Here is a 72089-nt window from a genome sequence, read left to right as displayed (position 1 = left end):
TTCTGTGCATCCTCATAAACATTTGGTATTGTCACTATTTGTAGTTCTTAAGAGTGTGTAGTGATATCTCATCATGGTTTTAATATACATGTCCTTAATGGCAAGTGATACTGAACAAATTTTTATGTGCTTATTTGTCATCTGAATATCATTCCTGGTGAAATATACCCTCTTCTATTCATGTCTTTCACCCATTTTCTAGTTGGATTGTTTTCTTACTGTTGAGTATTGCATATTCTTTATATATGCTAAATACTAGTCCTTTGTCAGATATGAAGTTTGCAAATATTTTCTCCCTGTTTGTAGCTTGTCTTGTCATTCTTTTAATAGGGTGTTTCTCAAAGCAAAATTTTTACTTTTGACAAAATCCAATTTACCAATTTTCTTTTTAAGAACTGTTGAATCACAGACCTGTATCTCTGAAACAAATAATACATTATATGTTTAAAAAAAAAGAAGAAGAAGAAGATAGCAGGAAAGGAAAAATGAAGGGGGGGGAATCGGAGGGGGAGACGAACCATGAGAGACTATGGACTCTGAGAAACAAACCGAGGGTTTTAGAGGGGAGGGGGGTGGGGGGATGGGTTAGCCTGGTGATGGGTATTAAAGAGGGCATGTACTGAATGGAGCACTGGGTGTTATACACAAACAATGAATCATGGAACACTACATCAAAAACTAATGATGTAATGTATGGTGATTAACATAACATAATAAAATAAAGAAAAATTAAAAAAAAAAAAGAATGGTGATTTTTAGTGTCATGTCTAAAAAACTCTTCACCAAGCCCTAGGTCCCAAAGATTTTTTTCCTATATCATTTTATAAAAGCTTTAGAGTTTTATATTTTACATTTAAATCTATGATCCATTTTGACCTTGATTATTTTTTTAAACTTTTTACTATGCATGAACTTTGAACATACAGATGAACAGAAATATAAACTCTCCAAACCCCTCATATAGAGTTAACATCATGTTATAAAAAGGAAGGCAGAGCAATAGGGCAATTGTCTAAATTGAAAGGTACTTAAAAGACCGAACAGTCAAATGCAATGAATGGAAACTGATTAGATCATAGTTTGAATAGAACAACCATGAAATACATTTTGAGATAATTAGGGAAAGTTGAATATGAACTAGGATGGTATTAGATAATATTGATAAAATTACAGTAAGTTGTATTGGGTGTAATAATAATCTTGTCATTAAACAAGAAAATGTTCTTACCTTTTAGAAATACATACTAAGGTATTTAGTGGTAAACTATCATGATGTCTGATATTTCTTTTTTAAATCTCAGCAAAAAAATCATGAAGTAAATATGACAAAATGTTACCAGTTGTTCATTGGTTCCCTAAAGGGAATGGAACAGCTGTTCTAACATCTCAGTCTTTGAAGTGTGGGACAAAGGGACAGTAACCAGGTAAATTATGAAGCAGAACTTGGGACAGACTTGACTGAGAAAGAGAACATGGACATAAGAGTGAAAATTCAACTAACTTAATTCAATCTAATGGATATTTACTAAGCAATTGAGTGTTTGTTTTCTACAAAGAACTGTTCAGCATTTTGGAGGTTTTGAAGGTTGATAACACAGTCCCTCCTATCCAGGAAACAAAGGGATGTCTTGAAAAAGTTACAAAGTGTGATAGGAAGGATGAGTAAAGGTCTTCCAGGTAGGGGAAGTGGAGAAGTCAGGGAGTGAAGACATCCAGACAAAGACATCACCTTAAGTAAATGCATTCATGGGGCGCCTGAGTGGCTCAGTCTGTTGTGCATCTGACTCTTGGTTTTGGCTTGGGTCATGATCTCATGGGTCATGATCTCAGGGTCATGACATTGAGCCCTGCATCGGGCTCCACACTCAGCGGGCAGTCTGCTTGAGAGTCTATCCCTTACTCTCTCTAAAAATAAATAAATAAATCTTTTAAAAAGATTTGCATTCATTTATTCATTCACTGAATTCTTGTTAAGCACTGTGGATGCAAGATAAATAAATCAGGCAAAATCGATACGATTACTAAGATACTGAATGATATCTAACCCAGGGAAGACTTTTCTTCTATCTTAAGTCAGGTTAGTCTTTATTCTTAGAATGACCTATGTATCCATTTCCTAAGGCTGCTCTTACAAGGTAGCAAAAGCTGAGCCCCTTAGAACAACAGAAATGTTACTCTCTCTCAGTCCTGGAAGCTAGAAGTCTGAAATCAAGTTGACGGCAGGACCATGCTCTCTCTAATGGCAGGGGGAAGAATGCTTCTTGCCTTTCTCATGGTTGCTGGCACTTCTTAGTGTTCTTTGGTTTGTAGACTGCAATCTCTGCCTTTGTCGTCACGTGGAAATCTTTGCCCTGTGTCCCTCTTCTCTTCTTATAAGGCCACCAGTTCTACTGAGCCAAGCCCTGAGTCTACTTCAGAATGACGTCATCTTAATTTCATCACATCTACAATGGTCCTATTTCCAAATAAGGTCATATTCTGGAGTACTGACATTAAGACTTCACTGTATCTTTTTGGGGGAACACAATTCAACCCATAAGAAAACTGATTCTAAAAATCAATTACTTCTATAAAATGTGTGCCTTGGGTTTAGCTAACTTAGAAATATGACAGCTTTGCCTCAGGAACAATTTTCTTTTTCTTTTTTTTTTTAAGATTTTATTTATTTATTTGAGAGAGAGAGCATAAGTTGGGGGTGGGTCAGAGGGAGAGGGAGAAGCGGGGTCCTTGCTGAGCAGGGAGCTGGACGAGGGGCTCGATCCCAGGATCCCGGGATCATGACCTGAGCCCAAGGCAGATGCTTATCCGACTGAGCCACCCAACACCCCGAGAAACGATATTCTCAACCTACGTTGAACTATGCAGTCTCTGAGATAAGATTGATAGTATTTAGTCCCTAGCATTCTGTGATCAGTGTGTTCTTGTCTTAATTCACATTATTTAAACATGAAAACATTTTTAGGGTGTTAATGATGAACCCATCTTATATTGCACAAACATAAGTTGAAGCATTAAAGAGCAATCTTTTAGAATTTCATTTAACAACAGATTTGTACATCTGTTTAGCACGAAGTTATCACCACACATAGGTTTCTTGGCAACTGAACTATTTTTGCTTGCAGAGAACTAAAGAGGAGCTGAAGGGTATTTAAAAGAACAGATTCCCAACTGTTGGGAATTATGAGTCTGTGTCCTTGTTTAATATCTTCCCGGACAGCTGCCTCCTGCTAATGGCTCTGGAGCCCTGCTTTCCACTGACCAGACACTTACTGAGTGGTCTGTGGCAGGGCTGGTGGAAGCCATCAGGCAGCGCAGGCTTCGTATCGACAAGATGCTCAATCAGCATTTGTCACATGAGAGAACGCTGTGAAGAGTCAGTGATGATGCTGACCTTGGGGATGCTGTAAGGTTTATTTCAATTATTCTCTACCTACAGTGACTGATGAGCACTGCAGCAGCATGGCACCGTGGTCCTGGGTGAAACCGTGGCTCAGAGCTTGTGGTTGTGGTTGTGGTGGCGGTTGTGCTATCTCAGCAGGTTTCTTAACCTCTTTCATGCCCTAATGTCTTAATCAGGTAAATTGTAAAATAAGGTCCGCCCAACAAATTTGTGGTGGCAATCACCTAGGTCAGGGCCTGAAGGATCAGTCAGATTTGGGGAAGGAGGGCAGAGAAATTCTTGCTTTGACTCTTTTCCTTTTTTTCATCTTTCCCGCCCTTTTGCAGTAACCCAGGGACAGTGGAGCCCTTTTGGGGGAGCGGGGGGATTTTATTTTAAGACGGTAGGGCTTTATTTCTAAAGAGGTGGGAGCTTCATTCCCTTTCCACCAGTTCCAGGGGATGAGAAACTCCACTGTCCTGGATTCCTGTCCTCAAGAAGGTGACACGTGGTTGAGAAGGATGGATGTACATTTTCTCGAACTTCACAATTGTTAGCGTCATCACATTCCCATAACTGTCACGCTGCCATCACCATTATCAATGGTCATTAGCATTTATGAAGTGTTTACTATGGTCCAGGCACTGCGCTACAACCGTTTATACAGAGCTCATTTAGGACCACCAGAACCCTTTGAATTAGATGCTGTTCCTTTCCATCAAAGTTGGAGAAGCAATGCAGCGTAGTAAGTAGGCACTGTGTCACTGGGGCTAAACTTGCTACGTTTAAATCCCTGTCCACTGTGTGCAAGCCTGCCACCCAGGGTGCTATATTTAATCACTCAGTGCCCTGTTATTCTCAATAAACCAGGGGTGACAATGATGATAAGCGTACCTGCGTTGTAGGAATATTATGAAGATTACATGAGTTGGAAGCATATCATGCTTTGAACATATTTCATAGAGTAAGAACTCAGCCAATGCTTGCTATTCTCATCTCTCTATTTTAGATGGAGAAACAGACTGGGGATTTAACCGACGAGACGAAGCTGATGCCATTTTTAAGTAGTGGCGCGGAAATCTGACCAGAGGCAATGTGATTCTGCAGCTCGTATTCAAAACCTCGACACTCCGCATCTAAATTAAATTTAATCACTAAAGCTGTCCACCACCAGAGAGCGGGCACAGTGCCATCCAAACCTAAGTGCTGGGGACTGGCACAGCTGATCAAGGCTCACACCACATTCCCACAGGCTGGATGGAGTAAAAGTGAAATACGACTTTGTTTGGAGATTCCCATGACACCCCCCAAACAGGATGGAGACGCACTGATTTAAAACCCTTCAACTCCTGGAGATTGAATTGCAGGAAAGGTCAGGAGCAGGGATATGGGAAGCTCTCATTTGCCTTTTGAAGGCTGAACTCGGCTGGAGTTTTAAGAGGCACACAGAAATTCCCCTTTCCTTCCCTTCCCTCTTGGGTTCAGTAGACGAAGCCTGAGGACAGCCTGTTCTGAGGGTAGATTGAGAGCAGAGGTTGGACACCCAGGGTGGCTTAAGTTACTACACTGAATGTGGAACCCAGTCTCTCTGTCAGAGCCAGTGCTTGGGCTGCCCTGCCCTGTAATTATCGGGGCTGTTGAAATCCACAGATTTGTCAGGCAAAGATACGCATAATCCCACCCTAGGTACTCACCTTCCAGTTCTTTCTCAGATGCATTTAGCAACAGCTGTGACTGAGGTCTGACACTGAAGTCTGATAATACATAAAAGCACTGACTCCATATCTTATAAGAACAAACACACACTCTTTTCCTCTTTGCTATTTTTTTTATTATATGCATAGGCTTGAGCCAAACTTTTCTGGACTTGGAGAATGTTTTTTGTTTTGCCTTTTTTTTTTTTCTTCTCAAATCTGGCACCCCAAGTACTGCATGACAGAGTTGATTCAGAACCAGTCTCGAAGGCTTCTACTTGGGGGGCCCAACCAGGCCTAAATGAAAACCATCATCACCAACCCTAGGGAAGCCTAAAGTTTGAGCACAGCTTTGTCATGGGGGCTGCTTGCCAGGGTCCTTCCTCTTTGTTACAGGGAGCTCAGGGTACTTCTGTGTTCCAGAATGCCATGTTCTCTGTTAAACTTCCAAAAAGCTGTAATAATGGCATATGGAACCTTTATTTATTTATTTATTTATTTATTTATTTATTTATTTTTAATTTGGGCTTTTTTTTTTTTCTTTCCAAAAATAAAGACAGAAGGTTAGGCATCTTTAAGAAACTTCCTTTGTCTAAGCAGTGAGCTCTGAACAAATGAAACCCCTGTCCGCAGAAGGTAAGTTAGAGAGCGTTAGTCCCTCCCGCAGACCAGATCTCCATCTCTCTCACGACTTCCTTTCCCCAGCTCATAGACCAGGCCATTTGGCTTTTTATTCCGAGAACTGGCTTAGTGTTAATGGTTGTCTACTGCTTCTGGAGGTCTGACCCCTGACATACAGCTCATCTTCATGATGTATAAATCATGACTTAGGCCCACAGAACAGCCAGGCACACATTGACTTCAAGAATCTCATGTATAAAAAAAGGATTTTATAGGTTACCTCATTCATTCATTTGGCCTTTTGTTCCCCGTTCTCCATATAACTGATAAAAACCTATAATTACAAAATATGCTTTGCCAGTCCCTTTTCTCTTCTGAGCTTCAGCTTTTCTCTCTGATGAAGATGGACCCGATTATGTCCGATGTTTCTTTTGACCTGAAATTATGTTTCTGATTGATATTTCAGTATCTCCCTTTTACAAAGGATCTTCCTTAACCTCATAGAGGAAGTATTATAAATACAGAAACATAACAGGCAAGGTCAAGCTCTTACAATTCCTGATTCCCCAACTAATGATAATAGTAATAAGTCAATTTCACAGGGCTTTTTAAAATTTAAAATATCTAAAATTGAGTCTAAAATCATGAAACCCCGTTCATTAATACTGGTATTAATCAAGCAATCTGTGGCTCTAAGACCAAAGATTTCTGCCTTTCTCTTCCCCTCCTTTGAGTTCCTGATTTTCCATCACCATCTTCACAATAACCCTATGAAGGAGTTCCATAGATGTCTGGTGTTTGGGGATTCCTGGGTTTTTTTGGTAAGAGGATTTCTGCTACCTTTTGGAGAATGACCTCCTCTCTACTGTGTACAGAATTGATGGCAATGACTAATGAAGAGCTCTGCCCAATCTTAGCTGAAGAGTAATCATGGGACCTATCACAATGGACCTGTGGACCAATCAGAATCTCCCTTGTGAGAATTTAAACAAAGACAGGAACTGGGCTGAAGCTCACTCCTTGTGGGAAGTGGGCATGGGAAAGAGTAGGAATCAGGATGAGAATTCTCCTTTACTTATCTAGAACTACTATGTCTCTACCGTGTTCTTTGCCTGGCTCTCTGGTCTTTCCTCATTAGAAACTCCAGTACATTCCTTCTCTGCTCTGATTAGCCACTCGTGTTCCATTGCATTCAAGAAAAAGATTATTTAAAAATGAGAACACGTAGCCTCATTGAGTCTATGTAACCTAACCCAGGGTCACCCATCTTATGAATGGCAGAGTAGGATTCTAGTTCACACCTTTAACCCAAACCTGTGCTTTTAACCACTCCAATCTTAGATTCTTTAGATTCTTTTAGATTCTCTAAGCTGCATATTGTTAGATAAACAGATATCATTGTTTTTTGGGTAATCAGAATAACATAAATGGACTCCATTATTTAACACCCTGCAAAAATTGTGTTTATTGAGATATGATTTAATGTAACGCTATTAGAATTTATAGAAAAAGAAACAATTGTAAGGAGGTTATGAGAAATTGGAGAGAACATCAAACTTGAAGGAGGCAAGTCTGTTTTGAATTAATTCTGCCTCATCATAGACTTTAAAAAAGTTTTTTATACTGCCAAGTCCCAATTTCTTCATCTATACAATGGGGTTATTATGGAAGATGAATAAGTTGAACAGCAAATGTCACTATTCTGAGGAATATCTCGGGTTAATGCCACTTAGCTTGATTTCTATTAAGTTCACAAATTTGGCCACATAGTGAACAAATTCATTTTAAATGAGATGTTTTTTGCTTCTGAGGTCTTGAAGTTGGCACTCACTCCCTGAACCCTGTTTCATGACATCTTCCTCACTAAAAAAAGGGGGGGTATTAATATTTAATTTATAGGCTCGTTTAGTGTTAATGAAATCATGTATTCAAAACTGCTTGTCATTTGGCAAGCACTCAACCAAAATTTACTTGTCATTGACTTAAGCGTTCTGTATTTTTTGCTAAACTAAGATACATAACTTTTATTCACTCAATTGATCAATTATTTCTCACTTGATCAGCAAATGCAAAGTCCTCCGTAGATAAGCATTTCATGTTGGTAAGATATGTTTGCAAAGATGAGTAAGACATAGCCCTCCTCCTTGTGCATATCACAGCCTGTTAGAAGAAGAGAGAAACTTTTAAATTGTTAAATACAGTATATTAAGGGTATTATTACTGGAAAATACAAGTGCCATTTAGAAATAAAAGATGGAGTCACTGGGGCGCCTGGGTGGCTCAGTCATTGGGCATCTGCCTTCGGCTTGGTCATGGTCTCGGGGTCCTGGGATCAAGCCCCACATTGGGCTCCCTGCTCGGTGGCGAGTCTGCTTCTCCCTCTCCCTCTGCCTCTGTGATCTCTCTCAATAAATAAAATCTTTAAAAATAAATACATACATACATAAACAAATAAATAAATAAATAAAAGATGGAGTTACTGACTTGTTTAGTGACTATCCAAAAGCTCCACAGAGTAGGTTGTTACTTCACGTGGGCCTTACAGGATGGTGTGACAGGTTGAGCAAACTAATCAGGACTGGTGAACTAGTCATGAATAGGAATCAGTTTAATTAAAATGATTATCTACTATTTTTACTCCAAATCTAAGCCTTCATCCACTATACCATTCACACCTGTCAAGTTAGTTTAAACAGGGGGGAAAAATGATGTTACCAGTGGGTTTAGAATAAAAAACAAAACAAAACAAAACAACCGGTCCATATGTTCTCATTCATGATGGTAGAAAGAGAATGAGGTTATAGCTGGGGCCCATATCCGTCTGACTCCAGAAGTTCAGCTGGACTAGATCAACTCTGAAGAAATATTTCAGTGTTTATATACAGATTCTCACCCAGTTATATTTCTTTAGACTGCCTGTTATCTGGTCTATGAAGGAAATGACTCAGGCATAGAAAGGAAAGACAGATAATACCTATGGCATCACTGGATTCGTCCCTTGCCAGATAGTATCATTCCAATGGAGATGCTTTCTTAACTGGACCTTGTCCAGCCTGGGCTTTTGTCCATGCAGTGAGATATCAGCTCTACATGCCCAGAAGTAATGTTCTGAACAGTTTGGAAAGTGGCCATCTAATGGGGGTCACAGCAACGTAAGCAGCCTCAGTCGAGGTCCCAGAAGGTCAATGGAAGCTTTCAGCCCTCTTTATACTCTCTAATCTCTAGCTGTTTCTTCTGCCAGAAATGTACTTGTGGAAAACTATTACTGGTTCCAAATTGCCATCCAGTGCCTAGGTTCTTGGCAATGCTGGGTGGGACTTTTCCTGGGTGGAGCTGAAAATTAGGCAAGTGATAGCTGTGGTCATCAATGCACACAGAATTTGTGTATTTCCCTTTTTAAAATTATCTTCTCCAGATACCCAGACACAAAAAAAATGTTGCCAGCTATCAAAGACAGTAAAAAAATGTAAAACCCTGGTTTGTGTGCTTAATACACACTCAAGCAATATTGATTAAAACATGGATAAAAACAATTTTGGATCCACAGTCTATATACAATCAAGTCACCCAGTTTTAAGTATTTCCTTGGGTCTCACTTGAGTAAGTTCTTGATTTGTGGAAATGAATAACAGAGAAGAGGAAAATCCCTTTTTAAAATTTGATTTTGGGAGGCAGGTACAAGATTTACAGAAGTTGAGCCTTTAGCACCATTATTTTAGACCTGTGTGCATTCAAATAATATTCACTGGGCACTTTCAATCTATCAAGCATAGTTCTAGGCTCCGAAATCTAGACTATCCCCCTGCTCTAGGGGTTTTATTGGTACTCTAGGTGCCGAGAGAGACAACAATCAAGTAAACAAATAAATATTTTCATTTCCATTAATGATAAATGTGTTGAGAAAAATCACAGGATACTGTGTTGGAAAGTGACTGGGAATGGGGATGTCATTTTAGTGAGCATGGTCAGATAAGGCCTCTCTGAGGAGGTGACCTACATGGCAAATAAATAGCAACAGGTAGTGATCCTGAAGTGGAAACAAGCTTGCCTTGGCTGAGGAGCAGAAAGAGTGCAAGTGTGTAGTGTAATAAGGAAGAAAGATAGGAGTTCCATGAAGGTCATGGAAACAAAGGCAAATATGGAGAACCTTGTGGAGCATGGTAGCCCAAGAGAAGAAGACACTTGAAGGCTTCTAAGCAGACGAACGACATGATCTCACACCGACTGTTCCATGGAAAAATAAAGAGGAGCAAGAGTGGATGGAGCAATGTGGCTGGGGTGGTAACAATAAGGATGAAAAAAAGTGTCCATTAGGACTCAGGGCCCCAGTCTGACTTCTGCATGGAACCAATATGAACGTCTCCTAATGCTCAGAACTCATAACAGGAATTCAAATCTGAAGAATTTTTCTGAATTTCCGGTGGCCTTTCCCTTCTATTATTTTTATTGAGCCCGACAGCAGTCCTATGAGGTTTGTAGCAGAGGAGTTCTTAGACTTTGACAAATGAAGAAATTGGGGTTTTCACTAAGAGTCAACCAAAACACGGGAGGGCCAGGACCCAAATCCATCGGATGTCAATGCCATGCTCCTCCTACTGGTCCCCCTACCATGTTTTAGGCATTACAGAATATTTACTTTGTCAGACACAAAATTGTATTGAGTTAAGTGCTCTTCTCGAAGTCAGAACATACTAGGCAATTATAACAGTTTACCTGCTTTGTGTCTAAAGGAAAAGAAGTCCCCTTATTCCTGGAAAAAAAAAAAATCTTCAGTCTGGATAGAAGCCACCAAATGGGTGATTTAAAATGCATTTTTGAAGTGCACTGAAGGACACAACCAGTGGAATTGGCACCTTTTGCAAGATTGAAATCATGGCAGGTCTAGAAACTGCTGCCCCGTTCCATTTCACTGGTATCCAAAAAAATTTAACTCTTATACTCTCACAGGTAGAATGAACTGTGTCCTGACCACATATGGAGGTCTTGCTGTGATGGTCTTATACTTCAAGTTACGGTCTAAAAACACACTAGCTGTGAAAGCAACATGAATGTGTTTTAAGCTGTTAAGTTCCCATGCCTGGAGAAGCTAATGTCCACTCATCATGTGATAGTCCCCACAATACATTATGAACCTGGAAAAAAAGTTAAGATAAAATGCATTTCTGAGAAGTAAAATTCCTCCGTATTTGAGTTAAATGTCCCAGCCTTTGGTCCAGTGGTTTGCTATGGAAAGAAATTTTAAGAAGGAAGGAACAAATGAAAAAAAAAAAAAAAAAGAAGAAGAAGAAGAAGAAGAAGAAGAAAGGAACACAAATGAAGTTAGTTGCTTAGGAAGGAGGGGAAAAGAAAAGAAAATTTTATTAAATTTCTGTTATGTGGCAAATATCTTTCCTAGGGACGGTTCATAGGCTGTCTTGATTGCACAGTAACTTTGAAATGTATCATCTCCATTATTATTCAGATGAGGAAAATATGGCTCAAAGAAGTGGGGTAATTTTCTCCAGTTTAAGTCAATCTGCAGCCAAAGCCCAGATATAAAATAAGTGAGACATCCAAACTTGTTCTGGCCTTGTGCACTTCCAAAGTGGGTAGTATGGCAACGATTTGTTTGAGGGCAAGAACTTTAGAAGATCTATTTTTGATAGGTTAAGATATTTCTTCATGGTACTGAAAATTTCAGGTATTGTTGTAGACAGCACAGGGTGGCTTTTTATTTAAAGTCTAAATGTCAAAGACCCATAAACCTGAAAAGCTTATAATTTACGACTCTCTTTGAGGGGAATGGATTGAAGCATAGCCTCAATCTGTCAGATTTAAGAGGAGAGTAGCTGCCCAGAAACTGCTAATTTGAGGTTTTCTGCATTATAAAGCAGGCCAAAACATCTGGATAGAAGAGACCCAGATGCTAGCCTCAGGGTTTGTAGCCAGCTGTGCAATCTTGAGCTCGGTGCTAAAATCAACTGGATTGCAGTTGATTCCTTTGGGATAAGGAGCCTTCACTCTCCCTCTCTTTCTTTAGGTCCTGACTCAATTTCAACAAAGATTTGAGGCAGCTGAGTTGGACTCAATGAACTTCAAAGTTCCTTTGTACAGGGATGGTACTGATAGCTTCATTTAACAGCCCTTCAACTTTGATCCCAGAGATCCTTTTTCCAACATTTTTATTTCCTTAAGACTTTCGTCAATGTTCTTTGTGTTTTACTGGAAGAGACACATCACGTGTTGTCTTAAAAAGTGGGATGTGTCCTGCCTCCGTTCTTTCTGAGGGAATGTGTACAATCCTCTCCTGACCTGGTTAAAAAAATGATTGTATTTGATTTTTCAACTCGACAACCCAACTCAATCCAAGATAAAAGGCAACCTTCCCTTAAACTGAACTTCCCATAAACTGAAGTTTATGAAGCCATTGTGCTTCTTCTCAGTCAGTGCCCTATACGACGCCAAGTTGTTTCAAACATTAGTCTCACCTACTCTGCAAACATTTCCCTGACATATCAGAATTGAACTCCTGGTTGCCCTGAATAGCAGAGCTAAAACAAGTCACCCGGGTTTGCTGAAGCCAGAGTGGGGAGAGCTTTCTGACAGCAAATGGGCAAACTGAACCCCTGGAGAGGAGCCGGTCTCTTGGCTCAAAGACTGAGTCAAATGAACCTGAAGACTCCTCCCCTTTAGTCCTGTGGTCTCCGCACCTGGAGCTGATTACTCAAGAAATAAGGAGCTTAAGCGTTGCATGTTTTTTCTAGATTTAAGTGAAAACAAATCCAACTTGTGGTGTCAGGAATTATATACTAGTGTTACCTAAACTATATTCTGCAAGATAACAATGTTAGTCCAGATGTGACCTAACATCCCTGTGGAACAGACACCCTAGTCATCTAAGTGTGGAAATTTCTGCATGTGATGGCCCTTCCTTGCAGATTCATAAAACATCATCAGCATGTTGAGGTTTCTGAGAATTTCTGCCTGAAAGAAAGCTGACTAAAGTAAAGGGCAAAGTGTGTGCAAGAGGGAGCAAAGCAATCTATTTTAGTAGGACCGCCAAAAAATAGTAAGATTAAGGCCTTCAAGAGAGGGTAGAAACAGAAAATTATTAGCCTTGAAGGCACTTATAGAGATTTAATGCTTTTATCTTGTTGACAATGAGATGAAATTAAACCTTTGTATTCAGAGTTAGGTCTTAGAAGGAGAATTGTGACAGAAATGTAGAGAATCCATTGGATGGAACAGAAATGAGGAAAAGGGGTAAGTTAGGAGGTGTCTTTAACAGTTCAAGTAAGAGATACAGAATGTCTTAACTAGGGTAAGAGAGGAATTTGAGTGACACAGCAAGCAGGGAATCAAACAGTTGTGACCAGCTGGTTGCAAGGCATATAAAAGAAGCTAAAGATGGTGTTTGGGTAACTGGAGGGAGATCTGGAGGGAATGGGATGAAAGTAGTCAAGTGCCTGGAAGAACAATACCAGTTTATTATAAGCACACTTGAACCAAATCATACTTGTTTATGTGGGACACTCAAATCCAAACCTCCATCATGTAGTTTGGTTCGTGATATTGCTAGCACCCCATTCAAAATTATCTGCACATCCTGTGCCCTATCAAACTGAAACATCTCATTCTAGTATTTCTCCCAGTTGGATTATGGTATTCTGTGATCTACCTTCAAGTGTACTTTCTTTTTTTTAAGATTTTATTTTTAAGCAATCACTATACCCAATGTAGGGCTTGAACTTACAAGCCCAAGATCAAGAGTCACATGCTCTACCAACTGAGCCAGCCAGGCGCCCCTCAAAGATACTTTCTATAGCTTAGTCTGCCCTCTTGGTTAAATACAGCCCCCACCTTAATTAAACTTGTTAATTCTGTGGAAAGGAACATATACCAAAATCACACCTTTATTACTTTACCCATATTTTTTTCATCTGGAAAGTCTTGAGTCCCCACAAATCTGCACCTCCTTAAAGAATCACCTCAATGCCACACTATCTTGAAACCTATCTTAACAGAGCTAATCGTCCACTTCATTCCTTCTTTTTATATCCCCATGCCATTCTTCACACCTTTATTATTCCATTTTGCACCAAATGTTTGTGTAATTATCATATCGCTCTTACTCAATTATAAGCTCTTTGAGTCTGCCTTTTGATTTCTTGCTCATGACAGGTGTTCAGTAAACTTCGTTAAAACCGGGTGTCTGTCAACATCCATATTTGAATAGCTCAAAAAGAAAATGCAAATATTTGAGTGGACAGTTATCACAGAGACGATACTTCGTCTGAGGAAAACAGAAGATACTAGATGAGAGCAATGCTTCTCAGATTCAATGTAAGGAAGTCCTCTGGGGATCTTATTAAACAGGTTCTGGGGGCCAGCCTGAGATTTTGATTCAGCGGGTCTGGAGCAGGGCCATGCATTTGCATTTCTAACAAATGGCCAGCTCATGCTGGCACTGTTGGACCATGGATGGCACAGACTATTTACCTGTTTAAAGGGTAAGTCTGACATCAGAATGCCTGCCCCTAAGTTCCACCATCACAATTTACCAGCTTTATGATCTCAAGGTACCAACTCTCTTTAAGCCTCTGATTCCTCACCCGTAAAATAGCAATAATAGTGGAACCCCTTCTTCGGACTGATAGGAGAAATAAAATAGCCAGTCTATACGGTGTGCTCCTGGCAGTCCCTGACACCTGGTATGTGCTCAAAAATTAGGTGTTGGGTTAAGTGTTTAATGGTACAAATGAGTCAGTAGATTCCTAAAGAGCAAGGGCCATTAAACCATGGCCTGCAGGCCAAACCTGGCTCATTGCCTGTTTGAGTAATGCTGATAAACTAGGAATGGTTTTAAGATATTGAAATGATTAAAAAAATATGAAATGATTTCATAATGCATGAAAATTACAAATTCAAATTTCGATGTCCGTAAAGGGTTATCGGATCATGGGCACACACGTTCGTTGGTGTAATGCCTGTGGATGCTTTTGTGCTGTAAGAGCAGAGTGAGTAGTCCCAGGACTGACCACGTGGCCAGGAAAGCCTACAGCATACACTCACTGGCCCTTTACATGAAGTTGACCAACCTTTTAAATAGCATCAAGTGACTTTATCAGTCAATTATTGGGATTAGAACCATCACTAGAGTGGCAATAATGTTCAGTGGCTACTGTTTATATATATATATATAATTTAACTGTACCAAAGTAAAGAGTGATTCTTAGGATAATAAAAAGAAAATCGGGAAATAAGATGAATTTGAGGGATGAGTGGCAAATTGGATTACCATCAAAGCTCCTGAAAACAGGAAATGCTATTAGATGCCCCAACCCACTTTTTAAAAAAAAGCAATATTTATTGTCCTTTTTCTGATTATAAAAACAATACAGGATCATGGTATTTGGAAAATACAAAAATGTATACAGCATAGAAATCGGTGATATTCCCAGTAGTAGAGATAACCACATTTAAACATTTGTATTTTTTACAAAATTGGGAGGTTACTGTACAAAATGGTTATATATTCTTAATGTAACATTTGTCCAATTTCACATATCTTCTGAGAATATTTTAATGGGTAATAATGTTCCATTGTTTGGGAATGCCATAATTCATTTAATTATTGCTCTCTATTGGATTTGAAGTTACTTTAAGACGTTGCTATTATTTGTAAATATTATAATTAATTAAACAAACTTGCTTATGACTTTTCTGGAAATGTTTATTCCCTACTATGATGAATTACCAGAATAAAACAATTTGTCTAAATTTGGGCTGCTTCCAAGGGAAGTAGAAGGTAAGGTTAAAGACAAGCGTTATATTAATTGGGTCTCTCTCTCTCTCTCTCTCTCTCCTGTTTTCCAGATTTCCAAACCACACCAATCTGGGGGATTTCTGCTTCATGATTAGTAACATTAAGTGACTTCTATTATCTTTGACCAAGCATGTTTGTTTGTTTTCCGCATACCCCATTCTTAAATCTATTCCACTATAATCAGAAAAACAAAGTTTTTGTTTTGTTTGAAATGCCCCCTTCCCTTAGAAAAAAAGGCAATACTCTTATCAAAAATATTTTATTTACAAAAAAATCAATTATACTATACATCCTATACTGGAAATACATTGAATAATTGCTAAAATAAATACAGGCAATTAATTCAATCTTTTAAAAGAATGAGAGAATTTGACATTTGAAAGTTATCAAAGCTTAACTTAGAACATAAATAGTTAAAAAGGCAAACTCAAGTTTTAGTTTCATTTATTGGCATGCTGTGCTCTGTTTCCCGCAAACTCTCCCAACTGTGAGTCTGAGTTGCAGAATGGTGTGTACCTTTTTGTACTCCGAAGGTAGAATGTGCAGCTTTTTCTTAGGCAGGATAGATGGAACATGGGCGTCTGCATGGCGAGGAAGCAGAATGGTAGAAGCACATGGCTGAACACTTCTCCACATTCATACTCCACTTCATCACAACATGCTTTATGCAACGACTCATGTGTTTGATTGTTTTTAACACAAGTCTACACAGCACCAGCTACAAGGCAAGATGGGTCATGTCAAAAGTCAAACTGGATAACTGAGGCCCTCTGAGTAGTGAAATTAGCCGGGTTAAGGGTACCTGGTTCATCAATTTTTCTCATGTGCCAATTCTTGATACACTTATTAAACCTTGGTATTATTCTGACTACGTAAACATATTTATGTAGGCCAATAACAGGACAGATGGAGTGATTATCTGTATGAATCCAGAAAAAATATCCTCCCTGGGAAGTAGAAGACAAGCTCGAATGTGCCAGTTTTGTATCTATAGGCTTTTACACTTATTCAATTGTATCCAACTCACCCGTGTAAGCCTCCTAATAACATGGAAAGTGAACTGGCAAGCTGAAAAAAAAGACAGGTCAGTTATGTTCAATGTCAACAGGATCTGGTGAATTCAGGCCACAGAACAAAACGATGAACTGCATTGTATTTGTCCAAATAACACAGATGATTTTTTCTCCACTTTCCATTTTACTCAGCGTGAGAAAACACTGCCAGAATCTCCACATTTGCCCAGTGTTTTCTTTCAAGGACTAGCACTCCCCCACCCCCCCCCTTTTTTTTTAATCTTGTGGAAAATTGCACTTTTCTACCCCTTTGGCCTTGATTTCCAATGACTTCTTTTTTGTGTGTGTGTGCACATAAGTATGTATTTCTACTCCCAAAGTGTGACAGGTATATTGGCCTTTTCTAAAAGAAATGAAAAAATAAAAAGTTAAAATATTGAAAGTTTAAATACTTTTCACAGAAATAAACTATTCCATGTTAAAAGGTAGAGAGAGAGAGAAACATTTTATTCCTTCTATCATGAACAACATCAGTCAACCAAGCTTCACATTTTGGGTAGATTTTTTTTTTTTAAGTATGAATTTTTTCAGAACCTATTTTAATAATAATAAAAAAGAACAGGTGTATTTTGGCAGAGAAGTAAAATATAGAATATGCAAAATTTGTTTTAAAAATTGGCATACAAAATTTTAAAACACAGTACAATTATATAAAAATACAGCACAGCCAACGGCCTTTGAAATTTCCTTTGGCATTTCATTTGGTAGAGTTAAACAGAAAATCCTTTCTAAAAAAAAAAAAACAACATTAGCTATCAACACAGTCCATAAGTTAGGTTGAATACGTTGAAAGAACTTTTCCTTGAGTTTCCAAAATCCTTTTCTTCCATGATAACCCACATAAAGCATGGCTAGTGAGGTATATAGGGCAAACACTGTTAGGCAGATGTACATTAAGGAAAAAGTGCATAAACAGAATGCTTCCCATTTTCATAGAAATAACAGGTTAAATCTGAGTTTCTTCTCATTGATGTCTTGTTTTACTTTGGCAGAATCAAAATAAACCCATAGAAACGTCTTTGTTCAAGTCCCAGCAGCAGTGATAGGTCTCCTTTGGTGGCATTATGGGATGCCACAAGACTACAGTCCCGAGAGGAACTAAGGTTTTGTGTGTGTCTGCGTGTGTGACTGCAAACGTCAAACAACGTGAGATCATACATCGAGCACCATGTCATACTGTTGTCCCTTCTTCCTCCTGCCACATTTATTGATGAGAACCACATACAGCGTCAAAAGCATGACCCAATAGAATGCGTAGAGCAACGTTCCAACAATGAGAACTGTCTGCTTGGACTCCGAGAATGGCTTTTTAGATTCCTTATAAATGGTGAAAATCACACCCCCCAGGAGGATTGTAAACCAAACCGATACTGGAATGAGTCCTATGAAATTGACCACAATGGTCTTCCTTCCAGACGTGCCCCACCCAGCTTTGTTTATCGTTGCGATTGCAAACATCTTGGCGGGAAGTAAACTTGACATGTATAACACTGAGTAGAGGGACATGAAGACCATGACGATGTTTCCTCTAAGGCAGCTGGCAAAGGACGATTTTATGAGACCTACTAACTGGACAGTTAACAAGAAGAGGAGGATATTCCAGATTTTACCCCGGTAGAAGAGCTGGATTACCGTGGCAATGAGAAAGAAAGGGAAGAATCCAGTGATAACGGCCTCGTAGGTCATCCACAAGTGATGTTTATGAAACCACATCGCATTATACAGCCACTCTCGGAAGTATGACTTGCTCCAACGGGTCTGCTGGTTTAACCATCTGAGATACTCTATCGGTGTCTCCGTAAGGCACTTGGATCGAGCTGTGTATTTTGTTGCATAGCCCAGACTCAGCACTCGGTTCGTTAGATGCCGGTCATCACCAAAACTACATTGGCTGCCCATAAATTCCTGATTGTACCAGTCTTCCACAAACTCATGCAGCAAGGAGTTTCTGTACATCCCCAGAGGTCCACTAATGCACTGGACACACCCAAAGTAAGACTGGCAGGCCCTTTCTATGTTAAACGCCATCCAGTATCTCACACTGCTGAGGAAGGAGATCCAGGAATCGTACTTGTTCAAAATCTGCAAGAAGGGAAAAAAAAAAAACAAAACGAATAAATAAAACATAAGCCCCAGCTAAAATACCAACAAAATCTGCGCCATCGTGAGGTTACTACCTAGAGTGAGGTTTGTTGTTTGATACTCCTGTGTTAGTGTCCTTCTTCTTTTTGACACGGTTATATTTTATTTTCTCTGATTCTGTGTTACTAGATTAATCTGATAAATTGTGGGCCTGCCTTGGAACTCCTTGAGGAGCAACAGTTTTTCTACTTCATGGCTCTGTCCTCTTTCTTGTCCAGGGCTTTTTTTTTTTGTTCTCCTTGTTGTTATGCTATAATATTGAACGTGTTTTTAGGCTCCAGTTCGCAGATCCTGAATCCTCCCACTCTTTCCTCCCATCTAAAATGTGAAGGTTTTTAAGCCCTATCCTCCCCTGTTCTGGCTAATTTCCAACTCATTCAATTCCATTAATTTTCTTTCTCCTTCTTTCCCTCTTTTATGCAATGCCAGTGATTAAATTGTTTGTTCTGGCCTCTTCCCAAAACTTAAGTCCTGAAAAATAATGCTCTATGTAAAGGCTACTGAAAGTTATCAGCTTTTTCTTGGCAATATTTCTAAATTCTTTCCTCCATCTCAATTTTGCATGGTTCTCATCTGGATTTTGCATGCTTCCTCTTTTATCACCAGGCTGTTTGTCTATTCCAGGCATTGTCTTTGCCTTCACTATCACCATGCATGTATAAAATGGGTTATACGGCAACACAGTACCTAATTTTTAAAGTCAAGTTTCCATGGGCTTCTCACCTTTTGCTAAAATTTGATCACGTGTTTGCAAAGCACTCATTTTAATCTTCACATATTTTCACATATTCACATATATATTCATTTCCCATCCCACAGATTCCAAGTTGCCTTTATTAATATTTACTTCATTAACTGTTTCTTCATTTAGAGCAAATAATGGGAAATAAGTAATTATTGGTGGGAAATAGATCATAATCAGAAAACCCACTTATTAATTAATTGTTCCTCTGCCTTTCTTACCAGTATAAATTTGAGTTCCTATTTCTCTTTTCTTCCTTTGTATTCCAATTTGGATTTTTAGTCAACCATGTATTAATCAGCTTTTAAATACAAAGGTATAAATATAGAATCCATCCCCAGCCGTTCTTCCATTTTTTTACCTTTGCAACTAAATGAACTCCAACATCAGATTTTACCAGAACATCAAGTTCAAGAAGATATGGTAGAAATCATTACACATTTAAATTAATTATATATAACTTATCAGGCCCAACAGACAAGGGTTACATCACAGGGTTAAGCAAAAAAATCCTGTGTTGTTTTTTTTTTTCAATGTAGGAAAGAAAAGAGGCAATAAAGTGGGTCCAAGGCACATACTAACGTGTCTCTAGCACCAAAGGAACATCTGGCAGAGTTTGGTGTGTAGTGAACATATGTTCAATGAATCAACGAGTAAAAGTATAACTAAAGGTGACTCGTGCGGAAAGTGAAGCCCATATGCACCTGGACGTCTCCCCCGACACCTCCGACCATAGGGTCTTCTTCTAAAACTTTCACCATCTCCACAGATGAGGCAGGGTCAAGCATGGTGTCTGAATCACAGACCTGCAAAGCAGAAAGTAGAAATGAGTTAAAGAAAAGGAAGAAGTAGGAGTGTGGTCCCTACCGTCAAAATTGGGCATACATATCATGCCGTCAGCTTTATTGGCACCGGGCCTCAGTAAGCAAGTACTTCAGGGGTGACCGTTTGTTACGTCATGACCAATGCAAAGAGCAAGCTCACAATTGAAGTAAACGGCACAGCTGGATAGAACAGCCCAAGTGCTAGGTAGGTCTTGCAAGCTAACCAGCTTGTCCTGGTTTACCAGGGATGTTCCTCATCTTGGCAATGGGAAGTCTTATGCCCCAGGTAACACCCCAGTTTTCCAGGACTTAGTAAACATCTTAGGTTGGTCATCACAGAGGACTCTTTTTATTGTTGTTGCTGTTGCCTTAAATAAGTCCTTTAGGCAACTTATCCTTCAGGTCTGAATGGTGGTCAGAAAATCCTATGAGAGTCTTGAAAGGGAGGCATGTTTAACAATAATTTCCCTCCCCTATTTTAATATGGTGACTAAAAGACAGGAAAGCAATTCTCCTACGTCTGGTTATATACTTTTGAAGCAAGATGTCCATATGAGCTGAGCTTAGCTGCTGATAGACCATTAGGAAGGGAACCAGCATAATATGCAGACCACCTTCTTATTCTAAAGCATTAAGTATTCATCTAGCCCTTTGTACATAAAAACAAATGTAAATTATCATAAGCCATTCTAGAAAAGCTAATAGTTGTTCTTTTTTTTTTTTTAAAGATTTTATTTATTTATTTGAGAGAGAGAATGAGAGAGCGAGAGAGAGCACATGAGAGGGGGGAGGGTCAGAGGGAGAAGCAGACTCCCTGCTGAGCAGGGAGCCCGATGCGGGACTCGATCCGGAGACTCCAGGATCATGACCTGAGCCGAAGGCAGTCGCTTAACCAACTGAGCCACCCAGGCGCCCAAGCTAATAGTTGTTCTTAAAAACAGTCTTTATATGGGTCTAAAAAAGCAATTCTGAAACAAAACCAAACTACAATTTCAAGAAAATTATTGGGATGAGTCTATACTAGTGAACCTCTGACAGACAGTTCTGTTGGAGGCCCAAGGGGGCAGGGTTATAAATACTTTTCTTTCCAGCCTGATTTCTAAGCCAGTTGGAAAATGAAACAAAAGAATAAGGGAGATGACTAACCAAAATAGCGCCTGTATAATCCTAAAGCTAATACAGAGAACAGAGTTTATACCTGTGGAATAGCAAGCTTCATAATCATGTTTTCCAGTATTAGACAGACCTATCAAGTCCAAATAGCATCTAAGTGGGTCAGCCTTCTCCTGCAGATAAAGGGCATTCCCTTCTAAAAGCATGGAAGATGCCAGCTTCTTGGTGGAAGCCCACTCCCAGAAGAAAGGGGGAAGGAGGAGCCTGCTCTCTCTTCTCCTATACTCACCAGTCAGATTAAATCACTTCTCTTAGGGAGGGAAGGAGTGAGGCAGCTGAGAAAGGCTACTACCCCCAGGTGAGTTATACCTGTGGACAGAGCTACTTCAACATGATCAAAGAAAATCACAAGTAGGAAAAGTGCTCCCACTTCTCTATCCCTGATTAATACCAGTAAGACACAGTATTCTTTTCTGGGGACTGCAGCAAAGCCTAGTAGATAAAAATTGATCAGAGTTGACCTGTAATGAACCAGTTTCACATCCCCATCCAAACAGTAATTAACATAATTAATAGAGACTGGAGAGTTATCAGCAATTCCCATTATTTTGCCATCAACACTGACTACCCTGGATGGATTTAATCAAGATTTAGCCTATTTATTTATATAAAAAGTAATTATTTTTACAGTTCTCCTTACTAGTTCATTAAAATAGTAGGGATTTGATATACCAGTTTTGAATGGAAAAAAAAAAAAAAACAAGAAGCATAAACTGAGTTGAAGGGGACTCTCTCTCTCTCTCTCTCTCTCTCTCTCGCTCTCTCTCTCTATATATAGCATGAGTCCCTCACATAAATAACTAAGGAATTCCAACATTTTAAAAAATGTGTCTGTCGGGGCGCCTGGGTGGCTCAGTCGTTAAGCGTCTGCCTTCGGCTCAGGTCATGATCCCGGGGTCCTAGGATCGAGCCCCGCATCGGGCTCCCTGCTTGGCGGGAAGCCTGCTTCTCCCTCTCCCACTCCCCCTGCTTGTGTTCTCTCTCTGGCTGTCTCTCTCTCTGTCAAATAAATAAAATCTTAAAAAAAAAAAAAAAAGTGTCTGTCTCCGTTTTACTAATAGCTATATTTTCTGAAAAAAAAAATTAATATATATTAATGAATAATGTTGGTGAAAATAGCAATTTAAATGCATTATTGAAACTTGTAAATTAAGAAGTATATAGGGTATTCAGTTATAACCTCTCTGGATTTAACTAATCATATAATTTTAGAGTTAACATCTGAATTTTTTATTTTATTTTACTGACTTAAAAGTGTTCCTTTGCTAAACAAAAACCGTTTATTTTGTTTAGTTTCATTTTTTACCATTCTATTTTGGTCCGGCACGATCTCACTTATTTAGGCAACAGGGAGGCATTAGTTTTTCGCTGTAGAAAACAGGATTTTCCTAACACTTGGGTTTGTACGCAAACCTCAGAAGCCTAAACAAATTTCTCCAAAAGTGACGTTTTGCTTCTCCTGTGCCTTGCCTATCCCTGGTTTGTATATGGATGGCTGCAAGCTTGTCCAGCCCGTCATGAGGGTAGGAGGGTGAAGGCAAGAGCTCAACCCACCTTTAGAATCCAGTACCCTGAGTTTATGGCCACACCCACCTCTATTGACTCAGGCTGGGAAAGGTAAAACCGGAAAGCTAAAATAAGACTAAAAACAACAGGAAGGGGGCAATCTAGAATTAATGTTCAAGTAACTCCGCCTTGTGAGCACAGGCAAGCCAAGGGAACTGCCCCTTTGAAATGACTAAGGGAGAACCAAACGTCTGAGGCTCTGAATATTTAAATTGGTCCTGTCCCTCCCAGTTTCCAACAGCAAAGCACCAGCAGTTCTCTGAGAGAGACTGTTCTCATGGTGGGCTGAACTGTGTCGGAAGGGAAAGCTCCCGGAAGTCTCCTGGGCAGGGATTTGCTATAGCAGGATGAAAGAGCTTTTAAGAAGTTCAATTTCTGTGACTGGCTTCAAACTTGGAACGATACAGAGAAGACTAACATGGCCCCTGAGTACGGGTGACATGCAAAGCTGTGAAGCATTCCATATTTTTTTTAAAAAAGAAGAAACAGAGAAATAAGTTCAAAATCTGGATTTCTGGATGCTATTTGGTGACAGAATGCCAGCTAGAAAGCTATCATCTGAGACAGTCAGCATGTATGTTCATGGACCTACTAGTATGTATTTATTACTATCTAAAGAGTGACTTTAGCCCCTCTGAAAACCAGTATAGTGGGAACAGGATTTCTAGTCATCTCCCCACCAATTAATAACAAGGATGTAATTTCATAAATGTTGGCCATTTAGCTCTAGGCTAGAAACTGTGAGGGACATACACCAGTTGACATAGAGCTTGACCTCACCTGGGGACAAACTACAGGCCGTGATTTACACACAGGAAAACAATTAGAGAACAAATCAAAACGTCTCTCTGTCCACACTGAATGTCTCCCTGTAATTTGTTTAAACCACATGATCACTAGTCATTAAGATTTCTCACTAGGAGATATGGAAATGAAGCAAAATCATCGAGTTGTCACTAAAATGAGTAGAAAATGTCAAGACGAAAAGGCACTTTGGGGAGGAACCAGCCACCTCAGTCTTAACCACAGAATCATCAGCTGACGTGCCTCAGACCACTGCTCCTCCTTCTTCCTCCTGCCCTATTGCAGCAGGGAGATAACAGCCTCTCTTTCCTCCCTATCTAAAACAGGGGGTCACAAACTAAGGTCTTCAGGCCAAGTCCAGCCTGCCCCCTGTTTTGATACGGTCCGTGGCCTAAAAATGGTTTCTACCTTTTAAAATAATTGAAAATTTTCAAAAAAATACTATTTTGTGGCCCAGGGAAATTACATGAAATTCAAATTTCAGTATCCATAAGTACAGTTGTATTGGAACTCAAGCATACTCATTCATTGTCATATCATCTATGACAGCTTTCACACTAAAACAGCAAAGTTGAATAGTTGTAATAGAGACCATATGGCCTGCAAACCCTAATAGTTACTATCAGGCCTTTTACAAGCAAAGTTTGCCAACCCTGGGACTAAAATAATTGGTTGCAGGGGGAAGGTTCTCTTTCATAAAATTAAAAAACAAAAAACAAACAAACAAAAAAACCCTGAGATTAAATATGTTCTAAACCCAATTTTAATTCTAGTGGATTTTTTTTTTTAAACATTGCCTCCATCTTTATGTGGTATAAGGAACAGTAATGGCATAAAAGTTATAAAACATTAGGTAAAGTAGATTTTTTTCTTTGGCCAAGACTCGCCTATTATAAGGACAAATGCCTTCGGAATTAAGAAGTCTTGAGGCCTGTATCTCACTATTTCTGAGAACTTTAACAAGCCATTTGCCATCTGAGTGGTACTGGAGTGAAACAGTACATATCAAAGTCCCTTGTAAATTGAAAAGGACCACAGAGAAGTACACCACTAGTATAAGGTAATAATCTTTACATTTTTGTACCCACTAAGTAAACCCATAACCTAAGGGATCATGACAATCCTTACCACAAATGTATGGCTCAGCAGAGACTCTCTAAAATGACCATCGGAATTGATTACTTATCGAGGATCTCTTATCACAATGAACAAATTAAAATGTGTCTGCAACTGTCTGTAATTCAGTTACAAACTATTAGTTTATAGTCTATTACATACGTTACTAGACTTTAAGTTCATTCCAACTTATCTCACTGATCTACCTCACTATAATTTAAACAAAACTCTCCTTTAGAAATATTGTTACCTATTCTGCCAAATGCTGTTCAAATTCTAAGACCCAAGACTAAAATAAAATCTTGAGTCTCTGTGTTTCACCTTTTTTAATGTTTCACTTTTTTTTAACGTGTTTCCTTTCAGACTGCCTGGTGGATCTCCCCACTGCCCCCCCCCTTCCAGCCCCATACCACTTCAAAGGGCATTGAGAGCCACACAGATTAAGAGAAAATCTTAATTACTCTGGCTGCCTTCAATGAGTTAACAGGTTGAAAATAAATCAGGACCCCTTCTGTTGCTACTGCCTTTATCCTTTGCCTACTTGCAAGGCTTGACCCTTCATCTCAACCTTGACCCAGTGAAACTTTTTTTCTGTAGTGTGTGGAATTTACTCTTGGTCATGACCCCGCTACCAGCCTTCCTGAACAGCTTTACCACGAAGTAAATGGAGTTTCCTTCACCCTTCCTTTCCCTGAGGACATTTCTCTAGTGAAAAGGGATAGGCCAGAACAACAACAAAAAAATCACAAATAGCTATTTACTAGCAAACACAAGATGGTGCCAGTCTCCTGAACCCTTAACAGTAGAATACCAGAGGAAACACACCACTGTGGAAGAGAAAGCACTATGCCAATATCAGGATGAAACAGATCTGCCTTAATCCACCATTCACCAAGTTTACATAAACTTGGACTAGATTCTTGACCTTGGTGCCCTTACCTCACCTTCCTAAGCCTCCACTGCTCAGATGAAAAATATGGACAATCATATCCACCTAAAGTTTGTTGTGTTGGTAAATTAATTCGATAACACATGTAAAGCACTTAATAATGGCTAGCTCATAGTAAATGCTCAATAAAAAGAAGGCATAAAGTGATCAACCTAAACCAGAAGTGATAAACCAAAAACAGAGCTCTGCCCCAACTGAGGACACTAATCCAATGAGAAGGGGTCCTTCTTATTCTCACTGTAAATAAGTGAAGGCACACGGGGAGAGCAGGAAACCGATGCCTACTCCGATACCCAATAAGCTCAAGTTAGGCAAACTGAATTCTGGGCAGGCAATGTAAAAATCCTTAGATTGGGTTGTTTACTAGAGAAAAGAAATTAAAGAAAAAAAAATAGAGAGTAGTTTGCAGCTGCTTAGTATTCACGTACAGCCTTGAATGTACCCTTGGGGTGTAATGTGTTAAAGTTCATCCTCGAGCAAAGGGTAGACCCTGGACCCATTAAGACTTATAAAAGTATTGCATCTTGACTTCATACCTCATTGACATTGAACCTGCTGAACGTGATACTATTTAAAATTGGTTTTGTTAAGTACCTAAATGTATAGGACAGAATTTTATTTTTTAAATCTAGACTTGAGAACTCAATTATCTGCTGAAAAAGGGTACATAATTTGGATGGGACCATAGACATGCAGGAGATGGGGGAAACTAAAAATTTAGAATGGAAAATAACCTTCACAAAAATAGACTATTGCACACAATTTAAAATTTCTCCAATATAACCAACAAGGTCACTCAAAAGTTCATGGTATATGGTAATTAACTTTATTATAACAAACTTGTAGGACTTTATCAATATCGCATGGTACTTTCGATTTTTAAAAATCTTGATTTTCTATTTATTTGGATTCTGGATAAATGGAATTTACAAGTAAGCCTACAGCTAAATTTACCAGCCTCAGATTAAAGTGGCAAATACAAAATCATAAAATATAAGAACTTTAGAGCTAAAAAGTCACTTTGAAATTAATTAGTAAAACCATTCCAGAAAAAAAATATCCTCAAAGAAAGAAAAAGATAATCTTTCGTGAGAGGGAGGCAGGATGAGGAAGACCACCTTTTCTTACACCAATTGAGTTTATGGCAAGGGATCTCAAATCTAGCCAATGAACATCTAAGACAATCATAGACATCTAAGCAATTTGGCCCTTCTCTGTTGACTTTTTAAAAAAAGAATTAGGAAGAAATATGCCTGCCTTGGTAGAATGAATTATCCAAATTGTCGTAAAATAATTAACTGACTTTCATCAACCTAGAATCTCTTCAAACCTGAAGGTTAAAAAAGGAGTCATTTGGTCATTCTCTTTTCTTTTTAGGAAGGCTTACACATGAGTGAAAGTCACAGAAGGTGCAAAACAAAGGTGACAAGCCAGCTGGGAACGTGGGAAACCAAATGTTGTCACCTCTAAGGCTTAAGCCATGAAACACCCTTATTCCAAATGGTTGGAATTCTCATTCTAAAGAAGGGAGTCAGGAAATCCCATTATGGTGGCACTTAACTTAGGGCTTACATTCAAGAATCCAAATTTGGGGCAAAGGGCAGATTAAAGATGAAAGTGAGGGGAGCCTGGCTGGCTCAGTCGGTAGTCTGTGAATCTTGATCTCAGGGTTGCGAGTTCGAGCCCCATGTTGGGTGTAGAGGTTACTCAAAAATAAAATCTTAAAAAGATAGAATAAAATAAAAATGAAAAGATAAAAATGAAAGTGAAAACATGATAATAACTGCTAAGTGAAAAGCAGATTCTGATACCCTCCCCCCCTTTTTTTTGCTTTGTTTTTTTATTATACTCCTGCAAAGCCTAGGTGTATTGCTAGAAAGAAATTAAAATGTCAGAGAAATTAAAACTGTACCGGAAAAAACTTAAAAAAAAACAAAACCAATCGTACTGAGTTAGAGTTCTGAGCTGGGAATGATCTCGAAGATCATCTGTTCTACCATAGCAAGAAAACAACAGAGTTAAGTCTAGAATTCAGATTTCCCCATTCCTATTTCAATGAACTCTAATCTTACTTACCCTCTAGTATGAATGATACAAGAAGACATAAAGCATTCTCAACATCGGCCCTTGGAATATTTCAATTGCTTAGGCTTCCCATAGAAAACAGGAACCAAGCAAATTTGACATACAGTTGATTCTCACGATTCATGACAGTTACGTTCCACAAAGTTTCCATGAACACTGACTTAGAGAACAGCAAAACAATTGCTTCTAGCACAAATATGGGGCTGGGTTCCTCTGAGACTCTGGTCACAAATTTTTGTCTACTGATCAATACCGAACCCTGTTTTACTTGCGTTCCTGTTTAAATACATCTTATTATATGAAATTGAGTCATTAACACAGCTGATCCAAGCCCCCCAACAAATCTATTTTCTTCATAAGGCAGTCACAGCCTTGTGCTCAGGAACACTAGCCCAGTACTACACTTGGGCGGGGGTGCATTTTAAACAGCAACATCACCCACAGAAAGCACAACAATGTGAAAAACATGATACAAAGTAGATTATGAAGTTACTTGTTTATGCTGTGCTGTACCATGTACAGGACAGTTTATAGCAGTCTTCTTTGACCTCAGTTGGGAACACGCACATCAGGTGACTCAAATTTTATGCTGTTCTGCACGTCTGCAAATGATCACAAAAGCACTGCAAGTACTGATTTGGGGGTTACAAATACATTTTACTGAGTGGGGTAATTTACAAATACAGACTCCATGAATAATGAAGGTCAACTCTACAATTAATAATAATTTAGTCTTACTTTTCTCCTGCTAAAGGAAACATGGATACCTAGGATACTGTCAGAGTAAATTAATCATAAAATTGTCTCCTATAATCTTCCCTGGTAGAACATGTTTATGCTTCTTATGTATTTTCTTCCTGGACAATCCCTAATACCACACATCAGGGGATAATGATAGTTACCTTGGTCACATGGTTATCAGTGGCCATTTAGGTTGTATTATCCAGGTTCAGTAATGGGACATAAGAATAAAGAAATCATGTAATCTAGGTATCAAAGTACACCTAAAAAGTCTTCTGACATTGTGAAGAAGTAACAAACAAATGAAAAAAAGTAAATACAATGTAATCTGAAAACTATTTTCAAAATAAGGGAAAATTAGAAAGGCATATGCTGTCAAGTATCAAATTTGAGAATCTGTGCATCATGTATGTGCTGTGGAGGATTTTAATTTTGCTCATTGTGCTTTTCCGTATTTTTAAACACACCACCATGTGTTACTATAGTAAATAAAAAAGCTAATAGAAGTACTATTTTGCAAAAGTAAGAAAGGTTTTGCCCTACCTTACTTAAACCATACGAGACAGATCAGAATCTGTCTCTTTTTGAGAAAAAAAAAGTTCTCTCCAGAAAACACTTTGATTCAAAATTCAGAAAATCTTCCCCATTCTCTTTATTTCTCATTTCCTTCTTTACTCACTTCATTACTTATGTTTTCCTGTATTCTTTATCTCCGAAAGCAGCCACTAACATCCTGGGTGAATTTGCTACCACGCTGGCTTTCTCCTAGACTAAAGCTTCTCTCCGTATTCTAGGTCAGTGTTAGGTATCTGATTGGCTTTAGGTCGAGAAGACTAAACAGGAGAGCTGAGAGAGGTGGAGGGACAGGTAGTAGGGCCTTGCTCTGGCAGAGACCAGAGGGAGCCGCACCAGAGAGCCCAGGTGACCCAGAGAGCCCAGGCATGTATGCAGAAAGGTTAACCTTGAGATAGGAAGTGAAGCTGGGTACCTTTGCGACTGTAAAAAAGGAAGAGAAAAGAAGACCTTGATAGCATTCAGAAGCAATACGTTTGATTTTCTCTTGTAGGAGGCAGGGCCATGTGTTAGTTAGGGAGGAAGGAGTTTGGGTAGGCGCTGGGAGAATGGTGAAGGCATGAAATAATTGGTCATGAGAAGCAACAGGCAGGACATCTACTCAAGATCAAGTGGGAAGAGAGCTAACCAGTGTCCAAGACCCAACTGCAACTGGAGGAGACCAATCGTCTTGGCCGTGTCCACACAGCTAAGCAGTGTCTTCAGCCAGGTTAGCAAGCATGTGAGCAGATGGTCCTGTGTCTGCCCCAGCCCTACTTTCTCTTGTGTATGAGCACCTACACTTGACTTCCTTCTTTCTGTGGCTAACCTGCTCTCCACATTCAGTCACTTGTAATGCTGAACCCCCTCTCCTTTGTCTTTCTGTGGCTTCTGCTTTGCAATGCTCGGACCCTGGGTCACTCAGAATGGATGGTGAGAATGTACTGGTTTGAACTTTATGACATTTCCATTTTTATAGGCAACACATGGTTAAATATTGGGGGATGTGATGAGGGATGGCAGCATGGAATCACCTGGTTTCAGAATGCCAAAAGGTTTTCCACATTTGTGTGAGTGGGCTGAGAGTTCCAGCAGGATTCAGGGCCCAGGGAAAGCTGCTGCTTGGGTCAGTCTCTCTGAGAGCCTGATTAGGGCTCTAGCAAGGAGCCTACTCTAACATTTCATAGTTTGTGTTATTTTGTCCTGGTCAGGCACAATGTCAAGTTGTCAAGGATACAAACAAAATTCAAAACAAGAATGATGGGAGAAGGGGATTTGGAACAGGCTTAAAAAAAAGAAGAAGAAAAGAAAAAAGAAACCCTCACAATGACATCTTGATTAGAAATAGCAAACATAGCAATAGTTTCAACTAGAATTAAAGGCAAAATATCAAAACATGCTTCCTCATTTTAGGCTCAGAGCTTCATTCTTCAAACCCTCTGTAAGTTCCCCAGCCATCCCATCACTTCCTTTGAAAGGATCATTATAGGGGCCCCTGGGTGGCTCAGTCTGTTAAGCATCTGCCTTTGGATCAGGTCATGATCCCAGAGTCCTGGGATCGAGCCCCACATCAGGCTTTCTGCTCAGTGGGGAGTCTGCTTCTCCCTCTCCCTCTGCTGTTCCCCCTGCTTGTGCTCTCTCTCTCTCTGTCAAATAAATAAATAAATTAAATAAATAAATAAATCTTTTTAAAAAGAGAGAGAAAATATTTATTAAAATAAATAAAAGGATCATTTCATCCTCTACCTGGGCCTGAAGTTGCATTATGAAAATACATAAAAATGTCCTGAGTTAACTAGAAAGTACCTCAACTGTGACAGTTCTAGAAATTAGGAGAATAGGAGAAACTTGGGAGTAAAACTCTATCAACTCCCTAGAAGATATTAATATGCAGATTGGTATCAACTGAAAAAAAAATGCCTCAAAACTCTTCAGCTATTAACCAAAATTAACCTCATGGTAATCTTAAACCCCTTATGAGATTGGTTTATTCTATGCAGGAAACTCAGGTTCGGGGAGGTGGTTCTGCTCGAGGTCATCCAGTTAACAATGCCTGGATTACCATCTCCGTCAACAGACTCTGAAACCAGTGCCCATTCCCATCCCATAACACAGAGCCTGTCATCCCACCGGCCATGACTTTGTGGCAATCAAGGCCCCTAAAGTATATGATAGGTCTCCTGAAAAGCAGAATTTCACCTATTAGAGGACTGGAGGGGTGTCCCAATGGATTTTCTTAGATCAGAGATAGGTCTCCCTTTTCCACATCATCATGGCCAAAATCTAACTAAATTATCTGCAAGAAAATTGCAACTAGCAAATTCACAGGGACCCTACTAACATTCTGAAGAAAGCTTCAATGAGAACTAAGAGGGAAGAAACCCAAGGGCGAGCAGTCAGGGAATTAATGACAGACACAGCCTGTCTCATTTTCATGAGAGCAAACACCATCACAAATGCTTTCAAAGGTCAAGTGCAGTGAGTGAGGTAATGCTGTTTGGGGAGTGAAATAAACATTACTTCGGTTTTGCTCTGGGAAGGGTTTTTGTGTGTGTTTGTTTTTCTCCCTTTTTTGTTTTCCTTTTCTTTCTGTCCCTCAGTTTTGAATTCCTTACCCTTTTAAATCAAAATTGTTCTCACCACCCCCATTTTGCCCAGTCTCTGTGAAAAACGTTTTATAGCCATCTCTTGAGCCTGCAGATTTTCTCAGGACCTTTCTGCTCGGCAGACACTATTTTCTTACAAGGCTGGAGATTTTAAGACTGTGGAAAATGACGTTGGATTTGACTTGGCAGAACCAAGGGGGCAGAGAAGGTAAGGGAGGGAATGAGAAGGAAGGAAGGGTCTCCTGTTCAAAATAATCTTGATTTCCAACCAATAACACTGCATGAGTTAAGCATTTTCATAGATAGTCTTAACAGTTACACAAGATTTTTTTCCTCTCTTTCAAAATGTGCTTTCAGCAGTCACGCTGTTTTCAAATGAACTGAAAGAAGTACTGTGTTCAGAGGGACAAGGATGGGCTATAGCATATGCCTGAAGAGATACAAAAGCTGCTTTATTTAAATGTATGTTTGCCCTGGCAGGAATTCGGAAACCTACCTGCACATAATCCACACTTCGTCCCAGTGCTCTGAAGGCCGTGTACATGACTTCTCTTTTTCCACCCCATTTTTGCATGATGCAAATACTTTTGTTGGACAAGACCAACTGGGTGACATGTTGCGAGCTTTCTTTATGTGACTCATCCGTCTCACCAGGACCTTTCTCGTGGAAGTTGTTCTTCCAGATATAAGTGGCTGATTTGTCCCTGCCCATGACTTCACTAAAGATGTCCATCATATAAACGTCATCTTCTGAGTTCCCATCTATGACCATGATAACCTTAATCCCAGGATAGGTTAGCCTCTTCACAGATTGCAAACATTTCCGTAAGTAGTCTGGATCTTCTTGATATGCAGCGATGCAGAGAGCAACAGTTTTGTTCAATTTAATGGGTGTTTCTAGGGATTTTTTCATTTTTCGGTGCTCCAGAAAGGCAAACAGGCTTTGGATGATGAGGTGTGATGCTAAAAAGGCACCATACAGTCCAAAAGAGAAATAGTAATTATCTGTTTGGATAAATTGGTAGCCAACAATATAAGCAGCGGTGATTCCGAGGAGGAGAGACACTCCAAAAAGCGTGGTTCCAATTATTCTCAGGATACATAGAAACCTCTCACAATGCATCTGTAATATAATCAAATGATACTCTTGGTTAACCACTCTTGTCCCATACTTTTTATAAACATGGCATCATGGGGAGTATTGGACTAGAAGTACCCGAGAGCTCCAACCTCACTTTCTCACTTAACCAGCTGCGTGTTTTTCTCATCTGCAAAATAGGGATAAGGATGCCCTTCTGGTACACCCCAGAGGGCTGTTTCAAGAATCAAATGAGATGATGGTGGCAAGGTCCTATTGAAAACCATGACATGTTCAACAAATACATGGAAGTATTATTTTTAGTATGTTAGATCATTTACTAAGGATGCACTCTGTGTAGGTGGTCATAGCTAGGTGTAGAACCTAATCGTCCTAGTGAGCAAGGCATTCTTTCTTCCTACACCATGTTGCCCCCGACCTCCCAATACTGACCAGTGAAAAATGCATAGGAAATTTTGCTAAATTTCATCTCCTCTTCAATGCAAATCCCTCAGCTCACAATTTCCATGCAGCCAGCTGAGGTTGGAGATCCCGATACCTGGATTCTAGCACTAACTCTTCCAACAACTAGCTGTGTGACCTTGAGAGAGTCACTTTATCTCTCTGAGCCTCAGGTTTTTTAATCCGTTAAATGAAGGAGTTTAGACTCCAAATCTCTGTTGACATTAAAAGCTCTTTATGCCTGGGGATCCTGTACATACATCTCTCAAGCCCCTGTAATTCTGATTTGCATTCCTTTGTTCAGAAGTCTATTTCCTCCATCCACCAGCACTAACACCAGATGGTTAGATCCTGGGGATCAGAAACCTCACTGTAACACAGTAAGCACTCAATAAGTGTTTTTAGAAATAATTCATAAATTAAGGAAGAAATAACATCATGCTTAATTTCAACAGGTGAATTTCCCCAACCTCTGAAAGCTGTAATACATTAAACCTGAAACACATTTCAGCTTTTAATAGCAGCCAGTTATGTACTCCTCCCTAGGGTTTGTATAACTCCTGAATAAGGTTTTGAACAACGAGAGTATAGGAGGACAATTTTTTTGTATTTCCTTAAGTATCTCCAAAGCTGAACATAGAAGAGTTACCTGGTAGACTTTTGTTATTCTGTTTGTCTTTGGGGGCTCCTGGACCCCATTCCAGTGTGTGGTGGGAAGGATGTTTCCCATATATCCAACAAACAATTCTCCAGGCAACAGTGGGTGTCCCACAATTTAACTCAATTCTGACACCATCTACCCAATAGCATCAGACTCCACGGGTTAAGGGTTCAGTCCTACAAGACTGCCCCCCATCTCCCCAACTTTAGATACCAGTCCCAAGCCCAGGTTGTGACCTATACTTCTGATCTACCAGTTATAAATCAGAGGTTCCCAAGACCCACCCACCTGGTGTTTGATTAGTTTGCTAGAGTGGCTCACAGAACTCAGGAAACCTGTTTACTCACTAGATTACTGGTTTATTATAAAAGGACATAACTCAGGAGCAGCCAGATGGAAGGTCTGGGGAATGGGCACGGAGCTTCTACGCCTCTCCAAGAGCACCACAATCCCCAAATCTCTGTGTTCACCAACCCAGAAGCCCTCCCAACTCTCTCCTCCTGCATTTTTATGGAGGCTTCATTACACAGGCATATTTGATTAAATCATCGACCATTGGCAATTGAACTCAATCTCCAGCCCCTCTCTACCCCCCAGAGGTCTGGGGGTGGGACTGGATGCTCCAGTCCTCCTATCAAATGGTTGGTTCTACTAGCCACCAGTCCCCACCCTTACTTAGACCGTTTTTTAAAGTCACCATTAACATAACAAAAGACACCTCTACCGTCTCACTTCAAAAATACCAAGGGTTTTAGAAGCTCTGTGCCAGGCACAAGATGAAGATCAAATATGTATTTCTTATTATAAGCCATAATAACAATTTTCCCCCAAAATTTATTTTCTTCCTCTTCCAATAACGAACTATAATGAAGGTCATCATTGGTAGAAATGCAGCGTCCCCATCTTCAATCATTTACACTGAATTCAGGGTTTTTGTCATATCTATATATAATTAATACTTGACCTTTTTTTGAATTCAACCAGCTTTTGAAACGTAAGTAAATCTATTTTAAGTGGAAACTTAAGGTAAGCAATTATCTCTGCAAAGTCCCTTGCTGGATGCGCTATTTCTATTTTCCGACTCCAAACTGACTTAAAATTGAATGTCCACCCAGCACCTGGTATGATGTTGGTTGTTACCTGTTGTGTGGCCAACACGTCACTCAGATCCAAGAGGCACCTTTCATATTCCAGTGCTTACACACTGTAGTTACAGTTACACACTGAGGTGGTCCTGAGTGGATAATTGTGTTTCCTCTCCTAAGCACAAGATGGCTTGGGGTGGCTGGCCCTGGTGTTCCAGCTTTTGGAAACCTGAGATGGGCCACTTTCAAAAGGGACTTGAGGGCGGGTCTCCTGCAATCTCTCTTTCCCTTCTGCAGGTTTGATGCACAGACCAGCAAGGTCCCTGGGGATTGCAGGGCCCAGAGATAGAGGGATCTTGGTTTTCGAACTGCCACGTGGAAGGGAGCCAGCCACCAATCAGGAAGACCTGCCTTGGATGCTTAGGCAGCCAGAATTAATTGCTGAGTTTGTGTTTGTTTGCTTGCCCACTATGAATTTTGAGTCCATTTCACCCTAACTAATACAACCTAGGTAATGCAAAGCAGCCTGGAGACCAGGATTCTAGCTTGTGGGCATTATTTTCTTTTGTTAAGTGGAGATAATATGAGGAGCCAAATCAAAGTGTTTATGAAAGGGTTTTAAAAAACCAAAATCATGATGCAGTTTAAAGTACCAAAGTATCGGCTAAAGAGGAAGCTAAAACAACATACCCAGATGTGTCTCTCCTTTCCAGCACTTACGTAGGACATCAGAGGCTGATATAGGTAATCCCAACACAATGGAAAATTCTTGGTGTTGGGGATCAGTGAAATGGGGAGTTCCCAGTGAAAGGCAAGAGAGCACAGCATCCCTGGTTAATTAAAACAGCTGACTGGATGCCGAAAACTGCCAACGGGCACCTTAACCAATGCCTAAAGGTACGGGGAGCACCAGACTTGGAACTTGTCGTTTCCAAGACATGAGTCATTCTCACAAGAGTGAAAAATTTCAAGGGGGCTACAACACTCTGCCAGGGAGAAGCTGAAGTGTGTGTTTAGCGTGTGTTTAACATCACCAGAGCCAGCAAAAGAACTGCCTGCCATTCTTTTCCATTATTCACATTTTCCTTGCTTTTATCAGCACACGTAGACAAAGAGAGTGTTCGCATAGCATCTGCTGGCCCCAGCTGAAGTGGGAACACCCTCTTACATCAGAGGAGTCTCCAGAATGTCCCTTTGAAGCCTGGGAAAAGTTGCTAGTAAACTGCTGCAACACGGTGAAAATCGAACCTTTATATTTCTGCCATGTATCCTATTCTTGCCCGTTACAACACATGTAGCATCTCAGGCCAGGCCAAAGGGCAAAAGGCACATTTCAGAGCAAGCTTTACCGAGGGAATACATTGATCTCCAGGAGTGACACACAGTGTGTGTTGTTTTATAACTCCCCGCCCTGGGGGCAATTTCATAGATATGGGCACCATATGTGTGAGACTTTCGGAGACAATCCTCAATTCAGATACTCCGCTTCATAAGCAAACTCTCCTTGTCAGACATATGGCTTTACTGTTAAATTGGAAAATATGGTTAGTTCCATCCTGGATCATAAGAGTTTACTGCTACATGGAAAGAGGATTTAGAAATCCACCTTCCATAAGTATTTAAAACATAAAACTTGGATTTTTTGCCCAAATCAAAACTTAATTGATTTTTAAGCTGGTACTAGACCTGATACCAGTGATTCACTAAGTACTAGTCTTCACAGTAAATTCTAAGCTAAGCCAAGTGTTAAAAGAATACCTTGATGCATCATAATGTAAGTTCCACAAAGTCAACAGCTTTTTTTAAAATCTATTTTCACTAATGTGCCCCAAGGACATAAAACACTGCCTGGTTTATGGGTGATATTTAGTAAATATTTGCTGAATGAATGCATGTAACTTTCTGCATCAACATCGTCATCGGCATCATTGTTATATCAGCTAACATTCACCATTCATTAGGCTTCAGGCACCGGGGCAAGTCTTGTCTGCTTTGTTGAGTCGCATGATCCTATTTAATCTTAATAACTCTAAATGGTAAATGTATTCTTCATCTCAAAGGACGAGGAAACCAAGATTCTTAAGTATATAAGTAACTTGTCCACATGGTCCCAAAACCAGGAGTAGGGTCCACATGGTAGCATAATGCCAGATTAGAGCATTCTCAGTAAATATTTGCTGAATGGATTTGAATCATCAAGACACAACAGGCAGCATCCTTTTGTCTCTGGCTAATACCACATTTCCTTGTGTAAGGAAATGTTAGAAATGAACCTCAAAAACTCTTTTCCTGCTGGGGCGCCTGGGTGGCTCAGTCATTAAGCGTCTGCCTTCAGCTCAAGTCATGATCCCGGGGTCCTGGGATCGAGCCCCGCATCAGGCTCCCTGCTCAGTGGGAAGCCTGCTTCTCCCTCTCCCTCTGCTCCTCCCCCTGCTTGTGCTCTCTCTCTCTCTCTCTCTCAAGTAAATAAATAAATAATCTTAAAAAAAAAAACTCTTTTCCTGCTATTATGGAAAATGGGGAATTGACAGTCAGGAACAGATACAAGATCAGCCAACACTCTGGGAGGATTTCTGGGCTCATATACTTTTCTACGTGGATGCAGCCGAAAGGGACATAGAATGACCTTATCCCAAAGAAAGCCGGTGGTTGCGTCTAAGCAACAGCAGTGCTATTCATGCCTGCAGCCAAAATCCTGCTTTATTACCACGAGAAAGGCGCTCCTGCATTCATTGTTCCACCTGTAGAGCAGATAGAAACCTTGCTGTTAGCTCACATACCCCAAGTTGGACTCTGTAGGTCACTGGGTATCAGAGCCCTCTTTCCCCCTTGACCTCTTATTAACCAGAAGGCAATGTGGGATGAGCCAGAACAACAGCTGCTCCCAGAGCACTAGCGCAGTGGCAAGAACTGAGTTCCCATAGCTTCATGAAGTGGTCCTTCTGTCTGGGATCTGGGAGAAGAGGAAGTGAATTCAAATTAGTCGCCAGCATCTGGGAAAGGCTACAGAGAGTAGGGCCAAGTGCTATCTCTTCAGAGAGGTCTTAGCTTACCACTCCCTTCTAAAATGATTCCTCCCTCTCTTCACTCCCTGTCCTGCTCCCTGGATTCTGCTTGATTTTCTAACTAGCCCTATGTACACTCTATGGCTACAGGGACTTGATGATCTCTAACAACTGTGTGTTCTTGTACCAAAAACAGGGTCTGGCACATAGTAGGCATGCTGAATAAATGAGTAAGTCCTTTTGGACTCGGGCAGTCAATGCAGACTAAGAACAGGTCCCTCTCCTATCTTTGCTGCAGGGCCGATGAATATATGTTGAACCCTTAAGGGTACCTCTCCTCCAGCAGGGTTTTTTTCCTTTATTTTTTAATAATTTCTTGCCCAGGGATGCCTGGGTGGCTCAGTTGGTTAAGCGTCTGCCTTCGGCTCAAGTCATGATCCCGGGGTCCTGGGATCTGAGTCCTGCATCTGGCTCCTTACTTGGTGGGGAGCCTGCTTCTCCTTCTGCCTGTCTCTCCCCCTGCTTGTGTGCTCTCTCTCTCTCTTTCTCTCTGACGAATAAATAAATAAAATCTTTAAAAATAATAATAATAATTTCTTGCCCAGCTATCTAAATGTAATGGTTGTCGGGAGTACCAGACCAGCTAGTGAAGACCTCAGGATGATAAAGTCAAAAAAGGCAAATGGCCTTCCAAAAGCATTTCCAGAAACTGCGAGTTACAATTTGAGGAACCTTATGAATTCAGGGGTCAAGGTTGGGGCATGGGGGATAATGAGATAATCTTTTACCAACTTCAAATCTGGTACTCTTACACTATTCACTGTCCATCGATCCATATACTGTTCTGTGTTTGTTTCTAATGACTTGTGTGTGTGTGTGTGTGTGTGTGCGTATATATACTTGTGTGTGGCATGCATGCCTCCACGTCTCTGGAACCAGACTGAATTGCGACAGATTCGGGGCTCTTCCTTTTAATGGCGTGGTAACACTGAGTGAGTTACATAATACTAGACATCTTCAGTTTCTTCATCTAAGATAAAACGGAAATAATCATATGGACTTCACAAAACAGATTTTTAAATTAAAAGAGAGAATTCATTTAAGTACCTAAAAAAAAAAAAAAGACCAACAGTTTCTTTCCTGCTAACTACCCAATCAGCCTGACTCCTCTTCCCTCTAATCCACTGTTAGTTAATAAGGGATGAGCATGACATAGTGAGCATAGCTGGACTGGGAAGAAATGGATTGAAGCCCAAGCTCTGCCTCATTTTAGCTATCGGACTACCTGACAGTTCCTGTGAATGAGCCATGTGTCCTTACGTAATCAATATCTCTGAACTTCAAATTTTAGGGATAGGGTTGAAACTTTATTTTCATATCACTACCACCCATAGCTGAGTGTCTATAAGGACGAATGTATGTTGCAATGTGGGCATGCTCTTCACCTGAAGGAGGAGTACAAAGAGTAAATTCCTTTTGGCATCTATCTACTCCCTGAGCCTTATTTCCTCATCTGCAAAACAGGAATGCAACCTTTTTGCAGGCTTACTGTATGTAGGCAAGGAATATATATATTTATCCCAGCTTCAATGGGATACTAATAGCTTTAATGTCTTAATGTAAAGAAAGAGTAACTTAAATGATAAAGTGCACTTGTCCCTCTTCCTCATTATATTTTAAAACCCACTGAAGACTAGATTGCTGTCTTTTTAATTTGCAGCCAATATTTACACATACAGAGGCCAAAAGGAGATATGTAAAGAATATTTCCCTAGCGAATGCATTGCTCAAAATCACATCTCATAAATAGCAGAACTGGTTCTAGAACACAGGTTTTCTTTACCCCTAACTTGTTGTATTCTGGGGGCTGGGGTTGGGGTGGCTAGGCCTCCAGTCATATGTAGAATGATTAGAATTAAGAATATTAACTTAGGCAGGTGACACTAGCCAAGGAGCATGGAAACCTGCTTCTTTGTAATATGAGACATACTCTGCTTGTAGCCATTTGCCTGCTAAGGGGGGATTAGGAAGGCATGGTGAGCGAAGGTAAAAAGCAGGGGTTCCCAAATTTTCATGTACATCCACATTGCTTAGCGGGGTCTGTAAAAACTACTCATGTGTGGCTTCCACAACATTCTGAGTTCATTGCTATGGGGTGTTAACAGGGAATGAGTAATTTTCAAATCTTAAGCAATTCTAATTACAACAAAGTTTGGCAATCACTGGGTTAAAGTCTAAGAAAACTTAAATGATTTATTTGTATCAATACGCATCCCTCCTTTGTATTACCTCTGCTACTGTCCTCAACCAGAAATCCGAGGTAAAAGTACCCAAATGAAGCCTCTCAATAGTCTTCACATTACAGCACATTACCCTCTGGGTCATATTAGAGCACATGACCCTCATCCTGTCCCCTTCTGACCTCCTCTTCCTCTCTGGCTTTGAAGTTGGCCTTTGTCTCTCCAGTCCCACTGCATTGATCCTAGCAGAGACCCTGGAGCGAGTAAGCTTGCAAGGTTAGGCAATAGGCCTTTCAAAGGCCTTGTCACCCCAGCTGTGTCTGGATCCAGAGCTGTAGGTTTCAGATTTCATTTGTACCATCAGTATTGATCGATCACTCCTAGGATGCCACTTCTCCCAACTGCCCTATTGGTTCCTGAATTTCACCATCATAAACTTCATCCTAAAATTCAGCATGGCAAAGGGTAAAGTTTGCAGAAAGGCTTGGCATGCAATCTTAGTTCTCTATGTTCGTCCTCCATTGGCTCTTGGGCACTATTTTCATAGGTCAGAATCCCACGTAGCCATACGAACCACAAATGCCAAGTCTCCTCATGAAATCTTTTCTGATGTCTCAGATGTGGTTTCTCCTCAGTGTAAGCCCCCATAAAACTTGACAAGTCCAGCTGCAGCATAGTTCAGCTCAGGGGCATTACATTCAAGAAGTATTGAGTTAAACTGCATCCACACTCCTCTCTAACACTGTGACTTTGATTGAGTTGCTTAATCATTCTGAGGCAAGGTTCCTTTAATTACAAAATTTTCTTTATGGGGGCTGGAATTAGATATAATGTATATAAAGTATCTAATTCAGTGCCTGATACATATTAGACATGTGATAAACAGTAGCTATTATTTTACTTTTTTATGGGCCCTATTATATTTTGCCTTACGCTATGGTTATTTATAAAGACTTTTGTGAGTATATTTTTTTTGTACGACAAATTCCATTAAAATGTGAACTGCATCCTATTTGCTTTTTAAAAATTTGCAGTAAAAATTATGCATTTTAGAGGCATTCTTTTGTAAATATTTTATTATTTAAGTTCAAAAAAATATTTAAGATGGGCGCTTGGGTGGCTCAGTCGGTTGGGTCTGCCTTCTGCTCAGGTCATGATCCCAGGGTCCTGGGATCCAGCTCACATCTGGCTCCCTACACAGTGGGGAGGCCTGCTTCTCCCTCTCCCTCTGCTTCTCTCCCCAGCTCGTGCTCCTGCTCACTCCTGCTCTCTCTCTCTCATGAATAAATAAATAAATAAATAAATAAATAAAATCTTAAAAAAATATTTAAGAGTGTAACCTCTTTATATTTATTTTGACTCCTATATCAGCAACATTTTCCTAGACGGTGAGGGGCACCTGGCTGGCTCAGTCAGTAGAGCATGCAATTCTTGATCTCAGGGCCATGAGTTCAAGCCCTACCTTGGGCGTAACTTGGAAAGATAGATATGGACAAGGCAATATATATACAAACTCTATACATCTGTATATGTTGATGACATTCCAATATACTTGAATAATTTAAGGTATATGCGGTGGGGTGATACTTATTCTATGCAGATTGGCCCTCGAGAGGAAAGGATTAAAACCAAGTTGGGGTGGAAATGATCTTTGTACAGGGAGCTGTCTCCCCCACTCAGCTGTCATACCAGCTACAACTGGCTTGGTCCTTGCAGCCTCTTAGTGGGACACAACCTGAGTGAATCTGGATTAAAAACAAAACAAAACAAAAAACAGAACCCAGAAAGGGACAGTGGAGTTTATGCTCTGTTCTCCAATTGCTTTGTTAACTCATCACCCCCACATTACGCAAAAGTCAGGAAGCTGATAACGTAACGAGCCACTTGTTCTTAGATTGAAAAAAAATGTAACTGTGTAAATAAGTCTCGGGGTAAAAGGTACAGCATAGGGAATACAGTCAATGGTATTGTAACATTGTTGGATGATGAGGTGGGTTGGGTAGCTACACTGGTGGTGACCATAGCATGAAGTACAAACTTGTTCAATGACTATGTTATACACCTAAAACTAATGTAACTTTGTGTGTGAACTATACTTCAATTAAAAAATGTAACACTGTAATATAACTTTGCCAAAGGGGACCTACACATTATCCATAAGGGCTTTCCCCACAGTTCCAAAAATAGATAAATGAATCTGTGAATGGTCTGTGCTTAAAATTTCAAGAAAAAAAAACAACTGTTTTAGGGGCACCTGTGTGGCTCAGTTGGTTAAGTGTCTGCCTTCGGCTCAGGTCATGATCTCGGGATCCTGGGACTGAGTCCCACATGAAACTCCCGGCTCAGTGGGGAGTCTGCTTCTCCGTCTCCTTCTACCCCTCCCCCACCCCAGCTCATGCTCTCTCTCACTATCTCTCTCTCTCAAATAAATAAGATCTTTAAAAAAATTGTTTTAAAAGAAAGCTGGTACGGAAACCATGTATCAAAGTGTTTACGAAATTCAAAACTATGAGGCTCTTCTATAAACCTAACAAAAACAATTAGTTTCAATCTGACTTACTTTCTAGGAAGTTTCTTATTTCTTATTTGTTGCTCAATTCCTGTGTTCCAGGATGGCAGCTACTTCATCTTTGATTTGTAGAGAGTAACATTCAAATTTGAGACTAATCACCGATTTATCGAAGCTGCTTAACTTTCTCTGGTAAAGTAAAGATTTAGTTCTAGGTACAATACCAGGTAATACGTTTGCCAATATGTCTACAAGACATTTTTCTATTCCCCCAACTCAGGAAATACATAAGTAAGAAAAAGTGAACAGGAGTGTTGATATTCTAATTCCAAAGCTACCACTGAGAAATGTTGACCTAGAATTCTGAATACTTGTTCCAAAACTGCAAACTCACACACGACATAATATAAATACTATAATAGGCACTTTAAAGAGTTAACCTTCTATTGAAAATGTAAAATAGCCAAGTAGTGAAAAGACCTGCAATGAGCATGATGGGTATTAAAAATGCAGTACCAATAAATAAATAAATAGTAAATAAAAATAAAAGTAAAAATAAAAATGCAGCACCTCAGTAGTTTGAGTAATCTTATTTAGCATCTAGAAAAACGCAGCGAAAATATAATGAATGAGTCAATTTGCACACATTGGAATGAAAAGAAAATGTTTAGAATTTAAGTATTCTTTTCAATCTTATTCTGTAAATTTAAAACCGTATCTACAAACCGTTTGACGGGCATAAATATTTGTCCTAGCCCAATCTATATAAATACACATTTTAATTTTAAACCTTTCATCATTGAAAATGTTTGAATATGTGTTGACCTTTTAAAAAGTTAAAATTACCTTTCTAAAAAATCATAATCCTGTTTAACGCTTCCAAAGGTACATTACCCAACTCCTTCACTGCAATAAAAAATCTGCGAGGAGAAAAGCTTGAAATCTACAATAGGCAGTGAAGGCTTTCCCCCCCTTTTCGGTCACCCTCACTTCCTCAGCAAAGCCCAGCTACCAATACTCTTCACTTTAAACTCAGAGCTGAAAGTCTATATATACTCAGGCCTGCAGTTCGGGGAAGCCCTTCGTAGCCAATCAGAGCTTCCCGATCTATTGCGTCACACCTCCCCCCAGGGTGTGACGTCAAAGGCAATCCCAGGCCAGCCACGTGGGTTAGAGCCCAGCGGTTCTGGGCAGCTGCTCGGGAGACGCCCGCTGCAACGGTCCCCAAGCGTGGGGGAAGTGGCCAGGGAGGGGCGGCCAGGGCTCCTACACGCACCTTCGGGGCGCACGGCTGCAGCAGCTCGCTCGCCCCGGAGGCGCGCAGGGTCGCTGAGTCCAAGTCCCCCGCGCGGGCGTTTGGGGGGGGGGATGGAGGGAGAGGCGCTGGCACCTAAGCCGGTGTAATAGGACCCGGGTCTCGTAAGCCCTCCTCCCCAGGCACAGCCTCTCCGCTCCCAGCCCCTCTTCCCAGCCTTAATTATCCTTTCAGCGCCGTTTCCCCTCAGCTGAGTCTGCACGGCCGGAGGGAAAAGGCTCTCTCGCCATCCCATCCCGCCCGCACACAGACCCTCCTTTCAGACCCGCCCTCCCGTTCCCTGGGACCCATTTCGGAGCCCTGGCTGTCGCTGGGCGGGAACCAGCGTGACGAATTCCGCCCAAGGTGTTGATTATCCATCCCAACCCAGCCTCTGGCTCGCCTCCCACTTCGCCCCGGCTCCCGAGGGCCCCCGGCTCCCACCTCCGGGCCGGGCGCTGGGGACGGCACCCCCAAGCCCCCCACCCGCCGGGCCCCGCGCTGCAGCTGCGGAAAGGAGCGCCAGCGTGCTCGGTGCCACGTCGGAGTTGGCTCCCGGGACGTTGCAGCTGCCTGCGCTGCAGCGCGCGGTCCCCACGCACGCCCTGCCCCCGGGCGGCGGCGAGGAGAGGGACGCGCGCCCTCCTCCCTCTGGGGTCCCCGAGTGCCACCGCCTGCGTCAGGGACCCCTGGCCCGAGTAAGGCTTCCGGAGCCGGGCAGAGCCCGGGCCGACCCAGCCTGACACTTTCCTGGGGTCCGGGGAGTGCAAAGGAGGGGAAGCCCGGGAAAGTGGGAGTGGCCGAGCGAGGCCGGTAGCTGCGAGGAGGTGGCAAAGGACCCTTCTTCTCGGGGGTCCTGGCTCTCCGGAGCTGGGAGCCCGGATCGCTTTAACCCTTTGCTTTCCAAGTAAGAAGCGGGTTTCCCACTTAAAAGTAAAAGCTGGGCTGTTCCAGGGTTTTCCTCCCCACGTAGGGTTGGGGGGGAGGGGAAGAAGGGAAGGGATGGAAGGGGCAAGGGGATGGGGGAGCGGCTGTGCGGAATACATTTTCTTTGCACTGGAAATTCTTGTTTCCCGACTTGGGAGCCCCTCTGCGGCTCCGGAAGATGAGGAGTGGAAAAGTACATCCTGGGACGTGCGGTCTTTCCCAGGCAGAGAGGTTACCTGTGTTCCCAGAAAGGCAGCGGATTTCGGGCGAGCGCCGCAGGGATGGGAAAAGACAGGGTGCCAAGCCTGAGAGTGATCTGAAATATCCCCTGATTTTCAGCCTGTTGGAAATTGGCAGACCTCAAACTTTCCTGTCGAAAACCAGCTTTACAATTATTTAACACTTACGTGGATAATTTCTTCCCTCTCCCTGGCCTATTCGGGGGGCCCTCCTGGTTCACCATATCGCGCCAGTGTAACGTACCTTGTTCAGCTCTTGGTCATAAAGTTGTCCTCAGCCTGTCTGTGTGGTCCCGGAGGGTCGGTGGCGGGCAGTTTCCAAAATTGAGGTAATAAGAGATCAGATGAATTTGAGACGACCGGCCAAAAAAAATAAAAAATTTAAAAACAACATTTAAAAAGGTTGGGGGAGTCTTAAATGTTTGGTTCTCCCCACTTTAAAAGGAAATCTCACTACTGTTCTTTTTAATACCTCCGTTGCACTTCAGTCTAATTCTTAAAGAAAAAATTGTGCTTTAAAAATAAATTAACTTTATTTTATTTTATTTTATTTTTTGCTCCAGTTCCCCCTCCCCTGATATCGGAAAGTCTTTTCTTTTTCGTATCAAGAAAAGCCCGGTGAAGACTCAGCAGAACCCAGGAAGCGCAGAATCGGGAGAAAGTCTTTGGCTGGGGCTGGTTCAAGTCCCTGGTTCAATGGGCTGCTGGAAGCCAGGACTGGGTAATTCTTTCCAGACGTTTTGACTTCTCCTTCCTCGCTGTTGTTGCCTTTCTGCCTCCTCCAACTTAAGGGGGTCTTAACAAGTGAGCTGGTGGGTGTTTTAATAGGGCGGAGGAGGGAGTGGGGGGTGAGGGGAGTGGAGAAGGGAGGTGCGGACTGGGGAACCCGGAGGGGAGGGAACTGGGAGCGCGGGCGGGCGGGCGGGCGGGAGGCGGGGAGGGGTAGAGGAAGAAAGAGAAATTGGCCATTCAAAGCCCTCTCTGAGCTAGAGGCCGGTTCTAAACTCCAATGAATTCAATTAACTTGATTGCTAACGTGTGCAGAGAAATGCACTGCACATATGCTGGCCACCACCTGATTCCCTCCTTCCCTCCAGCGGTGGAGCGGGGAGGCCGCGCTTTGCAGACATCCCTGAACTCCAGTCTGAGTTACAAGGATTCCCTCTTCGCGAAAAACTCCCCACACTGTTTCACTAATTTGCTTTAAGGCCAAATGGTGCCCTTAGGCTAAGTAACAGCCCAGGGGAGAGATAGCTGGGGTGTGTGTGTGTGTGTGTGTGTGTGTGTGTGTGTGTGTGTACCCACCTGGAAATTCGCAAGCCGGCTGCGACTCTAAATAAAATCAGCTACAGGTCTACCGCATGTTAACCCTTTCTTCCCAGGAGCTCAAAAGTTTCTGAGCAGATGTCAAGTGTCAGAGTCTCCCTTACACAGACGTTTCCGTCTTGGGTGACGGAAAAAGTGGAAACATGATCATATTTTTTTTTTCTTAACTTAAACCCCTAACGTAAAAATGCTCAAACAGCACGCATTATAAATAAAACATAAAAAAAAATCGTGCTCTGGAGACCTCGGACGTAGCGCGATGAGTAAAAGCCATTTCCAAGAGAATGGCTTGAATGGCTTTTGCTTCTTGCGAGCCTAAGAAGCTACCGAGTCAGAATGCTGCTATTTGCTCTGACACGCTCTTTTCTCAATCTTCCCCCCCCCCCCCAAAATGCCCTAAAGCTGGGAAGAGTTACTTTTCCCCGGTTACTCTTTTCCCCTTATTTCTCTATGGTCCTCGCCAACACGTCTCCTGATGACTTAAAATGGACAGTAGGTGGCACTGTTTAGGAAAAAATGAGAGTGAATTTATAAATTCACCGATTTGGCCATTGACGGTTCCGCTGTAATTATTATAGGGTAAAAAGAGATTTTTCTTTCTTTCTTTTTTTCCTTGCCTTCCAAGGTTTCTCTGAAGTGTGGACTTATTTTGGAACTCGGCTAGGCCTTGAAAAGTGGGGTTTTGCACCTTATCACATATTTTGGACAATAGTGAACAAGTCAAAACAGAAAAGTCGAGTAAAACTAGAAACGATGCTTTTCAACAAGTCGTGCAGGGTGTGGTGTTAGGGGATGTGCTTAGAGGTTAAGAATTTAATGGCAATACCAGGTAGTCAGCCAACCCAGTCCCCAGGGGCCGACCTGCAAAGTACCACGCATTTCCGCCCGCACCGCCCCCTCCTCCGGCGGTTACACCTCTGGGAAGCATTACCCGGGCCTGATGACTTCACACTGCTCTGGGGAAACCCACTTACTAATTTTCCCCTACAAACCTTCAAGGCTTCAGCCTTTGTTTGAACGCTGCCTTAGGTGATTCAGCTCTTGAGGAACTGGCTTAAATTTCAGAGCACAATTTCATCCCACTTAGACTCCTGTTTCTTGAATTTTAGTTGTATGGTAGTTTTTAAATGCTAAGTTGTAATTTAAAATATATTATCTAGGGGCGCCTGGGTGGCTCAGTTGGTTAAGCGACTGCCTTCCGCTCAGGTCATGATCCTGGAGTCCGGGGAGTCCCGCATCGGGCTCCCTGCTCAGCAGGGAGTCTGCTTCTCCCTCTGACCCTGCCCCCTCTCAAGTGCTCTCTCTCTCTCATTCTCGCTCTCTCAAATAAATAAATAAATAAATAAAATCTTTAAAAAAAATAAAATAAACTATATTATCTAATTTATGTACTCTTACATATAATATGGATTAAACTTATTTAGGGGTGGGGTGAAAATCGTGGGTGTCAAGTGTCTAGCTGTGGGACCCCACAGGAACACTTAACCTTAGCTCTAAATTTCCATGAATATTATATGTAATGCAGGATTGCAGATTCTTGCTTAGTAGCATTTAGCTGTCCCCACGCTAATAGTTCCAGCAATGAGAACATTTAGTAAAACGGGGTTTCTTTATTAAACAAAAACACATTTGTTGTTTGTCCCCTTGTACTTATAATTCATGGCCCATAAAGAAAAAGTAAAACGTTGCCTGACTATGGATGAATATAAAAGCTCATTACACGTCCACGCATCAGCTCCCCCGACCTCAAGAGAGTAGAGAAGAGGCCAGTACAATTTAAAGCCAGACATGAAAGTTCTTGAGGGTAGAATATTATATATATATATCGGATTTTCTTAGGGAGGATCCAGGATAAGAGAGACCTGAAATTCAAACCCTTTCTTTGATGTGGCATTGTGTGATGTGGAATCCGTTTGTGTGATCCTGGAAGTGTATTCACCTCACTAGACCTTTATTTCCTAGTTGATAAATGACGAAAATAGCTGATTTACAGAGTTGTTATGATGGTATATTTAAATTATAGTAAGAGATTCATATAGGGCCTAACGTCTCCTCTGAGGTAATGTAGCCTGTGGTTCCTCACGTAACACAGTGGTTTCTAATATGAACATTGTGCGTATTCAAAAAACATTAGCACCCTTCTCCTGGCTTTCTATTCTTTACATTTTTCTTGGTAAGCATTAACTCAGGTTTTATCCCAAGTTCATTTATTTGACCTGCTTCCGCTTTCTGCTGTCCCCTCGCTGACTCTCTCGGACTGAATTATTCTGTGTGCCCGTGGATATACCCAAACCTTCGCATTTAACCAAAATTCCTTTCTGAGTCCCAGGCCTGAATTAGGGCTACCAGCCATCCGGTACTGATTCACAAGCAACAGATTAGGGGACATGAGATCCAGTTTCACAAAAAAGCTATGACACCAACCAATTGAATAAAATTTGAAAATTAATTTAAATTTTAACTTCTATTTTAAACATGAGCCATTTGGATCAGAAGATGACAGATGTTTCAGGTTTTGACGGATGTTTCAGGTTAACTCATACCTTATCCAACGTTTTCAGCTCTACAAGACAATGTGGCAAAGAACTTTGGAGGTAAGAGTTTTACTTCAGTTAATGTGAGTTAGCAGTATATTGTTGCTGATCTCCTCCTTCCTGCATCACAAAAGAAGTGCTCCTTATGTCTGAGAGGCAGGTTCCAGAAAAAGGATTTAGAACCTTCACAATTCTATATATAAGTGGTTCTCAAACTTGTTGGTGTCACGCACCTCTATACACTTAAAAATTATTGAGGACTTCATAGAACTTTGTTTATATGGGTCATATCCATCAATATTTACCATATTAGAAATAAAAGCTGACTGAAAAGTTTAAAAATATTTATTAGTTCACTTAAAACAGTAACAAACACAATGGCCTGTCAACTTAATAACACTTGTGTGAAATGTAACATTGTTTTCCATTTTTGCAAATCTCTACTAGCTGGCTTAATAGAAGACAGCTGGATTCTCATATTTGCTTTATCGTCCAATTGTTTTGACTGAAGTATATAAAAAAAATCTGGCTTCAATTGGAAAATGGAGAAGTATCTTAGTAGTCTTTTTAGATAGTCTTTGATACTATGTCAAAACTTGACAAACAGTATTTTTTTTATTTTTCAAGTAAACACTACCCTCAACGTGGGGCTCAAACTCATGATTCTGAGAGTGGCATGCTCATGCTCTAGGGACTGAGCCTGCCAGACACCCCAACACAGTAATTTTATAAAGGCAAGTTGCAATGTTGTATCTAAAACAACAGGAATGAACTGTGTGTACTCTGTTACATTAAAATCTGTTGGTTTAGCTTACACTTTAAATGCATCTTTTAAAACCACTCATGAATTTATATCCTGAATTGATTCTTTGGAAAATACCATTTCACTGAGTTACGCAGATTTTCCAAATGTTGATATATTTCATTATTTCGTGTACGTGTGAGATGTAACATTCTCTAAACCCTAAGACTGTACCCCAGTGGGGATTAAAACACAGCATTTTTCAGCTTTACAAGATACAGAACTCTGAGTCTGAGTTGTGCAAAGATGGAAAGAGATTGACCTGGAATTTAGTTTTCTAGATCCCAGTTTGGATGATGTGAAGGAGTTTCCAGTAATCACATGGAAATTGGACTTCTTACTTTTAGTGTTAATTCCAAGGCTAAACTCTTGAGGCTCTAGTATTAATTCAGACCAAATTTTGAAGAGGGCATGGCTAACTATGTTTATGACTAAATTTGAAGATGTGGATAGGGGGAGATATGGAAGCATCTATCAGACACCCAGGGTTTTAGAATGAACACATTGGAAGAGATCAAAATGCTTATTGATTCATTGATATAGGTAGAAGAGGGTACTTTATTTCTTATTATAATTATAGTTTTTGAACATCTCACTATATCAGAGTAGTAAATTATCAATTGTTGATGATTTCAAATTAGATACTGAGTATTATTAGAGGTTTGCTTTAGGGATTATGCAAATGAAAGAAAAGGGACAAAAATTCCTTTCTCATCAGACACTATTTATAATTGTCTTTTTTTTTTTTGAACTTTTATGGTTCTTTTCTTTGATTTTTTTTAATTTTTTATTGTTATGTTAATCACCATACATTACATCATTAGTTTTTAATGCAGTGTTCCATGATATATTGTTTGTGCATAACACCCAGTGCTCCATGCAGAACATGCCCCCCTTAATACCCATCACCAGGCCAACCCATCCTCCCACCCCCCTCCCCTCTAGAACCCTCAGTTTGTTTTTCAGAGTTCATCATCTCTCATGGTTCGTCTCCCCCTCCGATTTCCCCCCCTTCATTCTTCCCCTCCTGCTATCTTCTTCTTTTTTTTTTTTTCCTAACATATATTGCATTATTTGTTTCAGAGGTACAGATCTGTGATTCAACTGTCTTGCACAATTCACAGCTCTCTAGCATGTCTTTCCACGGGTGAGGAAACTAGCTTTAAAATATGGGGCGCATGGGTGGCTCAGTCGTTAAGTGTCTGCCTTCGGCTCAGGTCATGATCCCAGAGTCCTGGGATTGAGCCCCACATCGGGCTCCCTGCTTCGCGGGAAGCCTGCTTCTCCCTCTCCCACTCCCCCTGCTTGCGTTCCCTCTCTCGCTGTGTCTCTCTCTGTCAAATAAATAAATAAAATCTTGAAAAAAAAAGAAAAGAAAAAGAAAAAAAGAGGGGTGCCTGGCTGGCTCAGTCAGTAGAGCATGCGACTTCCAGCCCCACATTGGGTGTAGAGTTTACTTAATATATGTTTATATGTAATTTTTTTAATTAAAAAAAGCTTTATATTTTGGAACTTTACCTTAAATCACTGAATATAGGGGAGCTTTACTTTCATATTATTGGATTATTTAAATTTTTAAAATTACATCCAGACTCCTATGTATTTCAGACTGGAGGGGAGACAAGTTCTTTTACACAGCCTAAAGGACACGTTTATCACTTGCGTTTTTCTGACTCAGATTACAGAAAAGGACAGAACTATTTAACCTCCTTGATTTAAATGCCAACAATTTCTGTCAACAAGGGTTTGTAATTTACATGACAAATCAATAAAAGCAGAAAGTGCTACTCAAGGCGGAAGCCTGTAGTCTAATTGTCCTTTGATATTTTAGTAGTCTTAATCATAATGACTAAGGAGAAGAGGTTATAATGTCTGGTGTCCACAAGCAGTTGCTAATAGTCTTAATTGTGGAATTAGAGTAAGTAGTCACAATATTTAAATTATCTGCCTTGGAGATTTCAACTTATTCCTGAGAAGATTAACAAACTTTCCAGCCTTTTAAAAAAATCTTAAAAAGGATATGCTTAATTTCTAGAAACTAATTTATTTCTTATTCTTATTTATTACAAACTAATTTATTTCTTACTAGTTGTTACAGTTTTCTTGGTGGAGAGATCCTTTTTATGTAATGAAAAAAAAAAGTGATTCTATTCCCAGAAAAGTGAATTACTTGCTCAAAATTTTTCATACTAGTTCAGGAGTTTCATAGATTACTTTCCCCAAAACCTGTTCATGGAGGAACTGAAAATCCACTTGTTCCAAAGAAGTATTACTCAGTCTTTGGAAAGACTGCATCTTCCTAATTCATTGTAAACCACACCATATACTTCAAGGTTGAAAAAGAAGACAAAGGGGGGGAAAAACTAAGTGAGCCTTTTCTTTTCTCTAATGATTCACACTAATTTTCTTTTTAAATCATAAATTTGGGGGACGGGAAATCTCAAATTAAAGGAATCTTAGGCATTTGGGAGAAAGCCCTTCAAAGGGAATATGAACTTGGAAATACAAAGTTTTTCAAGAATCCATTACATTTAGCCGTCCTCGGGCATTGAGACCTGATTTTGTATTTTTAGGAAAACAACAACATCCCAAAGTGATTGCAAACTTTGTGGGTTAAGAAGCCTGCCTTCAAATACAGGTGGCTGAAATCTTTGGGAGGAAAAACCCTGAACCCATTCAGTAAAGTGAGACTTCCTACCTTTATCCAAGAGAGGTGTTAGCTCCAAGACCCAATTAGCTGAATTACCATTCCAATGGCACCTGAGGGCTGGTCCTGCCGCTATCAGGCCTAAAAATACCATTAAGAGGTGTGACTCCACGCATTGCATTAGTCACTTCCTGCCTACCGTAGGTATCAGGATAATTTGGGGATAAAACGCAACTGAGCTGCTACTCGAAAGAATTACATTTTTTTTCTGAATTATGCAAATGTTCTCACCCACAGCATTTTCTTTCGAGTGTTTTAAAGTTACGAAGTTCAACCCAGATCTCTGTGGTTTTGAAAACTTAGTAGGGCCAGGGTTCCATCTATGTATTATGCTGAAACCACGAACCAGGACACATTTTGACTTGGGTTCTGACTCACCTCTTGCAGATAGCACCTGGTGTTTGTTTGCACCAAATTTGTCAAGCTTCTAATTAAGCAATTTGGGAAGTAGCCTTATTGTTTGTTTTGAAAAGCCAGGTGTCTGCACCCGGTGACAAAAAATGAGGTGACAAAAAATTTAAAAACTCTCTACACATGGGGATGGAGGGTGGCCTCCCTGGCAGTTACCTGGCTGCTTTTAAAAGTACAGATTCCGTGTCCAAACCCCAGACCTCCTTCATCCGAATCTATAGCAGCGAGTCCTGGGAACGTGCCTATTTTGAAAAATTGCATAGGTAATTCTTGTGCAGTCTGATGCTTGGAAACTTCTGCTTTAGAGATGTTTGTAGATGGAGAGATCATTTCCTGGGCTTTTTACACATAGTTCTTTAAGATTCGATTTTTGTTCCTAACTCTCCTTGGATAACAAGAGTAAAGTGGCGCCTGGGTGGCTCAGTCAGTTAAGCGTCTGCCTTTGGCTCAGGTCATGATCCGGGGTCCTGGAATCGAGCCCCGCATCAGGCTCCCTGCTCAGTGGGAAGCCTGCTTCTCCCTCTCCCACTCCCCCTGCGTGTGTTCCCTCTCTCACTGTCTCTCTCTCTGTCAAATAAATAAGTAAAATCTTAAAAAATAAAAATAAAAATGCTTCTTTTGCAGAATACAACTGCTATTGAATTGTGAATTCCAAAGAATTTCTCTTTTAATGACAGCATTTTTGTTTTGATGAGGTTTATATCATCAGTATGTTGTCTGCTTGCATCTGAATCCAGTGATTTCTACCACCACTGAGGCAATAGCAAGTATGAAAGTGAGAACTCTAACCTCGCATTACCCGTTTGGGGCAAAACCATATAGTCTCGGGCAAACTGCTTAATTCTCTATGCCTCAGTTTCTCTCTTATGTAAAACGGGCATAGTAGTAAAACTTGACCTTAGAAGTTCATGTGGGAAGTAAATAAAATTATCCATCTTAGGCTCTGATAAGTGTGCAGACAGTGTTAATCATGTTATTGGTGTCACTGAAAACAATGTTAAGTTGGAAGACAAGTAGCCAAGAACTTGTTCCTTCCTTGCTGTGGAGATGTCCACCCTCCCTTGTTCTGGCAGGCTTCCTGCCCCTGTATATTTCTAGATCTGCTCAGAATTCAAAACGTTTAAAAACTGGTCAAATCTTGAAGATTTAAAAGCTGCAGATTTGGTTTTTAATTCCTGAAGAAAATCTTTTTAAGGGACTAATTGAGTTCCAGCAGCAAGTACGCAGTTCATAAGGAATTTGCTAGGGAAGTATTCACCAAGTCCACCTACATTATAAGAAGCCCCACATTTAAGAATTAAAAGCCAAATTTAAAATACTTCTTTGAAAGAATTGAATGTTCTTTTTCTCCCATGATATATTTACCAAAAGAAGCCAATTTAGATGGAGCATCGGGTTTTCAGCACACCCTTGCTTTACACCTATGTTTCCCGCTGGATGTTCTGCAGTGCTGAGAGGTCAGGTGACCTCTTGCCCCGGGTCCCACACAATGAGTCAGTGATTCAGGCCTGACTGAACCAAGGATTTTTATGCCCGGGCTTCTGGCAAGTTTCTTTGGTGGGAGTGTCCATAAATAAATGGTTAACTGAGATAAATATTTACACTTCTGTTTTTAGAGCAAAGAAAAGGGATACATTTGCTATTTTTTTGCATCTTTATTAAATTTAAATTTCTAAATAAAATTAAAAAACATATTTCTAAATATAATAACTCAAACATGGCTTCCCAACTGCCTTCTAAATAACTAAATTTATGCTGTTTGACTATACTGAGTTGGAAGTATAGCAGAAGAGTTTCTCTCTTGGAAATTCTGGCCAATTTGGTCTACTCTCTGTCATCACTCTTCAGTTTGAGTTATTGTGTCCATTGTTGCCAAGTATTCATTCCCCAAAAGTTTATTGATTATCTACTATGGGCTATCCTACAGTCTTGCCGCTAGCATTTGCAGGACCCAACACAAGGGTACTAAGGAAGGCTCACACGCCATACATCTAAATGCCTAATATTTATAAATCAAACTGACTTCTTTTTTCCCACTCCTGGCTGCATTCTATAATGTGACGTGTAACCGAACCAACGTGAGTTCACTACTTGGTGAGTCAAAAACTGCACTGGGTTGAGTTGTACAAAGAAAACTTTTATTCGCAGTAAATAAGGAGATCACAGAATGGTTTCCAAAGCCATGGCTCCCCAAAAGAGGATGAATGGGTTTCTTTTGTTTAGGGTTCCGGTGAATATTTAGATAGGGAAGCCTTGCCATAGCATGTAGAGGCCGGCATAAGAGGGCCCATGCACCTTAAGAAAACGTGCCTACACTTACGTTGTATATTATGTAAATGAGGCTGAGGCTTCTCCTTGGGTGGAGATTTTAGTATTATAATGAAGTAAAGGTAACGGTGGGTCATTCCAGAGGTCACTCCATGGTCCATCCGCACAGGCGCTAGTCTGGGGGGTCTGGTGGGGCTCGAGGTCTTGTCAGGGTAGTCACCATCACCTGAGGGGTGGCTTGGGGTTTCATTTGGCTGAGTTAAGAGGTAAGCTGGCAGGAAGAGCTTAAGGAAAAATGTGGGACAAACATTAGTAAGTGTAAGCAGGTGGGCAGTAAATGTCAGGTCTTGGGGTCTAAATGGTGACAATGGGCCTTGAACACATGCACTGAATACCAGCTTACACATCCAAGTGCATCCACAGTTCCGGACATCAGGCACCACTGCACCGTTCTTTGGACCTCTGCCCTCCAAACTAGGGTAGAAGCTTCTGCTAGCCCTGGAAGTAGGCTCAGAAATAAGGCCTTTCCTGCTTGAGTCTAAGGGTGGTATGGCCAGGAGCCAGACCAGGCAGCCATACAAGACTAAAATTTTCCACTGTGCAATCTGAGTATATCGTTTTTCTAAAATATCACCACTTTTCATTGTCAACTCAGCAAAGGCCCAAATTCTTAGTCTGATCTGGCCTTAAACTTTCCAACCTGATAGCACACTTTTCCATTTATAGAGTTAAAAAGAAAACCACAGGTCCAAAATGGTGTCACTGAGGCCAAGTCACCAAACCTGGGCTTAATACCTAACTAACCTCAATGCAGTTTCAACTTCCCCCAGAAATGTAAATCTTAACGAGTCAGTCAGGAATTTTCTGATCAACACCAATGAGGTAATCTATCACATGGGGCCTCTCCATCCCCCCCCAAAAATGAGGTAACCCACCTAATAAGAACCCCTGCCCTTCTCCCTAAGGGAATGTGACCTTGCCTGGAACAATACTTTCTTTTGCTAATAACTTCTCACCCAACCTCTTTCCTATAAAAACCTATTTTGTACACCTCCTCAGAACCCCCCCTCTGCTTGCTAGATGGGATGCTGCCCCATTCATGAATCACTTAATAAAACCAATTAGATCTTTAAATTTACTCGTTGACTTTTTGTTCTTTAACACCAGTGTACTCGTGGTAAACAAGATAGAGCCTGTTTCCATCTCAGTAACTTATACTCTATTTGTCCTTTCTGCCTAAAATATTTTTTCTGTCTCTGCCTGGCTTGATATTCTTTAGGGAACTCCACGCTATTCTATCAGACTTATCCCTTACTAAGTCTCTAGTTATGTGTTTAAACTAGTTTGGTTGTGATGTCTTGAAGACTAGTCCTGTACCATTCACTTTCTTTCAGTTCTTTGAAAAGAGCTTTTTTTATTTTTGTAGAAAGTATGCTTATTTGTTGTAAAGGAATCACACCGCAATAGAGGGCATAAAGAGAATAAAAACTCAGAAATGTTGCCAATTTTTTCATGTAGACTCACGGATTGATGTATAGAAGTTACACAAAGAGGAACATTGATCTTTTGTACCTTTTTTTTCTATTGATATAGAGATCTACATAGTCTTTTTAAATGACTATTATTCTACGCTAGCATTACTTTAGAATTGATTTAACCAATCTCTCTTTCTTCACTGTTTATTTTATTCTCTGTTATCTATTATAAAAAAATATTGTAAGACATGTTCTTCACTTTAAACAATTCCAGTCATGTACAATTATCCCCTTGGGATAAATTCTTTAAACTGAGTTTCTATCCTTTTTTTTTTTTTTAAAGATTTTATTTATTTATTTGACAGAGAGAGAGACAATGAGAAAGGGAACACAAGCAGGGGGAGTGGGAGAGCGAGAAGCAGGCTCCCCGCGGAGCAGGGAGCCCAATGTGGGGCTCGATCCCAGGATCCTGGGATCATGACCTGAGCCGAAGGCAGACGCTTCATGACTGAGCCACCCAGGCGCCCTGAGTTTCTATCCTATCAAAGCAATTGTGCCATTCACTTTTGTATCTCTTGGAGCGCCCGATGTGAAACCTTAAAAATAATAGATATTAAATAAATATTGGCTACATAAATAAATTCATCAGTAAATTAGCAATTGATTACTTAATATCTATTTATATAACTGACCTAATGCAGTACTGTAATTGGAAGTTCTGGGAGGAGCCCATCTGGATTTATGCTACTTGTTTACCTGAATAAAAACCCTATGAAAGAAAAGAAAAAAGGAAATAATAAGGCTTAAAATCAAAAGAGTGAGGTACCTTTGCAGTGACACACTTCATTACCTGCAGTTTTGGGGGGTTTTTTTTTTTAGATTTATTTTATTTATTTGAGAGAGAGGGAGAGAGAGCACATAGGCTGGGGGGGAGAATGTGGGGAGGGGCAGAAGGAGAGAGAAGCAGACTCCCCGCTGAGCGGGGAGCCTGGGGGGGCTCTATCTCACAAACCTGAGATCATGACCTGAGCTGAAACCAAGAGTCAGACGCTCAACTCACTGAGCCACCCAGGGGCCCCCATTACCTGTGTTGATTTGATATTCTTACCAAAGCTATGAAAAGATAAAGCTGATCTCATTGCCTCTATTTTGCAGATGAAGAACTCGGATAGAAGAAACGATGTGCCCAAGGTTACCTGACTTACGGAAGGAGCCCCACACTTTGTTTTCCCTCCAGTCTAGTGTTTTCTCAAATACACCACTTTGCTTTTTAACTAAATAATGGTTTTCCACCATTGCATCCTAATGAAGAATTCTGCCACAGGTATTGGCTTCTTAGAATCACTGTTTGTGCAGGCGGTCTCTCCTTTTGCCAATGGGAAAACACAAATGGGAGAAGAACAACCTTCTATTTCTTCAATGGCCTCTAACAAACCAGCGAAACCTGAGGGCGATTCATTTTTTCATTTGGCGAAGATTGCAAGTTTGTTGAAAATCTTGTCACTTGTTTCGATGAGGAAGCAACGTGTGCTGCCTAAGTAGGCAATAGTTTTTAAGTAAAAACGTGTAATTCATTTTAGGCAGGGCCAGATTCTGCCCTATTCTTTGACTAATCCCTGGTATCTAGCATACTGCCCGGTATGTGTTAGATCGTAAACGTATACATATTTATATACAAGGAGGGAAGGAGCTAAGAAGAAAGGGAGTCTAGTGCTGATATCTTCTACAAAATATTATTCTTTAACAATAACTGTCACTGGCTTATTTTTATTTTGATAGATGAAATTTTAATCATCCCAAACATCCACATTAACTGACCCAAGTAAGATTAGATCAATCTTCAAAGGTTCTTTGTTCTTTTATCTCTCTCCAAATACTCCTTTTATATTTTGAAATATGGGCTCTAATCTAAAGGCTAAGAGTTTTTATTTTGGGGGGAAATGGTGTCATTAGGATCAGTAGGGGAAAATGATTGTGGTTTAAAAATAATTGTTTAAACAAATTGGTGTAAATCGTGCTTCTTCTTTCACAAGTACTCCTATTCTTTGTAGAGACTAACATAAAAATGTTTTCTTTTGCTATAAAAATAATCTCAAGTTGAAATAAATATAATTATATATAATGTATAAGACAAATTTATATAACAATATAAACATATAAAGAAATACATACAGATATATATAAATTCTTTCTCCCCACCCGCACATGTATCCACATTCTTTAAATAAATTGACCATAGAGGGAGAATTTACTAGGCAGTCCCGACTTCAAATATTCTAAAGCTTTATTCACTTAATATATATCATACCATTCATGCAAGTCTTGAGTCTAGGAGAAAAGTGGCATCAATGCCTACAGCTAATAGAAATAACGGGATCCTACAGGATAATAAGGAAACTTATTTGCATATATCAGTCAGCTGAGACTGTTTTACTACAGTACAAAAAATGACCCCAAATCACAGTGACTTATGAAAGCAAAGGTTTCTTTCTCACTGTATTTGTGTGATTGACTGAGGCTCTGCTTCATGGCTTTTATTTTGGTGTCTAGGCTGAGAGAACAGCTCCTGCCTGGGACATTCAAAGGAAAAAGAGAAGGTGGTAGAGGAGGCTGGAATCCGGGAAGCTTGTGCTCAGAAGTGCTTCTGCTCATAGTTCATTGGTCTGAACAAGTCACATGGTCAAAACTGACCTCAAGCGGGTGGAAAGTCTAATTCTTCCACAGGGAGGACCCTTCCCAAGGGATAGGACCTCTAGGGAGAGGAATGGCAACTATACTGCATTTATTATGCTGTGCAGTGATACCCGCTGGTACGTCCTCCCAGCTAGAGTTTAGGGAGTCATCTTTTTGTCTGCCACTTGCCTCTTTCAATGAACACTCAAGTTGTTTTAATTTCATACACTTCTCAAATCTAATCTCCCCTCTGTAACTCACCTACCAGTCCATTGTTCAGGTCCTCAGTATTTATACAGGTCTTCCGATCATAGATTAATTCCATATATAGCCACCACTGTGAAGTATGCAGAGTGCACAGATCTAAAATGTCATTTTTCTCTCACCCTCTCTCTCTCTGGCAAATAAATAAATAAAATCTTTAAAAAAAAGGCGGGGGGGGGGGCGCCTGGGTGGCTCAGATGGTTAAGCATCTGCCTTCCGCTCAGGTCAGGATCTCAGGGTCCTGGGATCCAGTCCCACATCTGGCTCCTTGCTTAGCAAGGAGCCTGCTTCTCCCTCTGCCTGCCACTCCCCCTGCTTGTACTCTCCCCCTCTCTCTCTCTGTGGCAAATAAATAAATAAATAAATAAATAAATAAATAAATAAATAAAATGTCATTTTTCTGGAGCACATGGCTGGCTCAGTTGGTAGAGTTTGTGGCTCTTGATCGTGGAGTCATGAGTTCAAGCCTCATATTGGACATAGAGCTTACTTTAAAAAATCAACTGGAATTAGTAAAAGCTTTTAAAAAAAATCAATGTTATAAAAATAGGTCGTTTATTTTCACAAATACAATTGTATGGTAAATAGAACATATGAAACCAGAGGTAAAAATAAGTCCAACTGTATTTTTAGAAGTCCAATTATAATAGCAATATAGTAGACCTAAATGTATTAAGTTTCCTTAGATAAAAAGCCAGATTTCCATTTTGCCTATCACACACACACACACACACACACAAACGCACACAGAACTCTATCACTTTTTTCCCCGAAACAGACATATTTTCAACAACACCAAAAAAAGCCAAGCCAAGAAGAGGGAAAGAAAGAAGAAAGAAAGAAAGAAAGAAAGAAAGAAAGAAAGAAAGAAAGAAAGAAAGAAAGAAAGAAAGAAAGAATAGAAATTTGGAAACGGTGGATAATACACACCAAATGAAAGCCACAATAGCAATTTAATATCAGTTGCTACTTTATTCTATTTAGTAGTAAAATTGTAGGTACTTCTGTTTCCTATATTTTTTATTTATTGTGGCAATTAAAAATATCCTTTTTTGTCTCTTAGTCATATAAATTTGTAAATCAGTATTGGTAGTAAAATAAATGTGGGATTTTAAGAACATATAAGTGAATCTAAGTTAGTATGTAAGAATTTTTAAAAAATTTCTCTCATACTTATTTAGATATTTCTTCTTTTCTAAAGCAGGCATGTAGAACTATAAATTTCCCTCTCAACACTGTTTTAACTACTCCCCACATGCTTTGATGTGCTGTATTTTTATTTTCATTCCATTTGGTATATTTTCTTATTTACCTTGAAAGTTCCTCTTTGACCCATGGATTATTTAAAAGTATGTGGTTTAGTTTCCACATGTTTGGTGGTTTTCTTTCCTTTCTGTTATCAATTTCTAGTTTGATTCCACTGTGGCAGAAAACACACTTTGTATGATTTCATTTCTTTTAAATGTTTTGAAACTTGTTTTATGGCCCATGATACGATCCATCTAGCAGTATTTTCTGTGGACACTTGAATATATTCCACTCTTGATGAATGGAGTGTGAATAGTGTTGGTTGATGGTGTTGTTGAGTTATATTGTTTTTCTGATTTTCTGTCTGGTTCTCCCAATTGTTGGGAGAGCAATATTGGAAGTTTCTAACTGTGTGCATTTGTCTGTTTCTCCTTTCAATTCTATTATTTTTTCCTTCACAGATTTAGAAGCTCTGTTGTTTGATGCAAACACATTTAGGATTAATTTTTTTTGTAGATTGATCTTTTTATCATTATGTAATATACCTCTTTTTTAAAAATCTATTTATTTTTATTTAAATTCAATTAACATATAATGTATTATTGGTTTCAGAGGTAGAGGTCAGTGATTCATCAGTCTTATTTAATACCAAGTACTCATTACATCACGTGCCCTCCTTAATGTCCATCACCCAGTTAACCCATCCCCCCACCCTTCTCCCCTCCAGCAACCCTCAGTTTGTTTCCTATGCTTAAGAGTCTCTTATGGTTTGTCTCCCTCTGATTTCATCTTGTTTTATTTTTTCTTCTCTTCCCCTATGATCCTATCATTATATAATATACCTCTTACTACATGATAATTTTTATTGCTTTGAAATCTACTTTAGTTGATATTAATACAGCTATTTCTGCTTTCTTTCAATTTTTTTTTAAGATTATTTTTAAGTAATCTCTACCCAATGCGGGGCTCATACACAACACCAAGATCCAGAATTGCATACTCCATCAACTGAGCCAGCCAGGTGCCCCTACTTTCTTTTACTGTTTATAAGATTTATCTTTTTCCATTCATTTACTTTTAACCTACTTGTATCATTATATTGGAAGTAAGTTTCTTATAGAGTGCATATACTTGCACCATGTGTTTTTTTTTTAACCTACTCTGCTTATTTGTATCTTATAATTGGTGTAACTTACATTTACATTTAATGTTATTGATATGTTGGGGCTTAAAGTCCACCATTTGAAATTTTCTTTTCTTCTCTCTGTTTTTCACTTCTGTCTTTTTTCCTTTCCTTCCTATGGATTGCTTAAACATTTTTTTTTAATTCCATTTTGATTCATTTATAATTCCTTCAGTTTATATCCTTTTTTAAAGATTTTATTTATTTATTTGACGCAGAGCAGCAGCAGAGGGAGAGGGAGAAGCAGGCTCCCCGCTGAGCAAGGGGCCCATGTGGGACTCAATCCCAAGACCCTGGGATCCTGACCTGAGCCAAAGGCAGACACTTAACCAACTGAGCCACCCAGGCACCCAGGTTCATATCTTTATATAACTTTTTTAATGGTTGTTGTAGATACTACATTATATATATATATATATATATATATATATATATATATATATATATAATATATATATATAAATATATATATATTATATATATAAATATATATATATAATTTATCACAGAATAGTGGTGTTGAAATTTTATCAGCTTGAGTGAAATGTAAAAACCTTACCTCCCCTTTGTGTCCCTTTAACTTCCACCTTTTATAATTGTCATAAAAATGTCCTCTTCACAAATATTGGATGTTTTGTGACAGTCCCACAGGTTGCTACGGCTCTGTTCTTTTTATTTTTTCTGTCTATATTCTTTCTGTTTTCCAGAAACAGACTTTTCAAGGTCTTCTTTTGTTTATCTTATATATAATTTCCGAGGTTTTTAGTTGTACTTCGTAGGAGAAATAAAGAAAAGTTTATCTACTCTGTCTTCTTAGAAGTAGAAGCTTACCCTATTTTTTGGCCGTTATTATTGTGATTACTTTAATAAACGATACATAAATTAATAGAACATTGTGTGTGTCGGGGGAATAAATGGATCTATAAAAACTAACGTTGTTTGAAATAATGGCTATCAAATTAGGTATGGATGAGAAACTTTTAAATATATTGACGGTTTCTGCATTGAGATGATGTTCTAAGTGTTTCTAGAGTTCTCACTCCGCCCTATGGAAACCAAAACTGAAATTATAGAAGTTGAATTACTGATATGGCTCAGAAAAGGTAGATGGCATAGATGAGTTGACTTATGCTTCTTCTCTTCTCCAAAATGCCATAACTATACATCAAAAGACTGACAAATTAAAGTGCATTTACATGCAAAGTTAAACTAAAATATAATATTTATTTAATTTTTTAATACTCTAACTTTTTAAATCTTGATTGGGAAGGACAAGTGAGATAAGAATTCTTTATATGCTGCTCAAATTTGATTTCCCACCTTTAAATGTATCCTTTTCAATTAGCTGGACTGAAAAAGTTAAGTTGTCCCTTAGAAAATTTTAGATTTTTCCTACAAAATTTAGATTTTTTCCTTCCTACTGGACTGCACTGTATTTATTGCTTTTCTTACAAGACCTAGATCATTATTGACTGAACTGTAAATGGCTTTGACAGGTAACTGAGAAAAATCCATCCAAAGAGCAATTTTAACTTAATATGAATGTATTTGTAACTTACCTTTTAAAATATTCCTTTTATGAGATCTGATCCTCATGTTGCACAGGGGTGCACGTACGCACGCACGCATGCACACACACGAATATGTATCATAAAACAAAGCTGGCTATATCCTTGCACCTGCAACTTCTGGGTGGTAATAACTTGAATTACATTGAAACCCATGTGATGGAGATATTAATTTCTCTACTCTCTTTGGACAGTGGAACAGATGCTGTTTTAAACTTCAAAGGACCTTGACTACTTTCTGCATTTCATTAATGAACAACAACTTTTCACAGCTTGGCTAAAAAAAAAAAAAAAATCTAACAAAACATACAAAGGAAAAAGACCAATGAGGAATCCATCAGTCTTTTCCTTCTGAAATGTTTTTTAGGGATAGAGAGGAAGTCAAACTCAAAACATTTGATCTTTCCCAGGAAACTGGACTGTACTGTATTTATTGCTTTTCAAATCTGACAGTTCATCCTGTGGCCTCACATCATGGTAAGGGACCCAAATGTATGAGGAGAAGATGGGTTTGGGGAGATAATTTGTTAAAGAGTTGGATAAAAAAGAAAACCCAATTGGTGATAAATGTTCCTTTTTTTTTTTTTTCCTGTACTATCTTATCTAATTCTGGCTGTTGAGGTTAGCTCAGGTAATGCTTACAGTTTGAAGAGAGTAGACAAAGAAAAGAATAAAAACTCAATAGTTTTGAGTATTCTGATAGAGTCTGTAGGTCCTGAAGAGTAGAAAGTAGGTTGATTACTGTTCTAACCAAAAAAATTAAGAAAATTAGAAATTCTAAATTTCTATAACATTGACTGATATATTACAGGGGATTTTTTTTTTTATATCAAGAGATTACTTATTTGTTAGTTTTGTACCCACAGTTACAAATTTCTTCAAGAGAAGCAGATGAAGGTTTGGGTTCTAAGTTTACCAGACACAGATTGGAATACCAGCTCCACCATTTAACAGCTGTGTCATCTTGGGCAAGGAACTTGACATTACCAACCTTTTGTTTTTGTAAAACTGTTGTGGTGATAATGGCCTATAATCTCTTAATCAAAACTCGGGATCAGCTGTGTTTTGGAATTTAGAAGTAAAATATATAGTTTTTATGTATAAACTTAAAAAAAATAATTTATTTATTTATTTGACAGAGAGAGAGCACAAGCAGGGGGAGCGGCAGAGGGAGAGGGAGAAGCAGTCTCCCTGCTGAGCAGGGAACCCCTACAGGGGGCTTGATCCCAGGACCCCGAGATCATGACCTGAGCTGAAGGCAGACACTTAACTGCCTGAGCCACCCAGGTGCCCCTTTATGTAGAAAGTTTTATTGAGAAGGTGGTTCAATATAATTTGGATATTCATTAGACTCCTAGTTAAGCATTTTTCATACACCATGAGTAATACAAAAATGGATAAAACTATCCTCTCTGTCTAGCGGCTTACAGTTCTGTATAACAAATGCAGATGACTAGAATGCATTATTAAGTTTCCTTATAGAGTCTATGGAAGCTCAGAGGGAGAAAATGAATTCTGATGGAATGGGGTGACTCAAGAAAAATTAGAAAAAGAGGTTGTATTTGGACTTATTCTTCAATTTCATTAACTTTTCATTAATTATTTTTACTACTCTAGTTCATTTTGTGTATGTGTGTGTGGTTTCCTTCTCTTTTGTGAAAACTGCTACACTACTCACTCACATCACTACAGATTCAAATCCTGTGTAAATAGCACTCAAGTACTTTTATCAGCTAGGTCCAGCTTCAGTCTAAAACCCCAAACACCATGGTCAGTTGTTACAGGTGTTCCTTAATTAACTTCCTAGTAATGAAACATGTTTTTCTTTTTGTAATGGCCTTTCGAACATAGCTTTATTAAAGTATTTTTTTTTTATTTTTTTATTAATACGATTTATATATTATATACATTGATCTATTTTATGTGCCCAATGCAATGATTTTTTTTTTCAGATTTTATTTTTAAGTAATCTCTACACCCAATGTGGTGCTCGAACTTAAAACCCCAAGATCAGTAGTCGCATGCTCCACTGGCTGAGCCAGCCAGGCATACCCAATTCAACGATTTTTTAAGGAAATTGATGGAATTGTACAACTGTCCTCACAATCCAGTTATAAAACATTTCCATCATCCTAAAAAGATACAATTTAGAAGTTTTGGGGTACGCCTGGGGGGCTCAGTCCATTAACAGGCTGCCTTCGGCTTGGGTCATGATCCCAGGGTCCTGGGATCGAGCCCCGTGTTGGGCTCCCTGCTAAGCAGGGAGCCTGCTTCTCCCTCTCCCTCTGCCTGCCACTCCCCCTACTTGTGCTCTCTCTCTCTATCTCTGTCAAATAAATTAAAAAAAGAAGAAGAAGTTTAGAATAATAAAAGGCAATGCAGTGCAAACACTATATATTATCTAACAACCTAATAATGTATGTTAACATTCTCAGGGGATTTGAGACAGCACTCCATTAAAAAAAATATTAAATATAGTGAATCATACTCATGTTCACACTAAGTGGAATAAAGCCTATTCATAGCTTTATGTCAACTCAAGTCATATTTTTGCCTCTAAAGGAGTTCAAGTCAAGTCATCCAATGAATAATGAAACACTTTCAGTGTTCAGAGTTTCTCTCATTTTGGAATTGCAGGTAAGGTATTGTGGACTGAAAACACTCACCTTATAGGATCACTGTGAGAAATAAAGAGAAAAGGTAGTAAAGTGCTTAGCACAACACAGAATACATAGCGAACTCAGTCTCCGTGTGTGTGTATGTTGGTACTTAATTAAAGCACTCTTTTAGAGGGCATGTGATACAGTGTAAAATGCACTGTTTGTGTGGCTAGGAGACTTGGTTCCTACACCCTCTGTTTTGTTAACTGTTGTGAGATGTTGGGTAAGGGTGGGAACTGACCTTTAATACTTCTGATGAATCAGGCACTGTTCTTAGCACTTTAGATATGCTAACTAACAAATTTTTATATCAGCCTTTATCTTATAGATGTCATCATCATCTCCCACTTTATAGATAAGAAAAGAAGCACAGAATGTTCAAACAACTTGCCTAAAATCACAGAGCAAGCAAGCAGTGGAAGCGATATTCAAACCCAGGCATTCCATCTTTGGAGCCTGTTCTTTGAAACACCAAGCTTTATTTCCTAAATACCATGAATAGCGCTAATGCTCTCTGAGCTCTGCTTTTCTAATTTTTGAAATAAAGGGAAGTCAGGGTGGCTGGCTGGCTCAGGTGGTAGAACACCTGACTTTTGATCTCAGGGTCATGAGTTCAAGCCCCATGTTGGGCCTAGAGCTTACTTTAAAAATAAATGAAATGAAATGAAATGAAATGAAATGAAATAAAGAGAGAACAAAACCACATATTTTAATTTACATGATGTTATAAACTCAGAATTTGGGAGCCCAAAAGGATCTTTGTAGTTATATAGTCAAATTAGCATTTTGTAGCTAAAGAAACTAAATTCTAGAGATTAAGCAACATACCCAGGGTCACATAATTAGTGACAGACCTAAAACCTGGCCTTCTGGTTCCTCAAGAGGCAATCCTTAGTGAATGCCAAACAAGATATATAATAACGATACATGTATTAATATAGTCAGACATACCCCAAATTGCATATTTACAGAATAAGTAACACATTAACCTTTAATTATTTCTATTTATTTATTTTTAATGATTTATTTATTTGTCAGAGAGAGAGAGCACAAGCAGGGGGAATGGCAGGCAGAGGGAGAAGCAGGCTTCCCACTGAGCAGGGAGCCTGACGCAGGACTCGATCCCAGGACCCTGGGATCCTGACCTGAGCCAAAGGCAGACGCTTAACCAACCGAGCCACCCAGGCATCCCTTTAATTATTTTTAATTTCTAGTAAGCATTTTCCCCTTTTCTTTGATCAAGATCCCAAGGTCAAGCATTCCATGCTCTACTGACTGAGCCAGCCAGGTACTCCCAACCTTTAGTTATCTGATACTATGTATTATAATAAAGATACATGCTAGGGGCACCTGGGTGGCTCAGGCTGTTGGGTGTCTGGCTCTTGATTTCGGCTCAGGTCATGATCTCAGGGTGGTGAGATCAAGCCCCATGTCAGGCTCCACGCTCAGCGCAGAATCTGCTTGTCCCTCTCCCCCTGCTCCCCCCTCCCCACTCACTCTCTGTCTCTCTAAAAAATAAATAAATAAAAGTCTTAAAAAAAATAAAGATACATGCTGGAGTGTACTAGAATCCTTGAGGATAATGTGTGTAATACTGTTGGGAGTGTGGGGGCAAATAGAAAAAACAGAGAGGAGGTAACTTTTGAGCTGGTTCTTGAAGGATAAACAGGAATTACTCTGAAAACGAAGAAGAAAGCCAACTGAGGCTGAGACAACTGCGTGTTAAGTCACTGACCCAGGACAGCACGCTCAAAGAAAGAAACTGTGTCCTCTCCTTGTTGATAAACGTCACGCCACCTGAGCTCCAACTGGAAGTTATGTGATTAGTGGAAGACTGTAAACTCCATTTGGCCATTAGAATCTCTGGCCTTTTATTTATTTTTTATTTTTTAAATTGTATTTACTTATTTTGTCAGAGAGAGAGAAAGACAAAGACAGAGAGCACAAGAGGGGGAATGGCAGGCAGAGGGAGAAGCAGGCTCCCCGCTGAGCAAGGAGCCCGATGCAGGACTAGATCCCAGGACCCTGGGATCACGATCTGAGCTGAAGGCAGATGCCTAACCGACTGAATCACCGAGGCATCCCTAGAATCTCTGGCCTTTTAAATAGCAAAATCAATAAAATGTTTTGGTCAGCTGGAGTTTCTGAAACTAAGATTTTTTATTTTTTTATTTTTTTTAAGATTTTATTTATTTATTTATTTGACAGAGAGCAAGAGATCACAAGTAGGCAGGCAGGCAGGCAGAGGAAGAGGGAGAAGCAGGCTCCCTGCTGAGCAAGGAGCCTGATGTGGGGCTCGATCCCAGGACCCTGGGATCATGACCTGAGCCGAAGGCAGCCGCTTAACCGACTGAGCCACCCAGGTGCCCCTGAAACAAAGATTTTTATTTGCTTCCAATGCTCCCTGTTTCCTGGCTGTCAGTAGTTAGAAGGTAGTTTTAATTCTTTCACTTTCCTTGGTTTCTTCTAAATAGAGTGAGAGTAAGGACAGGACCCTTTTCTTGTCTTTACAGCATCAAGGACCCACAGTGATGGAAGGGGTCCAGGGTCATGTGGTCCCCTGCCTTCAAAACCTGTGGCATCTTCAAGGTGTGATGAATTCATTACAATTATTTGCATAATTTAAATATGGCTCATAATTTTCCCAAAGTAAAAAATATTTTATGAGAATTTTTATATAATTTTAAAATGCCACTTTGTAACGGATGAAAAAAGGTATATATTTATTTTAAAGATAGTTTAAAAATCAAGAAGGGTTCAAAATGTTTTTCAAGGAAAAAAATTAAAAATATGGTACCAGTGTACACTGAGATATTTTTAATTTACAGATATTTTTTAGAAATAGGAGAGTCTTTTTCCTAAGCTTTTTTGGTGTTTTTTTTTTTTTATTTTTTTTAAAGATTTTATTTATTTACTTGAGAGTGAGGGAGAGCACAAAGGGAGAGGGATAAGCAGACTCCCCGCTGAGCAGAGAGCCTGATGTGCGGCTTGATCCCAGGACCCCAAGATCACAACCTGAACTGAAAGCAGATGCCCAACCGACTAAGCCACCCAGGCGCCCCTTAATTTTTTTTCCTTAAGATTTTGGGGTTTTTTTTAAGATTTTATTTATTTATTTGAGAGAGCACAAGCAGGCAGAGAGGGAGAGGGAGAAACAGACTCACTGCTGAGCAGGGAGGCTGATGTGAGACGCGATCCCAGGACACTGGGATCACGACCTGAGCTGAAGGCAGACGTTCAACGGCTGAGCCACCCAGGCGCTCCCCCCCCCTTTTTTTTTTTAATTTTTCAAAGTAATCTCTACACCCAACATGGAGCTTGAACTCATAACCCCAAGATCAAGAGTCACACGTTCCACCAACTGCGCCAGCCAGACACCCCTTCCTAAGCTTTTCTTAATCATTAAGCATTTCCTTTTTAAGTATTCTTTTACAAAAAATGATTATCTTCTTAAAATCTCCTTTATAAAATGCTTTAAAAAAATACCTTTTAAGCTCACATAAACTCAAACACATGTGAACAATACGGCTTTCTCGTCCTCCCACTTGTTTTCAAAACCAAACCTATGGATAAGGCTGGGCTCTCCCAGAAGACACTTTCACAATTAAAGTCATCCAAAGAGTTAGAGAGTTCACACATGTTTCCAGTCCACTTGTTGTTAGACCAACCCTTGTGCTCAATGCACCAGACTGATTCCTCCCTAAAGAAAAGGCTACAAACTACAAAACTCTGAGAATGAAGTGGGGTGGGTTCTTGGTACTGATTTGCATGTCTCTATAGTACTGCTTTCAAATCCTTTCTAATCACCCTTAAGGCAACCCCACCCCCACTGGATCGTGTTTGTTGTTTTAATTTCCCATCTAAAGAAACTAAACTGACAATATAGTTCCAGTAAGAGGTAATTAGAGTAAAGCATCCACAAGAACATAAGAAGCAGCAGAAGCAAATGACTTCACAAACTGCTGTTAGTTCCAACTAAATCAATCCAATGTGATCCCACCAAATGGGACGGAGGTCTGCCAGGTTCCCTACTCTGGGAGATAAAAAATGAAGCCAACCCTGCTGGCAAGAAGTTCATACTCTAATAGAGATAAGCCATCGAAGCCAATCCGGCAAGTCCATGCAATGCTGTGAGAGAAGTGTGGGCGGGTTGCCTGGGAGTAACAGAGGATGGGGAGACCCATGACCTGTTGTATTTGGAAGGAATGGGAGAGAAGGACGTGGAAGGCGGTTGGTGGGGGAATCCAAGAAGACATCATGCGGGTCTCTGCATGCAAGTTTGTATCTTGAAAGGAGGATATAATTTCTAAAGGCCGGAAAGGAAGAGGCATTCAAAGTGGAATGAAATACAGGAACAAAGGTAATGTCATGGCAGCACAAGGGAGACTTTGTGGGGACAAAGAAGAATGTCATTTGGCTGGGGTGTCCTTTGATAAAAGAGTCAAAGGGTCCCCAAGGCCCTTGCTCATCTAACTCTCGATCTATAGGTTAAATGATATCAAATTACTTGTGCATTGCTTGTCAGTTATTTTATCTCCTTGTGCTATTTTAATAGTTATTTAATTATAACTGTCAATAAATAGGTAAAATATATTGACCACTGAATATAGGCATTTTACATTTTATCCTCAACAGAATACAGAGGAAAGTGCTACTATTATCTCCACTTTACAGATGAAGAAACAGAATGGACAGAGGTTAAGTGACTTGCCTCAAGTCCAAGGGTAGCAAGAAAAGTTTAAGATTGCAAATTCAGATTCTAGAGCCACATGCCGACTCCTGACACATATGAAGTGCCCACTGAATGCTAGACTGTTGGCTCGGCTCTGGAGTTATAGACTTGACTAAGCGACACAGTCCATGCTCTCTGGGACCTCTTCTTGTTCCTCAAAGCTTTTCGGTAGCTTTGTTTAGATGGAGCAAAAAAGCCAGTAATAATAAAAGCCAGTTATAAAAGGCCCCTTATTCTTTGCTACAATTACATATAATTCTGTGGTTCAAAAGAAGGGGAGGACTAGCTGCTTGAGAGGAGAGTAGAAGAAAGAGGAAAAGATGTCTGCGTGCCAAGGACAGGTTTGCCTACCAGACTGGTAGGATTGCCGTCTTTATGATGGGACAGCCTGGGCATAAAGAATAAACACGGGATATATTGCCAGCTACATGTTTTAACATGCATTTGTCCATGTAATTCCTCTGGTAAACTTGTGAAATAGGTATAATGATCCCATTTTATAAAAAAGGAAAATACAAGGATCGACTGGTAATTTGAGACCACGTTGTATTGAATAACCTAAAAAGTGTGACAAGCCCCTGCCTGCCTTGTCCCTACCTTAACTGGTAACCTCTCAGTTCAAACATTCTGCTGCAGATTAGAAATGAGTATTTAGAAACCATGGCAACTGCAGAAATATTCAGAACACAACAAATGTATGTGGGATGGAAGTATATCCAAGAACACTGGGTAATTTAGGACAAGAAGGTTTGAGGGGCACCTCCTCCAGGGAGTTGGGGGATTAAGTGGAGGCTTGACTATGAATTGCCAGGTGAAAAAGCTAAGGTTTTTATACACAGAAAAGAAGTTTCTCTGTAAAAGTTGGC

General features: G+C 40.0%; 1 protein-coding gene, 1 long non-coding RNA gene, 1 other non-coding gene and 1 pseudogene across 3 annotated transcripts; 3 read left to right on the top strand and 1 right to left on the bottom strand.

The window, feature by feature from the left end:
• Positions 1–10348: 10348 nt before the first annotated feature.
• On the top strand, positions 10349–10742 carry LOC118520625 (ATP synthase F(0) complex subunit k, mitochondrial pseudogene; annotated as a pseudogene).
• A 5132-nt stretch (positions 10743–15874) lies between these two features.
• Positions 15875–45942, bottom strand: HAS2 (hyaluronan synthase 2). Its single transcript, XM_036068690.2, has 4 exons — positions 45617–45942; positions 32369–32995; positions 20161–20262; positions 15875–18654 (listed from the first exon to the last, which is right to left on the bottom strand). Exons 2-4 carry the CDS (start codon positions 32993–32995, stop codon positions 17725–17727), a joined length of 1659 nt encoding a protein of 552 aa, XP_035924583.1. The 5' UTR covers positions 45617–45942; the 3' UTR covers positions 15875–17724.
• On the top strand, positions 23387–23489 carry LOC118520628 (U6 spliceosomal RNA). The gene has a single exon (XR_004909760.1). It is a non-coding gene; the product is annotated as a U6 spliceosomal RNA (small nuclear RNA).
• LOC118520602 (uncharacterized) lies at positions 44806–51179 on the top strand. Its single transcript, XR_013447712.1, has 4 exons — positions 44806–45113; positions 45936–46093; positions 49179–49292; positions 51118–51179. It is a non-coding gene; the product is annotated as an uncharacterized LOC118520602 (long non-coding RNA).
• Positions 51180–72089: the final 20910 nt, after the last annotated feature.

Source organism: Halichoerus grypus, chromosome 5 (genome assembly GCF_964656455.1).
Source record: "Halichoerus grypus chromosome 5, mHalGry1.hap1.1, whole genome shotgun sequence".
NCBI lineage: Eukaryota > Metazoa > Chordata > Mammalia > Carnivora > Phocidae > Halichoerus > Halichoerus grypus.
Note: the sequence above shows the minus strand (reverse complement) of the source record. Positions and strands in the feature narration are given on the sequence as shown.

Bases quoted from the DNA above. Each gene is read 5' to 3' on its own strand.
- HAS2 (XM_036068690.2), bottom strand. From the start codon at position 32,995: ATGCATTGTGAGAGGTTTCTATGTATCCTGAGAATAATTGGAACCACG. The intron at 20,263-32,368 runs GTAGGTTTCCGA...TCTGCTTTGCAG, and splicing joins GAAGTGTGGATTATGTGCAG to GTCTGTGATTCAGACACCAT. The intron at 18,655-20,160 runs GTGCATATGGGC...CCCTTCTTGCAG, and splicing joins GTGTCGGGGGAGACGTCCAG to ATTTTGAACAAGTACGATTC.